Source organism: Lactuca saligna, chromosome 4 (assembly GCF_052625555.1).
Source record: "Lactuca saligna cultivar CGN05327 chromosome 4, ASM5262555v1, whole genome shotgun sequence".
NCBI classification, from domain to species: Eukaryota; Viridiplantae; Streptophyta; class Magnoliopsida; order Asterales; family Asteraceae; genus Lactuca; species Lactuca saligna.
Genome location: NC_136420.1, coordinates 16,133,068 through 16,205,156, shown reverse-complemented (window position 1 = coordinate 16,205,156; position 72,089 = coordinate 16,133,068). Strand labels below are relative to the sequence as shown.

At 36.7% G+C, this 72,089-nt stretch overlaps 1 protein-coding gene and 1 long non-coding RNA gene across 7 annotated transcripts; both read left to right on the top strand.

The window, feature by feature from the left end:
* The first annotated feature begins 19,871 nt into the window (after nucleotides 1–19,871).
* Nucleotides 19,872–22,505, top strand: LOC145041300 (uncharacterized). Of its 6 annotated transcripts, none has more exons than XR_013680046.1 (6): nucleotides 19,872–19,983; nucleotides 20,080–20,194; nucleotides 20,319–20,385; nucleotides 20,603–20,686; nucleotides 20,748–21,439; nucleotides 21,728–22,505. It is a non-coding gene; the product is annotated as an uncharacterized LOC145041300 (long non-coding RNA). The 6 variants fall into 6 exon arrangements; XR_013680045.1 differs by having other exon boundaries at nucleotides 20,069–20,194; XR_013680050.1 differs by having other exon boundaries at nucleotides 19,872–20,194; nucleotides 20,748–20,846; nucleotides 21,370–21,439; nucleotides 22,141–22,505.
* A 31,443-nt stretch (nucleotides 22,506–53,948) lies between these two features.
* Nucleotides 53,949–64,950, top strand: LOC145039316 (protein FAR1-RELATED SEQUENCE 5-like). Its single transcript, XM_078987385.1, has 3 exons — nucleotides 53,949–54,077; nucleotides 62,602–64,839; nucleotides 64,921–64,950. The coding sequence occupies exons 1-3, from the start codon at nucleotides 53,949–53,951 to the stop codon at nucleotides 64,948–64,950; spliced, it is 2,397 nt and encodes a 798-aa protein (XP_078843511.1).
* The last annotated feature ends 7,139 nt before the right edge of the window (nucleotides 64,951–72,089 follow it).

The following is a 72,089-nucleotide window of genomic DNA, read 5'->3' as shown; positions in this document are numbered from 1 at the left end:
TTAACGTATACTACGACTTTCGTTTAGATCGCTAAGGCCAAAAAATACTTTATCGTAAACTCACTTTTTACGTCACACAACGTCGTGTTGGTTTTGTGGCGAAACTTCGAAAGGTCATAACTTTTTCGTTATAGCTCGGATTTCGGAGTTCTTTATATCTCTGGAATCATTGTCACGACCACTATAATGGTATATCCATATTTTTATTTTTGATGCTTATTTTTATTTTTAACTTATTATATTTTATAAATAAGTATAATGCACATAAAATCACATAATTCACATAATATTCAAGTGATTCCTCTTTATTATTTCAAAATAGGTTACAATTGTTTACCCTAACTGTTACATCATCACACTAATGTTTAGCCTAGAAACACGGGCGTTACAAAAATATCGAGTAAAAATTTCATTTTTAAATAAGTTAAATTCATTCATTCATTAGTCCAAAAGATGATCAGAGTCAAAATATTCCCAAAACATCAGCGTAATTTGTAAATATTCAGTGCGAAATAAAACTCCTAGGGATGCAGTGCAATCAAGTTGTACCCTTTCTTTTGAAAACGAAGTACCTAAAACCATAACCATAAACTGTAAGCATACAGCTTAGTGAGTTCCTCAAAGTACCACATACAACATATACACATATACCAACACGTGATTGTATAAAGTCCGTACCAACACTATATGACAACAAATACTTGTGTTGAGTATGTATCAACTAGGGATGAGCATTGGAACTGGGTACCCGCTTTTGGAACCGGAACAACCTCGGAACTGCCGGTTCTTGAATTAGAACCGCCTTAGGCGGTTCCGGTTCCGGTCCTAAAGTTATGGAACCGCCTTAAGTGGTTCCGATTTCGATTCTCATTTTTTCAAAACCGCTACCCGTTGGGTACTTGTCGGAACCGATATATATATATATATATATATATATATATATATATATATATATATATATATATATATATATATATATATACAGAGAGAGAGAGAGAGAGAAAAGTAAGTTCAAATAAAAACAGTAAATAATGTGAGAACGTAAAAACACTATGTTTATATTATTATTCTGTAATGAATGTTGTATATGTATATTGTTGAAGTAATTCTAATATGAATATTAACGTTTGATTATTCATATACTCATTGAAATGTTATTATTCTATTATATATTTATGTATATGCATTTTTGTAGTAAATTTTAATTTTAATTTTAACCTATGGCTATTCATTTATTCATTGCTGAATAATAGCATAAACATGTGGATACAACATTCATTGCGGAATAATAACATAAAAATAGTGTTTTTACATTCTCACATTATTTACTGTTTTTACTTGAACTGTCCCCTATATATATATATATATATATATATATATATATATATATATGTGTGTGTGTGTGTGTGTGTGTGTGTGTGTGTGTATACTAATATTTCATATGAATATGTGTATGTTATTTAGACCGATTTATAATATATTGGTCCGATTTTCTCCGTCTTTGGTCCGAATTGATTTAATTTGGACCGAACTAAATTGCAGTTTTATCGAAAGAAGTTAACAAAGTTGTTGTAACCGGGTTACCCGCTATTCGAACCAGAACCCTCGGTTCCGGGATTGGTTCCAAAAATTTAAGAACTGCCTAGACTGGATCCGGTTCTCACCAAATAAGGCGGGTACCCACCTATGCTCATCCCTAGTATCAACCCCATATGACAACAAATAGTTGTGTCAGGTCCGTATTAACCCCATATAACAGTAAATAGATGTGTCAGGTCTGTATTAACCCAATATGAAAACACAATTAGTTGTGTCATGTCTGTATCAACCCTTGGGTCCATATCAACCCACATACATAAGCATACATACATATAAGCGTGAGTTACAAAGACAACAAACACATACAAGCATATCAGTAAGTGTTACAAAGACCTCTACTACCCTACAACATACTTCAGTCGGTCGAAATTGGTGCTTTCGACCCACATGCATAATGAGGAGAATCATCTGAACTATTCAATAGGAGCCCAACAGCTGCCTCAACAACAAAACATCCCAACCCAAGCTTCCTAAAGCCAAACCGAAATAATTCCTTAGCGAAGTGTTCAATTCTACTCAAGTTTGACCAAAAGTCAAACTGGTCAAAAAGTGAACGGTTAAAGGATGTCAACAAAAGTCAAAGTCCAAGGCAGTTGAATATGCCTAACATACTCAACTTACGCCCAACGTACATGATCACAACCTAGTACACTAAGCGTACTCCTAGGTACGCCGCGCATACACGAGCTGATTCCAATATTCCTATTAAGCACTTTATGCTTTAAGGCCTTTTGTCTAGAGCTTAGATCTAGACTAAAAACATCAAATTAAGTCATAAAGTTTCCATATTTATGACTTTCCGTGTCTAGAAAAGGTCCAAAATCTAAAACCCTAACTTATTTATCCATTAAGACATCTAAACTCTTGCATGGAAGGGTTGGAAGGACCAAGAATCACATTTTTATGGTTTCTAATAGCTTCACATGTTTATGGTTCCTAACTTATTTATCCATTAAGACATCTTAACTCAACTTACATCCAAACAACCAAGATCTATTCTTTAAGTCTCAAAGGGGACTCAAAATGCATCTTTCTCAACTTAATCAATTAAGTTCAAGTCTCTAACCTTCAGATCTGAATCAATATGATGTTGTAATGTTTCCAACTTTATCCACAACAAGGTCATAAACATTCAAAATCTAAACTTTATTCACTAAAGTTAAAAATATGAAAATTAACAATATCTATGAAACTAATGCTATTTACTCACAAAGGTCCAGAAATTATGTAATCTTTTTATATCTATGCTTGAATCCTTCATCCATACACTTTGCGACCACTTTGTGAGAGTGCAAGAGTAAGTGCACGTACAAGGTTTGAAAACTCAAACCTTGAATTAACTAAATCTCAATGTCTACTACTAATATTAAGAGTCCAGTCAAGTTTGGTAAACAAGTCTTGTCTTGAAATAAAAAATTTAACAAAGAAATCAAGTAAGAGAAAACAAGTATGAACAATGTAAAGAGAATTCAAAAACAAAGAGAATGTTAAGAGAGAATGATTTGAATTTGAAAGATACTTGGTACTGATGTGAAAGAGAATGCAATTCCTTGTTCATTCATGTTATCATGCATGAGAATTACAACTCCTTATATAGAAGAGGAGTGATAAAAAGAAAAACTACAAGCATTACATGGACCACGTAAAACTGATAAGTTAAAAAGAGGACATACAAGATTTACTTGATCTTGTCCTACGAACTTTACTACATGACAAGAAGCATTAAATGCAGATACAGACTTAAAATATCACTGATTACAATGTGCATCTCGGTTAGTCTTCATCTCGGAATTAGCTTAACTTTGGAGCTTCACCACACTTCAGAATGCTTGTTCACTTCGGAAGTTCTGACTTCGCTTTTGCTAATGGTCACTTTTCATGAATTAACAATCTCCCCCTAAGTGACCTTAGCATCAAAAACTTCTTCACTAAGCTTCATCAAAAACAAAAAGATACGCCTTCTGGAGCCAGGTTCAGACTTCAATGTTCTAACTGAGATGCTCGATAAATTTCTTCTTGATGTGCTCAGGGGATTCACTCTTGGCAGCATTTGTAATGAACTTCTGAAGGATATTTGTTGGAACAAGGTTTTTTTATCAAGAACTATGAAGAATTCCTTTTTATTAATCTTCTTTTTGAGATAGATATAACCGATTTTTGGTTCTTCAATGGGGCCTTCTGCCAAGATCTGTGCTTCAGGGAGTTTGGTTGTGACTTTGGCCAAAATGCTTTCTGCACAGTAGAGGTGAGCAAACTCAATTTCAGACATGTAACATTCTGCAACATAGTCCTTTAGGAAGCTTATTGCAACATTGTAGGCTTCAATGCTTGTGTCACTTGATTGGCGATCTCAAAAGTGAGCAACTATGGTGAGAATGTCGTTTGGATTTATAGAAGGGAAATAGGCATCCAAGATGGTGATGGTGGTTTCTTTGTCCCGACTTAGCTCCATCTCTTTGAGGGATGGAAATGAAGGGCCTCAGAATCACAACAAAGTAAACAAGATTGTCAGTCGTTGTCCGGGAGGTGATCCCGGAACGAAGCTCTGAAGATTTCCCGAGTGTTCATTAGAGGATGTCCCAGAATGATATTTACCTACACACCCAAAAAAACCCACATAGCAACAAGGGTCATCCTTGAAGACAAAAAAAAAAAAAAAAACAAAAAAAAAATAAGGACCAAACTTTATATATATATATATATGGGATAGTTCAAATGAGAACAGATAACAAAGTGAGAACGTAAGAACGATTTTCAGCTAATCATTATATTTATTTAAGGTAATTAAGATATTTTTGGTAACTGAATAAATAAATATTATTAAAAATTAGATTAATAGAATATAAGGGTAAATTGGTAATTGTAATATTTGATAATCATGGAAATAAGAGAAAATGAAGGGATTTTTTAATTTCAAAATTTAAAATGTTTAAAATTATAAAAAAAAAAAAAAAAATCAGAACTTTTGTATTTCGAGTTATAGACTAATTTCTAGTTTGCATCCATTTTATAGAATATATAAATATATTATATAGTAACTAAATCAAACTAACAATACAGATTCGTAATAGAATATATACATATAGAAAAAATGATACAAATTAATAACATAAAAGATTTTTTTATTAAATATTGATATAAAAGAAATTTGTATATGTACGACATAACAAAATACTGAAATACGTAGAAATATAAATGTATAAATAAGTGTTCATACAAATTCAAGACAAAAGTTACATAAGTTTTATATACTCAACTAAAATTCTTCAGTTCTTCAGTTATTCGTCTTGATTATATTTCTTTCTTTAAGTTCTTTTAAGTTGTAAGTGCACAAAAAATATAAATATTAAATTGTAAATTCATAACAGAAAAAAATACATAAACAAGAATATGTATGTAGAAATTCATAATGGAATACCAACATAAACAGTAAATTGTATGTAAAAATTAATAACAAAATAACAAACAAGAACTATAAGATGTATGTAGAAATTCAGAATAAACTCATATTCATGTTAGAATATCACCCTAATCAATAAAGTAAATAAAATATAATCAATTGTCAATTAACAATTCCGGATAGAATGCAACCAATTCATTACTAAATATGCATTCATAAACAAATTAACATAAAAGGTTACAAACCAAGAAACAAATTAACAAAAATTATTCGCCACACTCGCCAATTGTTGACTCTGCGTTTGCAAGTTTTAAGATAATAGAATGAGTGAATGAAAAAAAAAACTCAAACCAACAACTTTGTGTAATGAATCAAATCAAAATAAAGAAGTGTATATTGAACTAACGATCTTAAATACAAATCTATAATAGATACATTGTATTTTGAAAACCAATTACCAATAAAAACACATACCACAAATGAACATTATTATATAAAAATCAAATAGTGTTGTATCGTTAAATGACAACGTAATTATCTTAAGCATTTCATCGAGCACATGGTAGACCAACAAAAAAAAGAACAAATACATGCTTCTTTATTAGCCTTAAATTATTCAAAAAAAAAAAAAAAAAAAAAAAAAAAAAAAACATCAAGAATGGCATGTATTCTTAATTCGTAATATCATAGTGACCAAAATTTTTTTACAATAAAAAACAGTAGGTGCAATCTTATGCTTTCTTAACTTTATAGATTCAATTCACCAAATAAATTCAAAAATAATACTCTTTACAGGAAGCAAAAATAGTCATATGTATAGACAATGACATTCTATTAGCGATAAGATCACGTGATCACGTGATATTCAAATGTATAGCTTAGATAAGATTATCCCTGTATTTTAGTTTGTATTAGTTATTCATTGTACTATATATACATCAGATATACACGATTACATCATTAAGGTTTTATTTGAGAGTAATCCTTATATGGTATCAACTTAGGGTTCCAATTCTTTTTCTTCATCTCCAATCATGATAGGCGACTCCTCTTCCGATACTACTCTCTCTCTCTCTCTCTCTCAACATAATACTTCACATGATCATTGTGAAGCTTTCCCTTTCAAATTATCTGATATGGCGAAACCAACTTATCCCCCTTCTTGCCTACCAAAAACTCTCCGATCACATCCTTGGCACCCCTCCTGTCCCTCCCAAGACAATCTATAACAGCCCGGATCCCCAGGTACCTTCATTTCATATTTTTGACATTCTGTGAGGGGACTCGGCGAGTTGGAGGTCGAACTCGCCGAGTCGGGTTGCGGTTTTGGGCGGGGGTTCGCGTCCGGACTCGGCGAGTCCAAGGGATGGACTCGGCGAGTCCGTGCTGTTTAATGAAACCCTAATTTCCCGGTCCTAAGCCCTATTTAAAGGACCTTATGGCCCTCATTTGCGGCCACCTTGAACCCTAAGAGCCCCCATACGACTGTGAGCCCTTGTGAGTGTGTTTGGAGGCCATTTGTTCATCATTTTGTGTGATATTGCAAGGAAAGGAGGGAGAGGATCAAGCTTGAAGAGTTGGGGAGCTTGGATCTGTTGCTATTTCTTCAAGGGAGTCTTCTTGAGGTAATTTTCAGAGCCAAACTTCGTGTTTTGTGTTGATGTGCCAAATCTAGGGTTTCTTCTTGCATTTCTTGGCTTGAATCGGAAGTATGAGAGGTCCCATGGAGATATGGAACCTAGATCTGGACCTTAGCAGGTCCAGGAGACCCCATATGACAAGCTTTATGTCCATTCTTTTGAGTTAGAAGCTAAACTTGCCATATTAGAGGTTGTTTCTTCAAAATAAGCCTTGTATGCATTACATGGCAACCAAGACTGAGACTTTACGTGACAAATAAGCTTGGGAAGGCCAGATCTATGTATGTATGGAACCGATCTGACCGTAAAAGCCAATTTTAGCTGGTGCATGGCATGGACTCGCCGAGTCTGAAGAACAGATTCGACGAGTCGCTTGAAGATTGTCCTTGTGACCACCCTGTGTGTAGTCCTGACCGAGTTATGGGCGACTCAGTGAGTCGCAGAGAGTTGGAAAGGTTTTGGCAGGTGGACCGAGTCAGGTTGGGACTCGCCGAGTTGACCTTCGACTCGGCGAGTTGAGTCGCGGTGGCCCTGTGATTCAGGCCCAGTAGGAACTCGTCGAGTCGGGGGAGTACTCGACGAGTCAAAGGGGAAAAACCTTGAGAGTTGGTTAAAACGCGTAGACTCACCGAGTCACTATTGTGCACTCGCCGAGTCCGGTCCAAATTGACTAAAGACTGTTGACCAAGTCAACCTGTGTTGACTTGATAAGGATGGTCCACCTTTGTGGTACAAGTAATAATTATAGATTTATAATATCATAGGAGGATTGCAGCTCGAGGGTTCGAGCCCGAGTGATTCCGGGATTCACGATTAGCGACTTAGCGAGGCATACGAGGTGAGTCTTCTCACTATACTGTACCCGGAAAGGTTTTGACTGTGTGACCGGAAGGTCAAATATGATATGAGATATATGCCTTATGTGTGTTAAGTTATTCGTTATTTGTGCCATGTATGATATGTTTGATTTGGGCCGGAAGGCAACATGATATGGGCCGGAAGGCGTGGTCATATGGACTGTAAGGTTGACATGGGTAGGACCGGAAGGTTTACCCAGTTGGGACGGAAGTCCCCTGAGACACACGGACCGGAAGGTCAAGGCCTGGAAAGGCGTACGTGCGTAGGTTGTATTTTGGGGAAACTCACTAAGCTTTATGCTTACAGTTGTTGTGTTATGTGTTTCAGGTACTAGCGAGGACCGTGGGAAGGTGCCAGCGTGACCGTACACACACTCAGGGAAACCATTTTGTTATCTTTTTTTATGTAATCGGTTATGACTAAATTGTTACATTGGAACCTAAACTTATTACTCATGTTTTGATGATTGTAAAAATGAAAATTTTTGGTTGAAATTTTATGACGTTACAAGTTGGTATCAAAGCCTTGGTTTGAGGGATTCGGATACACCTTCGGGCGTAACTGAACTCAAACCGGGGATTTGAGAAAATTTTAATTAATAAATCAAAAAAATTTTGATAAGTGATTTTGAGACAACCAAAGAAGAAAGAGTGTGTACGGTCAGCCAGCGCCCGAACGGTAAAAATACCCAAAATACTCTTACAATATGTGTTATGAGATATGATATGATATGATACGCATGCTAGTAGACTAGGTATACATATTAGGACTAGAGTGGCCTGATTTTGTGATGCCTTAGTCTAGGGATACCTGCTTCTATGAGGTGCTCGAGAGCGAGTGGGTAACTAGTGTATGACAAGAATAGAGTACTCAGGATTCGGGGTTTGGGGAGGAGGACTTGGGGTGAATACCGACGCGGTGTAATTGGTAGTATTGGGCCCGTACTACCAAGGACACCGGGTCAGTGGGCAGCCCAAGTAAGAATCCCTGAGTATCGGAGACTGAGTAGGACTGCGTTATCGAGTGCGACTATGCCCGATAGAGTCTCTGATATTTTTATGTTGTATTTCAGAGACATCATGGTTGGACCACGACACAGACCTGGTACGAGTGGAGTGACTGACGAGGAGCTTCATCAGATGATTCATGAAGAGGTAGCTGCAGCTATCCGGGCCAAGATTCCGGAGATGTTTGGGTCTATTAAGACCACGCTGATGGAGACATTTGATGAGCGGTACGCCGCGTTGACTGAGGCTACCGCCGCTACAGCTACCGCAGCTGTGGCCGCTGCCAGACCACAGGGGGGTGACTCGTTGCTGTTCCGGGAGTTCAACAACATGAAGCCACCAGAGTTTGACGGGACGCAGGATCCGATTGCTGCGATGAGATGGATTGCTGATATCGAGGGATGCTTCTATACTTGTTCATGTCTGGAGCATCTGAGGGTTCGGTTCGCCCTGAACCAGCTCCACCTGGGAGCAAAGGATTGGTGGAAGTTTGTGACGGCGAACTTCACTCTGGCAGAGGTCTCAGCTGTGACTTGGGAGAGGTTTACTGATATGTTCAGAGACGAGTATGTTCCCCCGGTGGAGAGGGAACGGTTGGTTCAGGAGTTCTTAACCCTCAAGCAGGGTAATGATTCGGTTACGGTGATCACGCGGAAGTTTCATTAGAGGGCGATGTTCTGCCCCGAGCAGGTGTCCACGGAGCAGGCTCGGATGAGCCGGTATTTGGGAGTGCTGAGGAGAGATATCGGGGAGTTCGTATCGAACTCGTCATATCAGACTTTTGCTGAGCTTCAGGCGAATACCAGGAAGCGTGAGATTGAGTTGGAGACCCAGGCCAGGGAGGAGGCCGAGTCTCAATGGGTGGATCGGCGGCCGGCTCAGTCTCAGCTGGCAGCCAAGTGGACCAAGTCCGCTGATTTGAGATCCGGAGGTCAGAAGAGCCGCACTTGTGGGAAGTGCGGCAAGGGTCATGAGGGGGCATGTCGATCTGGTGCTTGCTACAAGTGTGGCAAGGAGGGGCACATTGCTAGGGATTGCCCCAAGGGATTCATGGTTTGCTTCCATTGCAACCAGACTGGCCATCGGAAGGCCGAGTGCCCCCAGCTTCGCCAGGGATCTTCGCCTGCTGCCAGGGTTCCTGAGGTTCGGCCAGTGAAGATCGAGGCTCCGAAGGCTCGCGGGAGAGCTTTCCAGTTGACTGCGGAGGAGGTCCGCGTGGCGCCTGATGTCGTGGCCGGTATGTATTCTTTCATGTATTTACATTTATACTGAGATATTATGCTTATATTATTATATGCGTAGGTACTTTTCTTGTGAATCATGTGCCTGCTTTGGTATTATTCGACTCGGGTGCGAGTCGGTCCTTTGTTTCGTTGGCTTTTAGCCAGCACATCGATATCGATCGGGAGGCGATGAGTCGTCCCCTGCGAGTTGCTATAGCGAATGAGAGAGCGGTATACGCCACCGAGGTGATTCGAGGATGCGTGCTCGAGATTTTTGGGGTCGAGTTTCCTATAGACTTGGTCCCTATAGCTATGGGGGATGTTTGCATTATCGTGGGCATGGATTGGTTGAGCAAGTTTGGAGCATTCATTGACTGCGAGAGACAGCTGGTGATGATTCGAGACCCTAGTGGGGGAGTGCTCACGGTTTATGGCGAGGGGACCCGGTATGGGTCGGCGTTTTGTTCGGCTGCCAGGGCGAGGCAGAGTTTGCAGCAGGGCTGTGATGGATTCATAGCCTATGTGATGGATACTCGTGTGACCGCGGAGAGGCCCAATTCGATTGATGACGTTCCGGTCATATGTGAGGTTTCGGATGTGTTCCCCGAAGAGTTACCAGGTGTGCCTCCGGAGAGGCAAGTGGAGTTTCGTATCGATTTGGTTCCGGGAGCGGCACCCATCGCCAAGGCGCCTTATCATCTCGCTCCTCGGAAATGCAGGAATTATCCTCGCAGCTTCAGGAGCTGTTGGGAAAGGGATTCATTCGACCGAGTAGCTCGCCTTGGGGAGCGCCGATTTTGTCCGTCAAGAAAAAGGATGGTTCCCATCGGATGTGTATCGATTATCGGGAGTTGAACAAGTTGACGGTTAAGAACCGATATCCGTTACCTAGGATCGACGATTTGTTCGATCAGTTGCAGGGGGCATCTTGGTTTTCCAAGATTGACTTGAGGTCGGGATATCATCAGATGAGGGTTCGCGAGGAGGATATCCAAAAGACTGCTTTCAGGACTCGTTATGGACATTATGAGTTTGTGGTGATTCCTTTTGGGCTCACCAATGCCCCGGCCGCATTCATGGATCTCATGAACCGGGTGTGCTGACCGATGCTGGATCGGTCGGTGATCGTATTCATCGATGATATTTTGGTGTATTCGAGGACTAGGGACCAGCATGAGGAACATTTGCGGGAGATTCTTGGGGTTTTGAGATCGGAGAGACTGTATGCCAAGTTCTCCAAGTGTGATTTCTGGTTACGAGAGGTCCAGTTCCTCGGGCATCTTGTGAACCAGAAAGGGATATTGGTCGACCTGACCAAGATTGAGGCGGTGTTGAGGTGGGAGGTGCCGAGATCGCCCACCGAGATCAGGAGTTTTCTGGGTTTGGCTGGATATTACCGCAAATTTATCAAGGATTTTTCCAAGATCGTTGTGCCACTTACTAGGATGACCCGGAAGGGTGTTACGTTTTCATGGGGACCGGAGCAGCAGTCCTCATTCGAGACGCTTCGTCAGAAATTGTGCAAGGCTCCAGTGCTTTCACTCCCGGAATGGATGGAGGATTTTGTGGTATACTGTGATGCCTCTATATCGGGTTTGGGGGCGGTACTTATGAAGAGGGGTCATGTGATAGCGTACGCTTCGAGGCAGTTGAAGCCTCATGAGTCGAGATATCCCACGCACGACCTGGAATTGGGGGCGGTGGTGTTTGCCCTTAAGATCTGGCGACACTATTTGTACGGGGTTCGGTGTACGAGTTACACGGACCATAAGAGCTTGAAATACTTGATGGATCAGCCAAATCTAAATATGCGACAGAGGAGGTGGTTGGATGTGGTGAAGGATTACGATTGTGAGATCCTGTACCACCCGGGCAAGGCTAATGTGGTAGCCGACGCATTGAGCCGTAGGGCGGATAGCTCCCCGATCCGAGATATTTGTATGATATTGACAGTTTTGGCCCCGATTCTGGATATTATTCGAGGGGCTCAGGTGGAGGCTGCAAAGCCGGAACACCAGAAGAAGGAACGGGTTGTAGGTCAGGTATCAGGATTTGTTACGGATGGTCGAGGGCTTATGACTTTTCAGGGACGGATTTGGGTGCCGTTTGTGGGCGGTGCGCGCACTATTTTTGATGGAGGAAGCACATCGATCGAAATTCTCGATTCATCCTGGTGCTACGAAAATGTATTTGGATCTCAAGAAGGAGTACTGGTGACCATGTATGAAAAGGGATGTCGCTTGGTTTGTCGAGAGGTGCTTGACTTGTCGGCAGGTCAAGGCCGAGCACCAGTGACCGCACGGTAAGCTGCAACCGCTAGAGATTCCCGAATGGAAGTGGGAACAAATCTCTATGGATTTCATCACCAAGTTACCGCGAACGGCGAGAGGAGTCGATGCGATTTGGGTGATCGTGGATCGGCTGACAAAGAGCGCTCATTTTCTAGCCATTAGCGAGAGCTCTTCTGCGGAGAAGTTGGCCGAGTTATATGTGAGGGAAGTAGTATCTCGGCATGGGGTGCCGATCTCGATTATTTCGGACCGCGACATGCGATTCACTTCCAGCATCTGGAAGAAGTTCCATGAGGAGTTGGGTACTAGGTTACATTTCAGTACAGCATATCATCCTCAGACAGACGGTCAGAGTGAGCGGACAATTCAGACACTCGAGGACATGCTTCGGGCATGTGTGTTGGACTTTGGAGGGAGCTGGGACACCTATCTACCTTTAGTAGAGTTCTCGTATAACAACAACCATCATTCGAGCATTGGTATGCCGCCCTTTGAGCTGTTGTATGGGCGGAGGTGTCGCACCCCCATCTGTTGGGGTGAGGTGGGACAGCAGGTTATGGGTAGCACGGAGATCGTGCTTCAGACGACTGAGCAAATTCAGATGGTCAGGAAAAGGTTGTTGACCGCTCAGAGCCGACAGAAGAGTTATGCAGACAGGCGACGGTCCGAGCTTGAGTTCCAAGTTGGTGATCTCGTACTCCTGAAGGTCTCTCCTTGGAAAGGAGTGATTCGGTTCAGGAAGAGGGGCAAGTTGGGGCCCCGATATATTGGTCCTTTCCATGTGATCGCGAGGGTGGGCCGGGTAGCCTACCGTTTAGACTTGCCAGCAGAGTTGGGACAGATTCACGATACTTTCCATGTGTCGCAACTGAGGAAGTGTATAGCCGACGAATCGGCGGTGGTTCCATTAGGGGATATTCAGGTGGATGCAAGCCTGAATTATGCTGAAAGACCTGTAGCCATCAGAGATCAGAAGATCAAGGTTTTGAGAAACAAGGAGGTACCCCTGGTATTGGTTCAGTGGCAGCATCGGAAGGGATCAGAGATGACCTGGGAGCCGGAACGTGAGATGCGGGAGCAGCATCTGGAGCTATTTGCCTAGCGGGACTTCGAGGGCGAAGTCTTATTCTAGTGGGGGAGAATTGTAAAAGCCCGGATCCCCATGTACCTTCATTTCATATTTTTGACATTCTATGAGGGGACTCGGCGAGTTGGAGGTCGAACTCGCCGAGTCGGGTCGCGGTTTTGGGCGGGGGTTCGCATCCGGACTCGACGGGTCCAAGGGATGGACTCGGCGAGTCTGTGCTGTTTAATGAAACCCTAATTTCCCGGTCCTAAGCCCTATTTAAAGGACCTTATGGCCCTCATTTGTAGCCACCTTGAACCCTAAGAGCCCCCATACGACTGTGAGCCCTTGTGAGTGTGTTTGGAGGTCATTTGTTCATCATTTTGTGTGATATTGCAAGGAAAGGAGGGAGAGGATCAAGCTTGAAGAGTTGGGGAGCTTGGATCTGTTGCTATTTCTTCAAGGGAGTCTTCTTGAGGTAATTTTCACAGCCAAACTTCGTGTTTTGTGTTGATGTGCCAAATCTAGGGTTTCTTCTTGCATTTCTTGGCTTGAATCGGAAGTATGAGAGGTCCCATGGAGATATGGAACCTAGATCTGGACCTTAGCAGGTCCAGGAGACCCCATATGACAAGCTTTATGTCCATTATTTTGAGTTAGAAGCTAAACTTGCCATATTAGAGGTTGTTTCTTCAAAATAAGCCTTGTACGCATTGCATGGCAACCAAGACTGATACTTTACGTGACAAATAAGCTTGGGAAGGCCAGATCTATGTATGTATGGAACGGATCTAACCGCAAAAGCCAGTTTTAGCTGGTGCATGGCATGGACTTGCCGAGTCTGAAGAACAGACTCGACGAGTCGCTTGAAGATTGTCCTTGTGACCACCCTGTGTGTAGTCCTGACCGAGTTATGGGCGACTCAGTGAGTCGCAGAGAGTTGGAAAGGTTTTGGCAGGTGGACCGAGTTAGGTTGGGACTCGCCGAGTTGACCTTCGACTCGGCAAGTTGAGTCGCGGTGGCCCTGTGATTCAGGCCCAGGAGGAACTCGTCGAGTCGGGGGAGTACTCGACGAGTCAAAGGGGAAAAACCTTGAGAGTTGGTTAAAACGCGTAGACTCGCCGAGTCACTATTGTGCACTCACCGAGTCCGGTCCAAATTGACTAAAGAGTGTTGACCAAGTCAACCTGTGTTGACTTGATATGGATGGTCCACCTTTGTGGTACAAGTAATAATTATAGATTTATAATATCATAGGAGGATTGCAGCTCGAGGGTTCGAGCCCGAGTGATTCCAGGATTCACGATTAGCGACTTAGCGAGGCATACGAGGTGAGTCTTCTCACTATACTGTACCCGGAAGGGTTTTGATTGTGTGACCGGAAGGTCGAATATGATATGAGATATATGCCTTATGTGTGTTAAGTTATTCGTTATATGTGCCATGTATGATATGTTTGATTTGGGCCGGAAGGCAACATGATATGGGCCGGAAGGCGTGGTCATGTGGACTGTAAGGTTGACGTGGGTAGGACCGAAAGGTTTACCCAGTCGGGACGGAAGTCCCCTGAGACACATGGATAGGAAGGTCAAGGCCTGGAAAGGTGTACGTGCGTAGGTTGTATTTTGGGGAAACTCACTAAGCTTTATGTTTACAGTTGTTGTGTTATGTGTTTCAGGTACTAGCGAGGACCGTGGGAAGGCGCCAGCGTGACCGTACACACACTCGGGGAAACCATTTTGTTATCTTTTGTTATGTAATCAGTTGTGACTAAATTGTTACATTGGAACCTAAACTTATTACTCATGTTTTGATGATTGAAAAAATGAAAATTTTTGGTTGAAATTTTATGACGTTACACAATCGCCTCCACTGCTGCTACTCCTCCTGTTCCTAATCCGGCCTATGCCAAATGGGTTGAAGATGATCAGCGTGCGTTCCTTATCATTCACTCATCCTTGATTGAAATAGCCATGGCGGAAACTATTGGACTCGCCACTTCCTCTGAAGTATGGCAGAGACTTGAGCGTTCCTATCGTCATGACTCTCATGAACGTATGCAACCCCTCAGAGACTCTCTTCAGCGCCTAAAAAAGGGTAACTCTTCTGTTTCTGAATACAACTCTAAGTTTCGATCATTTTGTGACCAACTATCAGCAATCAGTCACCTTGTGGATGAACTTGACAAATCACACTGGCTTCTTATTGGTCTTGGCTCCTCTTTTGAGCACTTCTCTATCACTTATCGAGCAATTAAGCCTGCTCCATCCTTTCTTGATCTAGTCTCTCAAGCTGAATCTCATGAACTGTTCCTGGCCTCACTTCAAGAATCACCACCTGTTGCTGCCTTTACAACTCAACAACAACGATCTTCTCAACCCTCTCGTGGTGGCTCTACTTATAGAGGCAGAGGTCGTGGCTCCAGCTCTAGTGGTAGGGGACGTGGCAGAAGACCACCACATTGTCAACTGTGTCGTACAAATGGTCTCTATGCAAGCTCATGCCCTGACCTTGCATCCTTTGCTTGTAAAGATACTGCCCCCGATGAAACTCTTGCTCAAGCTTTCCATGCTCAATGTCACGTCATCAATCGATCTCTTGATTGGTATGTTAAGTCAGGGGCTGCATCGCACATGATGCCATCTACCACCCACTTGGACTCGTCTTCTCCTTATACCGGTCATGAACAAGTGATTTTTGGAAATGGTAAAGTCTCTTCTATTTCTCACATTGGTACTTCCACTTTACCTTCCAATCTTGTGTTATCCAATGTTCTTGTGGTTCCCAATTTTAACAAGAATCTATTATTAATCAACAAACTAACCCAAGACTCACCAGTTGATGTGTTATTCTCTAATCCTTTCTTTACTATTCAGAATCGCAAAACAAAGGCAATACTAGCAAATGGTAGATGTGACAACGAGCTTTATGTACTCAAATGTGTTCATCAAGTGTTCTTTGCAGCTTCAACTTCGTGCCTCTCCAGAACTGTGGCATGCTAGATTAGGCCATGTTTCTTTTGATACTCTTTTTGTTTTAAATAAGACTGGTTGTTTGTTGTTGACTTCATTATTACCTAAACCTACGATTTGTTCATCTTGTCAACTTGCCAAAATCAAGTGTTTACCTTTTACTCTCAATGACAAACGGTCTTTAAATGTGCTTGATTTGGTTCATTGTGACTTATGGGGATCGACACCGGTTCCCACAACAAATGGTTATTTATACTATTGCATATTTGTGGATGACTTCTCATGCTTCACTTGGTTTTATCCTTTGAAATCCAAATCAGATTTTTCTCATGTGTTTGAAGCTTTTCTAGCCTTCATTCAAACCCAATTCAATTGCAAGATGAAGAATTTTCAATCTGATGGTGGCACTGAATTCACAAACTTACGAGTACGCACGTTATTAATGCAAAATGGCACTCACCATAGGATCTCTTACCCTTACACACCGGAGAAAAATGCCTGTGTTGAACGTAAGCACCATCACATTACAGAAACATGTCTCGCCATGCTCTTCAATGCTCAGGCTACTGCTTGTTTTTGGGCTGATGCATTTAGTGCTGCTGTTTACACCATTAATCGTTTACCCACTCCACTACTTCAACACAAGTCACCATATCAACTTCTATTCAACATACACCTAAATTATGTTGTATTCCATCCTTTTGGTTGTCGAGTGTTTCCCTATATACGCAAGTATTTATCTAATAAACTTGAACCTTGCAGTGCTCCATGTGTTTTTCTTGGATATGGTTCTCAATACAAAGGATATATTTGCTTCGATCCTTCCACAAATCGCGTTTACATTACAAGGCATGCAGTATTTGATGAAGCCTCCTTTCCTTTTAGTGGTACTCCTTCTACATCAAACTAAGCTATTATGGTTCTTTTTGACTTTGATGAATCTACACCGCTGCACTCATCGTCTTTTACCCGCTAGCCACACCACCACCTTCATCATCATCATCACCATGTCGCATCTTCTTACACGATGACCATAGAGCGCCATTTGTTGCCCCTACGACTCCCACTGATCATTAGTTGCCACTTGCCTCACCACCACCATGTCCTAATGTGCCACCAGTCACTCACCCCATGGTCACTCGCTCCCAAACAGGCGCACTCAAACCAAGAAGAATCTTGGATTTGTTGGTTAGTCAAATCCTGTCTCCATTGGTGCATTCTTTACTAACAATCAAGGAACCGTGTGGATTCAAGTCCGTTGCCAAAAATCCTCAATGGTTGTTAGCTATTGAAGAAGAAATTTCCGCTCTTCATTTTAATAATACTTGGGATCTTGTTCCACGACCTCCAAAGACTAATGTAGTTAGCTCTAAGTGAATCTATCGCACGAAATACAACTCTAATGGTTCCATTCAGCGGCTTAAGGCATGTTTGGTTGCTCAAGGGTTCACCCAAATTCCAGGCCTTGACTACACTCATACTTTTAGTCCTATTGTAAAGGCAGCCATAGTTCGTATTGTTTTAACCTTAACGGTTATGCATCGATGGACCTTGAATCAGTTAGACGTTAATAATGATTTCCTCAATGGGCATCTTACTGATACAATTTTCATGGAGCAACCACCTGGTTACCAAGATCCTCATTTTCCAGATCATGTTTTTCGATTAAAAAATGCATTATATGGGTTAAAGCAGGCTCCTCGCGCCTGGTTTCAACTCCTGAGTGCTTTTCTAATCACTCTTGGCTTCGTATGTAGTAGAGCAGATACTTCTTTGTTCGTTTTTAAGAGACAATCCCACATTCTATATTTGTTGGTCTACGTTAATGACATAATTCTTACTGGAAATTCGTCATATCTCATTCAACGGTTTATTTCTAAACTCCATGATGAATTTGCCATCAAAGATTTAGGTCGCTTGAATTATTTTTTGGGACTTGAAGTTTCATATCTTCCCGGTGATGGTGGTTTGTTTCTCACCCAAACCAAGTATGCTCATGATATATTGGATCGTGCTAGTCTACTCGACTCTAAACCAATCTCTACTCCTTTATCCACTTCTGAGTATTTGGTATCCACTGGTTCTCCCTTTTCGGATCCTACCCTCTACCGTTCTCTTGTGGGCGCATTACAGTATCTTACTATTACTCGTTCAGACTTATCTTATGTAGTCAATCAAGTCAGTCAATTCTTACATTCTCCCACAACCGATCACTTTCAAGCTGTCAAACAGATCCTACGACATCTTAAAGGAACCATGTCTTATGGTCTTCTCTTCACACCACCTCCCACTTCTTCCTTGGTGGGCTACTCGGATGTAGATTAGGCACGATGCATTGACACACGACGCTCTACTTATGGCTATTCTATATTTCTTGGTGGCAACCTTGTCTCTTGGAGTGCTAAGAAGCAATCCACTATCTCTAGTTCAAGTTGTGAGTCAGAATATCGGGCAGTTGCTAACACAACAGCTGAAATAGTATGGATAACTCATTTGCGTGACTTTATGCACTTCCACCTGATCGCGCCACCTTATTGTGTGACAATCGTAGTGCTTTATTTCTTAGCCAAAATCCCATCTCTCACAAGCGTGCAAAACATATTGACATTGACTATCATTTTGCACGCGAATTGGTTGCATCTGGACGCTTGTACACTCGGTTTGTTCCTACATATTTACAGCTTGCAGATATCTTCACCAAGAGTCTAGCACGTCCACTATTTGAAGTGTTTCGTGCCAAGCTTCGTGTTGGTCCACCACCACTTTGCTTGAGGGGGGGGGGGGGGGGGTATTAGCGATAAGATCACGTGATCATGTGATATTCAAATGTATAACTTAGTTAAGATTATCCTTGTATTTTAGTTTGTATTAGTTATTCATTGTACTATATATACATAAGATATACACGATTACCTCATTGAGGTTTTATTTGAGAGTAATCCTTATACATTCCAATCACAAAACAATTTCAATAGAAAAATAATTCAGTAAAAAAAACTAGCTAAATAATCCGAATTAGATGAAGAACTCACAAACACGGGACATCGATTTCATGAACAAAAACGATTTCATGAACAAAATGGTTTTAGAAATCGAATTTGATAACAAAAGCGATTTTGAAAAATAGGAGAAGAGAACATACCGATGGGGCATGTAAATGTGGGATTAGATGTGGAAGAGCACAACGTTGGAGTTGAAGGACAATGTTGTTGGAGGATATTCATCGTAGTGGTCGCTTATCGTTTATGATGTAAGCATGAATCTTGATTGTGGTCAGGCAGCGACAAGAGCATTTAAAACCCTAAAAGAAGGCATGGTGATGAAGAATGATGATACATGTTTGAACGTGATAAAAACACAAAGGGGTTTTCACGTAGCGTTCTCGTGATAGAGAAGAGAGATTAGATATGGTTATTATTTATAGAAGCAGTTACTGATTTAATCTATTTCCTTAATAACATGATATTTAATTAATGTTGATAGTAATTACAATATCAAAAAACCGAAATTACCCTTACTTATGATGTTAAAATCCCAAAAAATGCCATTATAAATGATTGATCCATGTTTATTCTCACGTTCTCACAATATTTCTTGTCTTTACACGAACCTACTATATATATATATATATATATATATATATATATATATATAAGATTTTACTGAATTTTAAGTACAAGCCTTTACTTCAGAATTTTCACTTTATGCATTAACCGTATTACAGAAAATTAAGGAAGTCAACTATTCATTTCAATGCATAGATGTGCCTTTTATCACCCCTCTTATCTCTTATTAGTTAGACTTTGACCCAGCTCCTTCCGATATCTCTGCATTTTCCCCCATATCACATTATTTTTTAATGGTTGTTTATATAAACTGGAATACTCATTTAAACATTGGCATCGACATTACTGAAAGACACTTGACGTAGGTTTCTTCGAACCTCTATCTCTCCACTTCTAATCTTATTTCCATCTAAAGTTTGGGTTTTTGTTACCCAAAATCTCTATAGTTTTGTTTCAGTTGCAGGTTATGGAGGTGGTGCGTAACACCATCGTCAAGCCCTACACATACATATTTCTCTCATCTTTCTTTCCAAAAACCCTAATCGAAGTCTTTATCATCATCTTCATCTTCAGTTAAGGAAACCACCACTCTTCCCTTCTCTCTTCCCTAATCGGCGACCTTCAACACCATGCACCACCATCATAGATTTTATCGGTTACATATTTTTCTGATTTATGTTTTATTTTGATTTTTAGGACCCCGACGAAGTCTGCATCGCCATTGCCACCATCGCCACCCTTTGTTCCAGTCGCGAACATCCAGGTATGATTTCACATAAGTTTTCGACACCTTCTTTCTTTCTCTTTTCTTCATCTGTTCCAGTCGCCACCTTACACCACCCCGTTCTCTCTTTAATTAAAAACCCTTGACACCACCCCAAAGCAGGTAAAGTTTTAACCAAGTCTGTGAAATCTTCAGGAAACTTTTAACCAAGTCTGTGAAGTTTTTATTTGTTCTTTTATCTGTTTTTGTTTTGAAGAACAAGGGAAGGCACTCCATGTGTTCGATGGAATGCCCCAAATAAAATGCACCTTCATTTTGTTGGTTTGATGTTTGGAAGAAGGTAGGTATCATTGAGTCTTCATTTTTTTTTTGTTTTTTTGTTTCTAATAATTTTTTTACAGACACTTATGTTGAGGTCACTACAAGATTATAATTTAGCCCCTGATCCAAAGAATTTCAAAGTACAATAGCTGAATGGAATTCCAAAAAGTCCTGAAATGGTTGTTCTCTTTACTACTAGTTACTTTGTGGTTTGTTATGTATTACCTCATTGACATTGTTCATGTTTTTAATTTTTGTTGACTTACATTATCATTCCGACCCTACTTTTTATGTTCAAGTTCAGTTGAGTAGCTTTAAGAAGGTTTTGATGACAGTATTGAGATAAATTCATATATTATAAAACAAATTTATTAGGTTTTACAACTTGTTTTGTTGGTCTTCCATTGCTTTCTTCATTTCCACTTTCTTTATCCCGGATTCAATTACGTAGAGATGGAAGTAACCAAAGTTTCTTGAATACGACTCTCTTTTTAATGAATCTATCTTTTTTTTTTTTTTTTTTTTAGGGTCAGCTATTGGTATATGTATTATGTGTATATTAGGAATACTTTATTTATTTATTTATTGCTTATCTTAACATGAAGCTTTTCAAAGACTTCTAAAGGACCAAGTGTATTTAATGTTATGTTTTACTTGAACATGAAGCTTCTCATTTGGTTGTATTTTTCTCTGTGGGTACAGTAGTCGATGCCTTCATCATCAGATGCCTTTTTCGTATTACACAACATTCTCTCATTGGTGAACACTACAGGTAAATGTATCCTTCCCCTTCGTATTACACAACATTCATAATTCACTTATTGTTCACCTTTTTTCGTTATGGTTTTCTTTAATGTTTCTATTTTGATTTGGTAATGTCCGAACTTTGTAACCTTGATTCAAATGTGATACCCTTTGTTTTGCTTGATGAAATACCCTTCTTTTTCAAAAGGTTCGCATACCCAACTATATGGATTTAACTGGATATGTATGCTTAAATCTATATTCCAGAAAAGGGGATGATTTTAGAATGTGGATGAAAATATATGTTTTCTTGCAGGTTAAAAAATAAATCAAGGAAAAATCTCTTACTTTGGTGATCAATCCATGAGGAGGACATAATCGACGATGCATCAAAGTGCTAACTAACAGATGGAAACATGTTGTATATGAAACAATCATGGAAAAGGCCAACCAACTTAAAAACAAATAAATTTAAATGATATGTGAAAGGGGAACCCATTCTAGATTTCCACCCCTCAAAATTTTGACATTTTTTCTTATAATATTTGAAATTTTGCAAAAGGAACTTCGTAGTAAATGAGCTTAAAGTTTCAGTTGAGTACCTTTTCAAAAACAAAATGTTGCAACTTTACATTTAATAATAGAATGGGCAACATATTTTAAGGTTTTAAAATCAGATTATTTTAGCAAGCTGCAGATGTTAAAAAACAAACAGTCTTCTTCTTGTAGATTGCAGACGTTTGATCCATCTCTTCTGCCACAGAAGATTGCAGATGTGGTCCGCAGACTGCAGACCTTTTGGCTTCGAAAAAACAAACAGCACCTAAGAGAGAGCCGCATAGAAGGTCCTTCACACACAAAGGCAACAAGGGGGTTCTCCCCTGTTCATTATTATATTTCTCTTTTATATAAATAAAAGGAGATTGAGAGGCAGTGGACTCGAAAATTGGAAGAGGGGAAGCAGATTTGTGTTCTTTTCTTTTCTTTTCTATCCTGATATGTTATCCTTTTACATTTCTCATGTTTTTCGATTTGATGTGCATAGTTTCTTTCATGGGGTTCTGTTTTATTGGAGTTGCTGGGGATATTCTAAATTTGTCAAGTATAAATTTTAAAGATGCAAACCTTTGCATTTGGCTGTAAGTCAAATACGTCTGCAATGTGTTCATTTACATGAACAAAAATATGTTGAGAAAAGAAACAAAAAAAGTAATATTAAATACTCCGTTGTGAGGTTTATGTGAAACAATATTGCAGGAGATGAACAAAATAACATAATCCAAGTAACATGTGATATTTGTTTAAATTAATTGGTAATTGTTGTACCAAGCAATAAGAGGTGCTATTTGTTTTAGTTAATTCGTAACTGTTTTACATCAATTTCAAGAGAGTTCATACAACATCATAATATTTGAGAATGGTGTATTGAATAATATTTACATTATTTACGACAATATCAAACTAAATAATATGAAATTTGACATGAAACCATGAAACCTTTAATTATCTCTTTATTAAACCTAATTATTTCATCCAATAGAATTTATAAAATTGAAGACTGAAATTACATATTAAAAAAAAAAAAAAACAAGATTTATCACATTTTTAGTTCATTTGTTAACAACAAAGTCTTTCCTTTTTATCATATTTTAAAAATATGGAATTGTGTTTTTTTAACTAATTACACTCATAAAAACAAATGTATAATAGTTATTATACTCTAAGAAATACAATTGATCAACTTTAATAGCACCAATAGGGATCATTAATCCCACAAATATTCGACCTCTAGAAACTAATTTTTGTAAAAAAAAATTTGTACTCATCACTTGGTGCAGGTAAACGGTTAGTATATATATATATATATATATATATATATATATATATATATATATATATATATATATATATATATATATATATATATATATCCGGTAAGAATTTTTTTTTGGTAAGAAGGTAAGAAGTTTTGTGAATAACAACAAAATCATTGTATAAATGAATCATCGAGATGTTTTTTTGAGATTTTTTTTTTGTGAATCATCTTACAAATGAATCATCTAATGATTCATTTTGTTTATTCGCTAAAAAAATATGTAGAAAAAAACTTCTTACCTTCCTACCAAAAATTTCATTCTTATTTGATCTTGACTCTCTCTCTCTCTCTCTCTCTCTCTCTATATATATATATATATATATATATATATATATATATATATATATATATATATATATATATATATATATAGTTAGTGGTTAGAAGCTGACAGAAAGAGTCTCCATACCAAATACGGTGGAGAAGCAAGCATTTTATAATAAGAATAATTTACATATACAACCCTTAGAGAATAAGGAAAAGTACAAGAAGATGAAAATCACATTAAAGAATGGAAACGTATGAGAGACCTATGAGTATCTAACATCCCCCCTCAAGCGAAATGGTGGCGGTTTGATGCACAACATGTCGCGGAAGAACTCAAATTGATGTCGGGGAAGACTCTTTGTAAAGATATCCGCCACCTGAAGCTTGGTAGGAACAAATTTGGTGTGAAGTTTCCCAGAAGAAACAAGTTCACGAATGAAATGATAATCCAACTCAATATGCTTAGCTCGTTTGTGAGAGACTGGATTTTGCGTGAGAAATAAGGCACTTTTATTATCACACAGAAGCGTTGGTCGATCCGGAGGTAGAGCATGCAGCTCCCGCAGTAAATGAGTGATCCATATTATTTCCGTAGCAGTGTTTGCCATGGCACGATACTCAGATTCACAACTCGAGCGAGAGATGGTGGGTTGTTTCTTAACACTCCACGATACAAGGTTGCCGCCTAGAAAAATAGAGTAGCCATAAGTAGAACGACGTGTCTCAAGACACCGAGCCCAGTCCGCATCAGAATAACCAAGAAGGCCAGTGGAGTTATGGCGAGAAAATGTGAGGCCAAAGGACATAGTGCCCTTGACATATCGGAGAATGCGCTTGACACTCTGAAAATGAGAACGCGTAGGACTCTGAAGAAACTGACTAACTTGATTTACCGCATATGAAATGTTAGGACGTGTGATGGTCAAGTATTGCAGCGCACCAACAAGAGACCGATAGTGAGTCGGGTCATCAAAGAGCTCACCACTCGTGACAAAGGCAGCATTGGAAGCAAGCGGGGTGGTAGCTGGTTTGGCGTCAAGAAGAGCTGCTCGCTGAAGAATGTCATGAGCATACTTAGATTGACTGAGAAATAAGCCAGTATCAGTATATCTGACTTCAAGCCCAAGGAAGAAATTAAGGCGGCCGAGATCCTTGATAGCAAACGTATCGTGCAATTTGGTGATAAAAGACTGGATGACAGCCTCTTGATTTCCAGTCAAAATTAAATCATTGACATAGACAAGCAAGTACAAGATACACGAGTCCCGTTTGAATACAAACAGAGAACTATCCGCCTTGCTACAAACAAACCCACTAGCAATAAGAAAGGTGCTTAGCCGATGAAACCAAGCCCGCGGAGCCTGTTTAAGCCCATAGAGAGCTTTGTTTAGACAACACACATGATGGGGTAAAGTTGGATCTTGAAAGCCCGGTGGTTGCTCCATGTATACCAGCTCATGCAACTCACCATTAAGAAAAGCATTGTTAACATCAAGTTGGTGGAGTTTCCAGTTGTTAAGAACCGCCAGTAAGAGCACAATTTGAACAGTAGAGGCCTTAACCACCGGACTGAAAGTTTGAGAATAATCAATTCCCAGGACTTAACTGAACCCCTGAGAAACAAGACGAGCTTTGTGTCTTTCAATTGAACCATCGACATGATATTTAGTACGAAATAGCCAACGACAACCCACTATGTTATGATGTTCAGGTCGGGGAACCAATGTCCAAGTATTATTCCGGTGAAGAGCTTCCATTTCTTGATGCATGGCAGTCAACCAATATGGATGTTTTACAGCGGATTTGAACCCTTTCGGATCCGTGGAAGCAAAAAGCGCTGAATATAGCGCATGGGAAGCAGTGTGGGACAAATCGGCCCGATGCTTTGGTCTGAAAATCCTAGCTTTGGCTCGTGTGGTCATTGGATGTCCCGTGGGTGGAAGAACAGGGGTCGGAGTAGCAACGGGTGAATCTGACTGCAAAGGCATAGCAGGTTCGTCAGAAACAATCGTGGGCTCGGGTGTAGCAGGCTCGGTAGTGGGCTGAGAAAACACATGGTCTCCCGGAGATTTAAAGGAGACAGGCGGGCATTGTGTCTCATCACAAAGGTCGCAGACAGGCAATGATGAAGAAGAGGCCAACGTTGACGACGATGTTGGCGAAACAACCGGTGCAATAGGGGAACATGGGTGATCATCCAAGAAATTTGTCAAGGTTAACATGGTTTTCGGAAGTTAAGACGTAGCACCAGAAAAAGGAAAGCATTGTTCATCAAATTTGGCATGCTGAGTGATATAAATACGTGATGTCGCAGGATCAAGACATTGATAACCATTGTAACGAGAGCAGTAACCAAGGAAAATGCATGGGAGGCTTCGTGGAGAGAGTTTGTAAACAGTATAGTCTCGTAAGTATGGGTAAACACGACAACCAAATGGCCGAAGGTGATCATAAGTTGGAGCCTGATTAAATACAAGCTCAAAGGGAGATTTATTCTGTAACACCGAAGTAGGTAAGCGATTAATTAGATAGATTGCAGAACTAAATGCGTGAACCCAATACGATGGAGGGGCGTGCACATTGAATAACATTGCCAGATCCATTTCAACAATGTGTCTGTGTTTGCGTTCGACCCGAGCATTCTGTTGAGGAGTGTATGGACAAGAAACCTGGTGAAATGTGCCATTATCATTGAGTAATTTGCAAACACGATGATTCAAAAATTCGGTGCCGCCATCACTCTGAAAAACCTTTACTTTACGACTGAATTGTGTTTGAACAAACTTGAGAAATACATCCAAGACTGCATAGAAATCAGATTTGGTTTTAAGAGGATAAAACCACGTAAATCTAGAATGATCATCCATAAACACAACATAATATCGGTAAGCATCAACAGAACATTCAGGTGAGGGTCCCCACAAATCACAGTGCACCAAATCTGGTATGTTTAATGAACGCTTTTCATTTATAACAAAAGGTAATCGATGTGCCTTAGCAAGTTGACAAGGAGAGCATACAACCGGGTTTTGTAAAAGAGAAGTAACCAACAAACGACCCTGTTTATTTAAAAGTAAAATGGTGTCAACGGACACATGTCCTAACCGAGAGTGCCACAATTCAAAGGACGCCTTCAACTTTGACTTGGTGGAGGCAAAGAACGCCCAAGGACTGGTAGAGAGAACATATAAGCCACGTTCACACCGACCTTGAGCGAGAACTTGTCGCGTTGATCGATCCTGAATGTAGAAATAAGGTTGAGAAAACAAAACATCCAGATTATTATCGATGGTTAATTTACTAACGGATAAAAGTTTTTTGGTAATCTTAGGAATGACCAATACATCCTGAAGCCTAATATTATTATTAAAAGAGGAGTCGCCAACATGTGAGATGGGAAGAACCTGACCATTCCCAAAAGTAACCTGGTTAGTGCCCAAATAGGGTGCGGGTTGAGTCACCGACGAAGAAGTAGATGTCATATGGTCCGTCGCACCGGAATCAACATACCAATCCGGTCCGGCGGAAGAAACATGACATTGGGCATGAAAAGCTTTGGCGAGATCAGCATCAGAGGCGGGAGCATGGGTGGCATAGGTGGCAAGACTAGGGCAGGCATTAGCATAATGACCGTTTGTACGACACAATTGACAGTGCGGAGGACGGCGACCACGTCTCCGACCGCCACGGGAGGATCGACCACCACGACCCCGATTAGAGATAGTATCACGAGACAGAGCGGTAAACGCAACAGGTGGGGCGATGGACCCATGAATGGACTTGAGAAACAATTCGTGCCCCTCTGCCTGCGCAAGAAGATCCCTAAAGAGAAGGGGTGACCGAGAGGCTCGAGTAGCAGTTGAAAAAGTTTCAAAGGATCTGCCAAGGCCACATAAAAACCAATGAACCTTATCAGATTCTTCAACGGGATAAACAATCGCCGATAGCTGATCACAAATGGTCTTAAATTTACGACCATAATCAGTAACAGTAGAGGCGCCTTTAGACAGTTGGCGGAGCTGATCGAGTAGGTTTTGAATGCGCTCGACAGAAGAGTTGCTGTAGGCGGTCTCAAGGGCAACCCATATTTATCGAGCTGTGTCCAACCCAATAATTTCAGAGAAGGCCTCTTCAGTGAGAGAGGCATGGAGGATGATAACAGTGTGCTGATCAGCAGCAAGCCATACCGAGTACGCCGGATTTGGTGAGGATTTGTCATCAACGAGGAGTTCTGAGGGTGGAGCACAGGAGGTGCCGTCAACGTGACCCATCAGATTTTGATGTGTGAGGAGAGGAATAAGTTGACTCTTCCATAACAAATAGTTTGAGGGGGAAAGGCGAATAGTAATGAGATGCATAAGAGTGTTAATGGGGAGGAGAGTATCAGCGGAGGTGGAACCTTCCATGGATTAGAAGAGAGAAAAAGAAAATGTGCAGAGAAGGAAATGAGAAAAAAAAATAGGATCTTTAGGCAAATGATACCATGACAGAAAGAGTCTCCATACCAAATACGGTGGAGAAGCAAGCATTTTATAATAAGAATAATTTACATATACAACCCTTAGAGAATAAGGAAAAGTACAAGAAGATGAAAAATCACATTAAAGAATGGAAACGTATGAGAGACCTGTGAGTGTCTAACAGAAGCTAGTATCACGAAATTGTTTATGTAAGTGTTAGAACTCAATACCTCTAATTTAAGAGGCAAAACCTGGTAGGCTAGTCCCAAATTTTGCATCTAAAATATATAATGTTAAGCATGCTCATATTTATGGATCTAAATATACATTTACAAGTTATTTTATATTTGGCAAGAGTAACGTGCATAAACCATAACATAGTAGAACAAGAAGATCAAGATGGTTATTGATTTTAGTCGGATAACATTAACCCTATTTAAGACATTCAACAAAAATAAAAAGACTCATATGTAAAGATTAGTTGCCTAGCAATCAGAGTACTTTTCCGTTTTCTTATCAAATCCTACTAGATTATGGCGAAATTAGCAAACAATATGCACACCCAAAAATCCAAGCATCACCAGAAGAGGGCACGCACCCCAGAAGTTTCGGTGGGAATTGGAGAAATACTGGTTGACGGGATAGAGATTTTCTGGTGGACCAGTTATGTAAATGTATGCCGGAGGGCCCAACGCATATCCAACTCCAGTGGGTGGGGGAGGGCAGTTCAGGCCGGGTGTTGGAGAAGGCATCTTGGGTGGTGGTGGTGGTGGTTGTGATAGTGGTGGCGGTGGAGGAGGAGGAGGAGGACTAGTAATGTAGCAAGGATTGTTACAAGGGCAACCGCCACATTTTATTAGGTCATTCGGTGATCCTCCGGAGACTGTGGTGGTTGCAGTGGTGTCGTCAAGATTCACTCCTTTAACTGGTGCTGAAGCCACCGCCATGATGATAAAAAAGATGATTTGAAATGTTAGCAACATCTTTGATGGTGGCGGGCACCGTCGAGGAAGTTTTCTTACAGGGTGAAGAAGTTGATGTTTATGGGTGTTGCAACTTTCAAGAGGAAATCAAAAGGTGATTTTACCGCGGTTGGAGGTGGTGATGATATAGATCAATGCAAAGAAGGCATGCACCTGTGGATGGTGTATTTAAAGGTTCCATCATGGCAGCTCTATTAGTATTTTACGAAAAAAAGTTATTTAATAAAACTATATTTAAAATATTACTGGAAAAGTAAATATTAAAAGAATTTGATTTGCAAAGATTTTCAAACCAGATATATTTTCTCGATCAATATTGATTTTGGTTTTGTGAATGAGTTTTTTGTTTTATTTTTATTAATTCTTTTTTGACAAATATTCATGTTATTAATGTTTTATAAATAGAAAGTAAAATTATTTAAAGGTCAGTTGTGGAGTATTAATTAATGTATTTAGATTTTTTATCAAACGGGTAGGTTTTAGTGCTAAAATAGAACAAAATAATTTTTAATAGAAACATTATTTTATAATATTTTAAATATTAAATAAAAATAATTATACGTTGGGGAACTTTAAATATGTATCACTTGGAAAGCATTGAACTTGTGTTTTTTAATAAAAAGCAAATGCTATCAAGGATGAAGAGTTAAAAAAAATAAATAAATAAATAAATAAATAAAAAAAGGTGGATCATCTTTACATGTCTACGCCTAAAATAATTGCAGTTTTGTCATAAAAACATATATTTTTAAAAACTTAGAGATCCCAATTCTAATATTGAATTTTTTTGTTCTTTATACCTTTTCATAATTTGTTTGATATATAATTAAGAGAATAAAGATACTACAATAACAATTGCAATTAGAGAAAAATGCTAATTTTGCTTTATACATATTTGACATAGCATAAGATTACCAATTTTACTTACATATATGTCACTTTACGAATTCATTAATGAGAATTCCCTTTTGAATCACTGTGACCATATTTTACTGAAATCTTTGATAATATAAATATGTTATATATAATGAAAATGATAAAGAACATATGTTGTTTGATAATACAAATATGTTCAATCTTAAATAACTAGTGTTATTAACACACATTCTCATAGATTAAATCGTTTATAAGGTTATTATACATTTATTATTATTATTATTCTTATTTCTTTCAAAATGTTGTCAGAATGTTTTTTTGGATCGTATTCTGTTAGAATGAAAATGAATGAAAAACAATGTGTGAGAACAAAAATAAATAATAATTAGCAAGAATGCATGAAAATGACGATATTTTATAAGGTTTAACGTATTCGCATTGATAAACAACTTATTATTTTAATAATTCTCATAGCATACAATATAAATATGTATTCGCATTGCTAAACAACTTATTATTTTAATAATTCTCATAGCATACAATATAAATACAATAATTAGTGTGAATAGAATAACCTAAGCCTATATATATATATATATATATATATATATATATATATATATATATATATATATATATATATATATATATATATATATATAACTATCTTATTATACAAACCTTACAATTTCTAAAAATAGATTTAAAACGTCCAAATGTTTAAGCTTAAAGTACAGCAAACCTATAATATAATAATTTTATAATTTAAATCGTTTAAATGTTTAAACAAAAAATACAACCACCCAATGCATAGGTTTCTTATTTAATTCACGCCGTAGGTTTCCTTATTTCACTTTGACCCCGCCCTCCTTTAAATCCCCGATATATCGCTTATTTACTTTATCACGTTTAATTTGAATTCCAGATACCCCAATCTCGACATTTATCAAGCAACAAACCTAAACCGATTTCATGCTAGATATGCTATGATCTGTAACCCAAATGATCATCCATCATCTGCCAGATCTACCTCCTTCAGATGCTTCCATCGCTAACAGTCTCCATCAAAACCCTAGAACCCATCTCATAAATCTGCCACTGTCAGAACTCCAGTGGATGTTTTAGTGGCGAAAATAGTCTTCTCCTTCTAAGGGGGTGTTTGGATAAATAGTTTTTAGCTTATTAGCTTATTGTTTATTTGCTTATTGTGGTGAGAATAAACATTTTTTTTTAAAATGTGTTTGGATTAGCTTATTGCGGTGGGAAGGAAGTTGATACAATTTATGGTTTGACTTATTGATCGTTTTTAATTTAAAACCTTAAGTTTTAAATTGGATTTCATTTTCTTTTTGAATTAATTAATTAGATACTTAAGGGGGTTTGATGTTTTATTTAGGTGGTTTTGTAGGAATCGAGCATCAAGAAGTAAGTTTTCTTCCTTATTTCTGTTGATTGTTTTCTTTACCTTACCCTTTTTTGCTGGATTTTCTGATTTCTCTATCTTTGTTACGGATGTAGGATCTATACGTAATTTAGCTACAAAGTCACCACGATGCTCCCTTCCTTCAGGAGCAATTCATTCAAAGAAACAATTCTGGTGAAAATGTAATTGCTTCCCTGTTCTTTGATGACTTTGTTGATTATATTCATATAGCTAATTTACATCTTTGATGAATTTTGTTACCAAAAGCAAATCAAGTTTTTTAAATTAGGTTTTGTTTGATTTCCTGGAGTTGGAAGCATACAAGAAGCATTTGGATGAGAGCTTTAACATAAACATAACAATAATTCTATCTTTGACGAACAAGCCTCCAACTCCAATGGACACAATTGCTATCGACTGCTCTTCTGTTCAATAGTCAAAACATGCAAAAGCTCCAAGTTACATTCCCTAGGTTAAGATCCGTTGGTTCTTTATAAATCCCGTTTCTGGTTCAGGAACTGAATCATATGGTTTTTTTGGTGTATAGACTTCCTAAAGAACATTAGATGCCCCTGATGCTACTAATTGTATACCTCATCATAACCCGTTACTTACTGCAGTAGATGAGGTTGGACCTTTGACCTGTCACAAGTGTCAATTGGGCACCCGATGGACACTGTATGTCTGTGGGCTTAAACATTTCTGATGTCCAGCTCTAGGACTCTACATAAAAAAACAGGTAATTAAATAATCTACTCTTAAGTTTATGATTTAGATCGAATATTTTCTAAATCTTTGTGTTTAAAATGTACATCCGATAGGCTGCCATAAGTGATGTATATCAAGCATCTTTGTGGACTTGGAAGGCAGCCAACTATTTTCAGGAGATTTAGTGTTTCATTAAAAGACTAAGCAGGTAGGTAGCTTCTAAGTATTTTGATGTATTATTTATAACACTCTTTTTTTAAAGTGGTTTTAATGTGTTGATTTTTTATATAATTTTGCATCAAGATTTAGAGTGAAGCAATCTCATATTTTGAAAATGCTCTTTGCACTCTCGAAAAGATGCTTCAGCCCCTAAGCTGGTTTTAGCATACACTTACATACCATCTTGGCTAACATTTTCAGACTTGTCATCTCTATTTATGACGTTGCGTGCACAGACGACGCACAAGTGTCTTCGACCTTTAAAAAAAGGCAAGTTTATGTTTCTTATCTGAAGTTTTCATTTATGTTCTATTACATGATGATAAATGATGTTTCATTTTTGGATCTTTATTATTATTATTATTGTGGGAGTGGACTTTACATAAAATCTCTGGTTTTTTGTAGGAGTCTGGTTATAAGGTGTACTCTTAATTATATCTTTGAATACCTCATGTGTAAGGGGCGCTATGGGATGACACAAGTCGTGAAGTTGTTTCTTTAAAATTATTAATTTAATTTCCATAAATAACAACATACCTTGTGACTTTCAGTATTTTGATAACCAAGAAATTGTTTTATTAATATTAATAATAATAACAAAATCATAAAAAAGATAAAGTAAGGGGAAAAAGGTCATTTTTCAAGGGTGTAATGGTATTTCATCTCATATTGTGAGTGAGAGGGGAAGTGAAACCTTGAAAGGGGACCAAAAATGAAAAAAACCAAAAAAGTTATTGTAGTTCCTTTCATGGTGACATTACTTCAAATGTGTACTCTTTTGGTTCATCTTATCCTCCCAATGCATACTCACTCACACTCACTAGATGTTCTTCCAAAATATGTGGTTTGGTTGCTTAATCAGGGTTCCAATGTCATGTATATGGACTTCCATCCTCAGCAACAAACCATTCTCTTAGGTTGATCCCATGTTTGCTTGCTTACTTTAACCCCTACCATTTATTAATTTGATCTAATATTCAATATCCTCTGTTTTATGAAGTTGAGAAAAAGTGGTAATGAGATTGTTTACAGGCTTATCTCTAACCACATATGCCTAATATGCTATATGAAAAAAAATGTTAGTGAAATATATGTATTTGGGAGGTTGGAACTCGAGAAAGAATGGTACATAAACCGTTCAAGGTTTGGGATTTATCAGCTTGACTGAATGCCTTTTCAGGTATATATATAGCTTTAAATAATTTTGTTTAAATATATTTATTTTTCCCTTGCATGCATGTGTGTTGCATTTTCCATGCATATTGTTCACATATATGCATACAATAATACATCAGGGGGGAGTTAAGGTGACTTGGAGAATACATTAATTTGATAGGTCTTGCATAATACAGATAGATGCATGTGTTGCTGGTGTAAATTCTTATAGTTTCACAAATGTAGTATTAAAACAAGATGGAACTTAAGAAGATGAACATTTCGACATTGAAGGTTATTTTTGTCTTTTCTTCTTTTTATGTTTGATTAATTTTATTTCTAATGGAGAAATATCATTTTTATTTTATGTGATGAAAATAACATGCCACCACTGAAAGTTGCCAAAATACTGATTTTTAGTGCATTTGACCCTTAATTTTGGTTTTTTTATATTTGATCTATCATGAGTATATATTTGATTATGTCTTGCCATTAAAATTTGCGATTAACTAATTTTTATTGATTCTTTTTGGTAACTCCTAATGTAATGCACAATTGTGATTTGTGTACGTACGTTATTAATAATTAGTTCATTTAGCACAAAATTTGTAGCTTTTGTATGTTAAACTATCATCATGGGCGGAGCTTTATTAGGGCCAGAGGGTTGTGGCCCCCTGTTCTCCGATTTTTATACATATTATATTTTCGGCCCTCCAAATAATATGTTGAAGCTCTGCTCCTGACTATCATGTATTAATAATTAAAGCCGAGTTTTTGGGTTTTACAGATTCATTTAAACAACCGACTCAAACCTCTAATATGTGCATATTGCACTTTATTTTAACATTTTTTGGTTATTTCTTTTCATTTAAAAACCCTAAGACTTTTATAACAATGTCGTAATTTGGGATAACTAACAACATGCAACTTTTGTGGGATGCAATCAAATTCCACTACATTGAATGTTCTTTAGAATATGATATGTCTGCGTATATACACTGTATAGACACGCATCGTTGAAACGAACATATTTGTCAAAAGAAACTATTTTGCGAAAAGAAACAATTTATTGCTGCAAAACTGACTGATAAAAATATGTATTTGTTTTGTGTTCCTTGAAGTATAACATGTTTCCGAATACAAATAATCATCAAAAAAAATTAATTGTCAAATGAAGCTAATCGCTGCCATCGACGCTCTGCGAGGGTAGACAGCTACTATATATATATATATATATATATATATATATATATATATATATATATATATATATATATATATATATATATATATATATATATATAAAGAGACTGTATCACATACACTAACACTCTTTCTAAAAGATGGAGGTTCAATAAAGATAGATATAATGTATTATGATATGGAAGTACAGACGTCGACATAAATATCTAATATCACACATGAGAGGTATATGTTGAATCTTTAACAAACTCTCTAAAATAACCTTAATGAGGGGGCGAGTTGTCCAACATAAGTAGAGACATGCAAAACTGTGTCGCTGAGATAAATTGTTGTGGTTTGGGAGGAGAAGAAAAATTCTAGCTTTTATATACTTCTTATAACTTTTGAAAGTACTTATATTGAAGACAAGTTTAACACGTTATATTTAAAATAAATTATAAAATTCTAGTTAAGAGTATAAAAACTTATATTTTATTTTAAAACATGTACAAAATACTTTTATTTTAAAGCAATTATATTAAAAAAATCTCAAAAAATTTGTAGATTATACTAAAAAAATCTGAATAGTTATAAATAAACTAAATGAAACTTTTTTATAATTAAGTTGTTTAAATATCAATAATATATAATTAACTTTATAAAGTATATTTTAATATTATAAAGGGTTCATGTAGATTTTATTAAGTTTTTTTTTAGTTTTATGCTTGTTAACATATTTTATAAATAATGCTCGAGTTTACTGTGTTTGTTAAAATCTTCATTAAACAATATTTCAATTTAATTTTTAGCTAATTAATATATTTTAGTTAATTTATAATATTAATTATTAAATTCGTAATAAATACACTATAAAATTTTATTTATTTTATTTACTACGAAATATATATATATATATATATATATATATATATATATATATATATATATATATATATATATATATGATTAGGTTCATGTGAGACGGTTTAATTTTGTGAGACCGTGAGACGCATTTTTTTATTTTTTTATTTTTTTATTTTATTTTAGTTAATTCAAGTTCCGAAAATAATATTTAAAAAAAGAATTTTTTGATTTTTCCATTTATTTTGCATTTTAAAATTATTTTTAGAATATGTACAGTGTAATATTCTATTTAGAATATTTCACGTATTTTTCAAAAAAAAAAAAGGATTTTTTTTTATTTTTTTTAGTTAATTCAAGTTCCGAAAATAATATTTAAAAAAATTTTTTTTTTAGATTTTTCCATTTATTTTGCATTTTAAAATTATTTTTTAGAATATGTCAGTGTAATATTCTATTTTGAATATTTCACATATTTTTCAAAAAAAAAAAAGGGATTATTTTTATTTTTTTTATTTTTTTTAGTTAATTCAAGTTCCGAAAATAATATTTAAAAAAAGAATTTTTGGATTTTTCCATTTATTTTACATTTTAAAATTATTTTTAGATTTGGTCTCACGGTCTCACAAAATTAAAATGGTCTCAAATGAACCTGAACCTATATATATATATATATATATATATATATATATATATATATATATATATATATATATATATATATATATATATATATATATATATATATAAAGATCTTACATATTTGATTTATACATTTAAAAAATATTTATTTTTATAATATTATATATGCTGAAGAACAAAAGAAAAAATATAAAAAATACATAAAACATTTTACAAATATAAAAAATATATTCATTAATTAAAAAGAAACTTTTTAAATTGATCAATGATTAATTAATATTTGTAATAGTAAGTTTGATAAAAAAAAATAGTAGAGAAATGATTTACCAAATCAAATGACAATAAATGAAATGATTGATTAATCATTTTCGATGATTTACAAATAATGCTTAGAAAAATAATATGAACAAAACTGAAAATAAAATATCTATTAAAAGTAAGATAAATAGGGGAAAAAATGATTTAGGTGTGGTAATGAAATTATTATTTTGTTCATATTTATACAAACTTGTTAATTGTATCCACAGGTTATTATTGTCATATTCGATGACAATGATAACATAACATAAAATTGATTGACAATCGTTTAAAAAAAAAATTATCTAACAAAAAGTATATTCTAATAAATCATTTTCCCATGTACTAATGAGATCGGGTTGTGACACATACAAGAATGCTTATTGTCCACAACAGGATATTAAGATTACTTATTGTCGAAAAACACGCCAACTATCACTAAGTTGCCGAGACCATAATATTAAGAATACTTATTGTGGTATTTTTTTTATTGAATTTAAAAAGATTATTGGTAAAGTATACTAGCTAGCGAAGGACATGTGAATTGGTTGGCAAAACCATAAAGTTAGGCCTCCAAAGAAAAGGGTGTTGGCCCTGTTGTAACATATGATCAAATGACATGTTCTATGTGTGGTTTTACTAGGACTATAAGATTTGTGTAAAATAATCCGGAGATCTTTATCATAAGTTAGGCTCTATAATTGTGTATCTAAAAGATTAGAAAAACATACATTAGTGAAACTAACACCAAAATTTTTAACTGACTCATGTGTAGTTTCGAATATTCTGAAATAAGATCTATGTATGCATAAAAGGGAATCAAACTATACTTACCATACCAATTTTTTCCCAAAAAATTCCTTATTTTCACAGCATTTTTTTTCGTTTTCTTTTTTATGTTCCAAAAAGATCGTACAACCACACTTCATTTTCACATTACAAAATTTCTCTTATTGAAGAATTGGTTTCTGAAAATCATAACATTAAGACTTCATTTTTATTTTATTTTGATAAAAAAAAAATATGATTTTCACAATAATATGATTTTGCACTATATAAGTAACAATCTCATGTCCAAAAGTGACTTTGCGGTGGAAAAAGTAAGGAAAATGATCTTTATGTTAATTCAGTGTATGTAAGTTTCATATCATAATAACGAACCATTTACAAATATGCACTTCTAAAATTCATATCATAAGAATATCCACCAAACTATCCATTAAAAAAACTAATTTCTTACCCTTCCACCTACACAAACTTAAGATAAATTTTCATTTTCATTAGCAATCAAACCCAAATTTAGTTGTTATTAATTAAATAAAATTTATAAGTATTTTTGTTACATAAAAAAATATTAGAAGTATTAAAGTTAATTATTTCATATCGAAACAAATAAAAGTTTGGTTACCAAATAATCTATAAAAAATACTATTAAATCAAAAAATATTAAATCCACGTTTTTATATCTATAAGCAACCCGATTTAAACTAAGTTTTTGTTAAATTAATATAATTCATTGTCACTTTTTATTAATAAATAAGAAAAAAAAAGGTATTTGAATTGGATATTGAAATATATTAATATACTATATTAATCCATAACACGGTAACATTCTTAGGAATAGTTAACTTTGGACTTTAGGATTTGGCCACAATAGTTTTAAGTGTTGACAATTTTAGTCCAAAGGTTAGACCCTTTAGGTTTTAGCCACAATAATTTAGGGGTTTGACAGTTTTAGTCCCTAGATTGGAGTTTGACACTCTTAGCCACAAAGGTTTGAAGAATTTGGCACTTTTGGTCCATGATATTTACCAAATGTAACACTTCAAGTTTTTACCACATTAGTTTGTAGAGTTGACACTTTTCGTCCTCCCTACCGTCGATAATCTACTACACAACCTTACTTTTCTCAAAACATTATACACATAAGATAGAAGCAACAAACGAGAAAAAAAAATCAAAGAAACACCGAAACATGTAACGGTGAAAAAAAATTCGAACCGTCGCGAAGCGCGGATCACCTTCTAGTTAATATTATATTTTAAAGAAGAATTATTTTTTAATATATTTGGTGTTTTATGTATATATTTTAAAATCAGATTTTGTTATATAATAGATTTTTTTTTAAAAAAAAAATATAGGCTCCAATGGATCGCTTAAATATTAAAGGGAAAATGACATTGTAGCCCTATGATGTTTTTCACATTTGTTCGTTCAGTCCCTTATTTTATTTTCGTACTTTTTAAGGGAACAAAGTTATTTTTTACATGTTCATTTGATCACCTAACCAAATACTGTCACACCCCGAAAACCGAAGGCGGAAACGTTTCCGGGGTTGACTCCACGTTGAGTATCAAATCCAATGCACATAGTAATTAAAGTAAAACAACCATTACATTACATAAGAAAAGTTTTACAGTTGTTTCAAAAGTAAAGTTTGTACAGTTGTGATACATAGTATATATAAACAAAATGAAACGGGTCTTCATGTACTCCGTCTTCTGACCAAAAAGAGATCTTCGGGTACCTGTTCTAACGTTGACCTGAGAACACAAGCGGTTTGAAAATCAGCATAACGTTGGTGAGTTCATAAGCGGTTTTTGTTTGTGAAAATGTTCAAGTATCCTTTTTGTTTCTGAAATGTTACGCACACCAAGAAAATCCCTTATTTTCTTAAAAGTTGGTTGTTGTTTCACACATGTAAGGTATAGTAAGTTTGTGCACTGAAAACATGTCTACTCATGTGAAAATGTATAGTTTGTTTATCCGGTTTGTTAAACTGTTCTGTTTACTTATCATGTATTTCCAGGAAAGTCCCATACTTTCCTTATTGTATATTACCCAATGTAAAAGATGTAATGTTACCCGGTTTGTTACCCTTTCTAGTTATGTAGGTGTTACCCAGGAAAGCCCCATGCTTTCCTGCATGTTGGTTTCTAATGTGAACGATGTAAAAGATGTAAAAGATGTAAACGTGGTTAGGTTCCATGTTTTCCCCAGGAAAGTCCCATACTTTCCTGACTGTTAGTTACCGTACGTGAAAGATGTAAAAGATGTATAAAGTGGTTTATTATTACTATAAGTAAATCTCTGTTATCCTAATTGCGAGTTCCATAACCATACGATAGACTAAAAACCTGTGGCAAGAAGTAGTCCACATGTGGCAATAAGTAGTCCACATACTTATGACTTTCGTCACCCTTGAACCATTTCGGTTCGGCTGTAGCTAGCAGCCAGGTGTGGGGTAGTCAGCCCCGTATAGATCTATACACTCAAGTCATGCTCTCTAAATACCAGAGATTCTGGTTACAGGTGTAGTCCTCCACTCGCGTATCTCTGTGGAGTGTTCGCCGAGGACGTGTCTCCAATCATACAGGATTAACAAATTTACTAGTAATAATATGATAGTCCTCCACTCGCGTATATATGTGGAGTGTTACCGAGGACAAAACAGTGTACACGTATTATATTCAAATGTCTAATGTCATGCTTTTAACTGATAAAATGTGGAAAACCATTTGTGAAATATATGTAAAACATAACAGTTTAAAGACCTATTTCACAAATATATGTTACGTGATCTGCATGTTCAAATGGTTATCAGTTGTGGTAATCAGTAATAAAAGCATATGAAATATGAAACACACATTTGAAAACATGTTTTGAGTACAAGAATTCCCTTGTACTTTGCTTGTGTTCCCCCCCCCCCCTCTGAAAACAGTGAAAACAGTGAAAAGGGGTAGGGGTATGAACTCACCGGACTCGGAAATGCGTCGTTTTTGGATACTAGACGTTGGTTTGGGGGTTTGATTACTCGCGATGTCCCTATGTAAAATGAAATGATGTCCACACACACACACACACACACATATATATATATATATATATATATATATATATATATATATATATTCAATTAGGGATACATTCACTAATTATATGGAACATTACACTCCAACGAGATTAAACACTTCAAAACGAGCATTTGGAGTGACCCGGGTGACATCTTCGGACGTGTAATGGCACTAGGGACTTGGGACATGAGTTTACTCCCCAAGAGTAAACATTTTAAGGAGTTTACAACCATATAACACACCCACACATGAGTTTACGACCGTAAACTCATGTTGGTGTGATTTTGAGTGTTTAATGGCTTAAATGGACATGGGGATTGTTGGAATGGATTTCTAAAATGCCTTGGAATGGATTGAATGGAATTATATCACTTAAAAGGGAGTTTATGGCCACACACTTGGAGTTTACAGCCGTAAACTCACCCATGGCCAAGAAAAATTGTTTTAAGCTACAAAGGACAATCACATGTGATTCTAGTTAATTTTCCAAGCCTTGTTATGAATTTAGAACACCATTAAACCTACTTTTAGGAGTTTACGGCCTAGAGGCATGTTCTATGGCCGTAAACTCTCCTATACTCATGAAAAGTTAGTTTTTGATGCTTAAAACAATCACATGTGATTCTAGAAATTTATGCAAGCCAGTAGAGTGAATTTGATGCATCATTTAAGAAGGTTTTATGAGTTTACAGCCAAGGGTATTTTCCTAGGCCGTAAACTCCTATAAATGGCATTTTTGATGTGTTACAAACCCTTAAACTATTTTTAGATGCATCTAGATTTTACCACAAGGCCATTGGTTGAGTTTCAAGGCATTTGAACATGTTTAAAGGCACTAAATCCCCATTTTAGAGGAGTTTACGGCCCAAGAAGGTGCCTTGGCCGTAAACTCTCTTTTGTCCCATATAATTCATGTTTAATGTGTTCCAAGTCCAGATTTGTAAGCCTCAAGGTCATATCTAAGTCCCAACTATGATTTGGAAGGGTAAATTTGGCTCAAAAACCCCATTTTGAGGAGTTTACGGCCCAAGCTTGATCCTTGGCCGTAAACTCATGTTCTTGGTCCCAAAACTAAGTTTAAACATCAATTTGAAGGCTAAAGAGGTTGAATAACAAGTTAGGGGTGTTACCTCTTTGATTGGAAGCCTTAAATCTTTGTTTTGGACCTTTGATTATGGATGAGGAGAGAGGTTGGGAGAGTTTTATGAAAAAATAGCCAAAGGCTTCAAATGGAGTCTTAAAACACTTTATATAGTGTCTAAGTTTTGGATACGGTGGAATTCTACCCGATATCGGCGTTAGACGAGGCTTTTGGTCGTACCTGATTAGGTTGCCGTAACCCGATATGGTAAATTTTAGAAATTATTCTGATCACTAAAATGGGGTGTTAAAATGATTTCTAAATGTATTAAGACACCCATTAAGTCATTTTAAATACGTACCAGTTAGTGACTTAATTAAACGGAAGATCGGAAATCGAATTTGGAAACGACGATTAGTTGCGTAAATTGTACTACGAAAGAGTTACAAGAAATGATACGGAAATTTCGGGTTGTTACATTATCCCCCCGTTAAAGGGAATTTCGTCTCGAAATTCAAAGTTTAAAACACAAGACAAGATACAAATCATGGATCTGGAAAGAGTTTTGGATACTTCTGTTTCATTGAATCTTCCCGTTCCCAAGTGAATTCCGGTCCCCGCTTGGCATTCCAGCGAACCGTCACTAACGGGATGCGACTTTGCTTTGTACGTTTGACTTCTCAATCCATGATTTCGATCGGTTCCTCCACAAAGTTGAGGTTTTCGTTGATCTCGATCTTGTCTATTGGAATCGTTAGGGTTTCATCGGATAGGCACTTTTTGAGATTTGAAACATGGAAGACAGGATGAATGTTACTGAGTTTATGAGGTAAACAAAGTTTATAGGCAACTGGACCGATCCTGGAGAGGATCTCGAAGGGTCCAATGTACCTTGGGTTAAGTTTCCCACGCTTACCAAAGCGTACAGTGCCTTTCCAGGGCGAGACCTTCAACAGTACACGGTCTCCAACCTGGAATTCTAGTGGTTTCCGATGATTATCAGCGTAACTCTTTTGGCGATCTCGTGAGGCTTTCAGTCGGTTACGGATTTGAATGATCTTTTCGGTGGTTTCGCGGATGATTTCAGGACCAGTGAGAGCACTGTCGGGGACTCGACTCCTGGCTAACTGTGTATCCCCCATCTCGGCCCAGCACAGAGGGGATCTGCACTTACGACTGTATAGGGCTTCAAATGGAGCAACCCTAATGCTGGTGTGGTAACTGTTGTTGTATGAGAATTCGATCAAAGATAGATGTGTGTCCCACGACTTTCCAAAGTCAATGAAACATGCCCTAAGCATGTCCTCCAGGGTTTGGATTGTTCTCTCACTCTGTCCATCGGTCTGAGGGTGATACGTTGTGCTCATATCTAGTTTGGTTCCAAGGGCTTTCTGGAGGGACTACCAGGTACATCTTGTCAGAACCTGGGTGAACAGAGTATTTGGTTCTGTGTGCTTCCTCCATGACTATTTCCCTGAATCCTCCGGACTTGGGAATCCAGATTCGATCCATGAAACAGTGAACTCCGTCACCTCTGATCTCAAGTTTCTTTTCCATTCCTCTCAAGGCTTCATTTGACATGTTCTCGGGTTTGAGGGCTTCTAATTGGGCTTCTCGGATTTGCATGGGTAGGTTGGAATGGATGGTCATCGTCTGGTTCTTCACTTTGTGGCCTGCATTATCCTTTCGGCTAAGGGCATCTGCTACCACATTGGCCTTGTCGGGGTGGTAACGTATTTCACACTCATAAGCACTGAGTAGTTCTACCCATCGCCGTTGCCTCATGTTTAAGTCTTTCTGATCAAAGATATGTTGCAGGCTCTTGTGATCAGTGAAAATTGTGCACATGGTTCCGTAGAGATAATGTCTCCAAATCTTCAATGCAAAGACTACGGCTCCTAGTTCCAAGTCATGTATGGTATAGTTGACCTCGTGTGCTTTCAGCTGTCATGAGGCATAGGTAATCACCTTTCCTCTTTGCATAAGCACACAGCCTAAACCTTGATTAGACGCATCGCAGTAGACAACGAAGTCCTCTGTTCCTTCGGGCAAAGACAGAACAGGCGCGCTGCATAAGGCTCTCTTCAACGTTTGGAATGCAGTTTCTTGTTTATCACTCCAACAAAAGGGTACACCTTTCTGTGTTAGAGTGGTTAAGGGTTTGGCGATTTTGGAAAAATTCTGAATGAATCTCCGATAGTAGCCGGTGAGACCCAAGAATTGACGAATTTCTGTGGGTGTCTTCGGTGCCGACCAATTCTCTATCGCTTTAATCTTGGAAGGATCTACGTGAATACCCTCCTCGCTTACCACGTGACCGAGGAAAGTTACCTTCCGTATCCAGAATTCACACTTGGAAAATTTCGCGTATAGCTTTTCGGATCTAAGGGTCTCCAACACTAACCTCAAGTGTTGCTTGTGGTCTTCTTCGCTTTGGGAGTAGACAAGAATGTCATCAATGAACACGATAACAAACTTGTATAAGAAGGGACGACACACCCGGTTCATCAAGTCCATGAACACAGCCGGTGCATTGGTTAGACCGAAGGGCATTACTACGAACTCGTAGTGTCCATACCGAGTCCTAAAAGCTATTTTGGAAACATCATTCTCCCGGACTCGTAACTGATGGTACCCTGACCGTAGGTCTATCTTTGAGAAATAGTTGGCTCCCTGGAGTTGATCGAAGAGGTCGTCTATTCGTGGAAGAGGATATCGGTTCTTAATGGTCAACTTGTTCAGCTCGCGGTAGTCAATACACATCCGATAGGATCCATCTTTCTTCTTGACAAACAGTACTGGAGCTCCCCGGGGTGAGGAACTCGGTCTAATGAATCCTTTACTGAGCAACTCATTGAGTTGACTGGATAACTCCTGCATTTCTGCTGGAGGTAAGCGATACGGAGACTTTGCTACGGGGGTATCTCCAAGAATTAGGTCAATACGGAATTCGACCTGACGCTCGGGAGGAATTCCTGGAAGCTCTTCGGGAAACACATCTGGAAAGTTACAGACTTCGGGGATACTCGCGAGGTCTCTAACTTCTTGTTTCTCGTTGATCACATGGGCTAAGAATGCAGTGCACTCCTTTCGTAGGAGATTTCGAGCTTTGATGCAAGAAATGATACGAAGATTGGAACTGGGTTTATCCCCATAGATTACGAGAGTTTGATCTGAAGGAAGATTGAGACGGATGGCTTTTTCGTAACAAAGAATATCAACATGATTGGGACTCAACCAATCCATGCCAATGATAACATCAAAGCTCTTAATGGAAACGGGCATGAGATCTATAGGAAATGAGTGATCATTTAGGGTAAGCGTACAGCCTATGAATACATCGTTAGCGCTTTCTTTCTCACCGTTAGCCATTTCGACGGTAAACGTTTCAGTTAGTGGTTGAGGATCAGGTTTTAGATTATGTTTGAATGCATGACTAACAAAACTCCTTTCAGCACCCGAATCGAAAAGAATACTAGCATATGAGTTGTCGAGAAGGAACGTACCCGAAACAACAGTGGGATCAGTGACTGCTTCCTCCCGTCCCATGGTTAGAATCCTTCCGGTGTTATCAGTAGTTGATTTCTTGGGACAGTTCCTTTTAAAGTGCCCAACTTCTCCACAGTTGTAGCAGGCTTGACTAACACCTGCTCCAGATGATTGGTTGGCTGATTGGGTAGGAGTTTTGCAAAATCAAACTGTGTGCCCTTTCTTACCACAGTTGGTACAGGATAGGTCTCGGCAAGGACCAGGATGATGATGGTATTTTCACTTATCACACAGAGGAAGATTACCAGCATATTTACTGGTAGGAGTTGGAGTTGTGGATCCCACAACAGAAGCAGCAGCAACAGGGGTAGTAGCAGCATGGACTGCTACAGTCTGCTGTTTCTTGGAAGATCCTTGAGAAGATTGACCCTTCTTCTTCTTCCAGAATTTTCTCTTTTTGCCACTCCTTTGAGTCGGCTTAGAAGTGGTAGTGATTTCCTTAACATCATCGTTGTGATCAATCAGAGTTTGAGCTAAAGTCTTGGCACTATCATAGGTATCCGGACGAGCAGCCAAAACATGACTCTTTGTTGGTTGGGATAACCCCCAAATGAATCTTTCGATCTTTTTGTTTTCAGGAGTGACTAATCCTGGGCAGAGAAGTGTGAGATCATCGAATCGGGAAGTGTATGCAGCAATGTCGGAACCTTTCATCTTCAGGTTCCAGAGCTCGTGCTCTAGTTTCTGCATTTTACCACGGGGGCAGTACTCAGCAATAAGGAGTTCTTTCATGGCTTCCCAGCCCATGGCATTGGCTACGGGTAAGGTCAGAGATTTGACTCGTCCATTCCACCAAGTCAGGGCCTTATCGATGAAAGTACAGGCTGCGAATTTAACTTTATCGGACTCCGCACAAGCACAGATTTCAAAGATGGATTCGATTTTCTCGAACCATCGAGATAAAGAAATGACACCTCCAGCGCCATTGAAGGATGTTGGTTTCGCGTTCATGAAATCCTTATAAGAACCCCCTCTTTGGTGTCCCTGGCTAACTTCGGGGTTCTAGGATTGGGGACCACCTCCTGAACCACCAGGGTTCATTTGTGACATGGCTGCCACCATTGCAACTGTCATGACCGTCTGAAGTGACGCTAGGTCAAATTGGTATACGTCATTCACTATAAACAAGGGCTCTGATACCAATCTGTCAAACCCCGAAAACCGAAGGCGAAAACATTTCCGGGGTTGAATCCACGTTGAGTATCAAATCCAATGCACATACTAATTAAAGTAAAACAACCATTACATTACATAAGAAAAGTTTTACAGTTGTTTCATAAGTAAAGTTTGTACAGTTGTGATACATAGTATATATAAACAAAATGAAACGGGTCTTCATGTACTCCGTCTTCTGACCAAAAAGAGATCTTCGGGTACCTGTTCTAACGTTGACCTGAGAACACAAGCGGTTTGAAAATCAGCATAACGCTGGTGAGTTCATAAGCGGTTTTTGTTTGTGAAAATGTTCAAGTATCCTTTTTGTTTCTGAAATGTTACGCACACCAAGAAAATCCCTTATTTTCTTAAAAGTTGGTTGTTGTTTCACACATGTAAGGTATAGTAAGTTTGTGCACTGAAAACATGTCTACTCATGTGAAAATGTATAGTTTGTTTATCCGGTTTGTTAAACTGTTCTGTTTACTTATCATGTATTCCCAGGAAAGTCCCATACTTTCCTTATTGTATATTACCCAATGTAAAAGATGTAATGTTACCCTTTCTAGTTATGTAGGTGTTACCCAGGAAAGCCCCATGCTTTCCTGCATGTTGGTTTCTAATGTGAACGATGTAAAAGATGTAAAAGATGTAAACGTGGTTAGGTTCCATGTTTTCCCCAGGAAAGTCCCATACTTTCCTGACTGTTAGTTACCGTACGTGAAAGATGTAAAAGATGTATAAAGTGGTTTATTATTACTATAAGTAAATCTCTGTTATCCTAATTGCGAGTTCCATAACCATACGATAGACTAAAAACCTGTGGCAATAAGTAGTCCACATGTGGCAATAAGTAGTCCACATACTTATGACTTTCGTCACCCTTGAACCATTTCGGTTCGGCTGTAGCTAGCAGCCAGGTGTGGGGTAGTCAGCCCCGTATAGATCTATACACTCAAGTCATGCTCTCTAAATACCAGAGATTCTGGTTACGGGTGTAGTCCTCCACTCGCGTATCTCTGTGGAGTGTTCGCCGAGGACGTGTCTCCAATCATACATGATTAACAAATTTACTAGTAATAATATGATAGTCCTCCACTCGCGTATATATGTGGAGTGTTACCGAGGACAAAACAGTGTACAAGTATTATATTCAAATGTCTAATGTCATGCTTTGAACTGATAAAATGTGGAAAACCATTTGTGAAATATATGTAAAACATAACAGTTTAAAGACCTATTTCACAAATATATGTTACGTGATCTGCATGTTCAAATGGTTATCAGTTGTGGTAATCAGTAATAAAAGCATATGAAATATGAAACATACATTTGAAAACATGTTTTGAGTACAAGAATTCCCTTGTACTTTGATTGTGTCCCCCCCCCCCCCTGAAAACAGTGAAAACAATGAAAAAGGGTAGGGGTATGAACTCACCGGACTCGGAAATGTGTCGGTTTTGGATACTAGACGTTGGTTTGGGGTTTGATTACTCACGATGTCCCTATGTAAAATGAAATAATGTCCATATATATTCAATTAGGGATACATTCACTAATTATATGGAACATTACACTCCAACGAGATTAAACAATTCAAAACGAGCGTTTGGAGTGACCCGGGTGACATCTTCGGACGTGTAATGGCTATAGGGACTTGGGACATGAGTTTACTCCCCAAGAGTAAACATTTTAAGGAGTTTACAGCCATATAACACACCCACACATCAGTTTACGGCCGTAAACTCATGTTGGTGTGATTTTGAGTGTTTAATGGCTTAAATGGACATGGGGATTGTTGGAATGGATTTCTAAAATGCCTTGGAATGGATTGAATGGAATTATATCACTTAAAAGGGAGTTTATGGCCACACACTTGGAGTTTACGGCCATAAACTTACCCATGGCCAAGAAAAATTGTTTTAAGCTACAAAGGACAATCACATGTGATTCTATTTAATTTTCCAAGCCTTGTTATGAATTTAGAACACCATTAAACCTACTTTTAGGAGTTTACGGCCTAGAGGCATGTTCTATGGCCGTAAACTCTCCTATACTCATGAAAAGTTAGTTTTTGATGCTTAAAACAATCACATGTGATTCTAGAAATTTATGCAAGCCATTAGAGTGAATTTGATGCATCATTTAACAAGGTTTTATGAGTTTACGGCCAAGGGTATGTTCCTAGGCCGTAAACTCCTATAAATGGCATTTTTGATGTGTTACAAACCCTTAAACTATTTTTAGATGCATCTAGATTTTACCACAAGGCCATTGGTTGAGTTTCAAGGCATTTGAACATGTTTAAAGGCACTAAATCCCCATTTTAGAGGAGTTTACGGCCCAAGAAGGTGCCTTGGCCGTAAACTCTCTTTTGTCCCATATAATTCATGTTTAATGTGTTCCAAGTCCAGATTTGTAAGCCTCAAGGTCATATCTAAGTCCCAACTATGATTTGGAAGGGTAAATTTGGCTCAAAAACCCCATTTTGAGGAGTTTACGGCCCAAGCTTGATCCTTGGCCGTAAACTCATGTTCTTGGTCCCAAAACTAAGTTTAAACATCAATTTTAAGGCTAAAGGGGTTGAATAACAAGTTAGGGGTGTTACCTCTTTGATTGGAAGCCTTAAATCTTTGTTTTGGACCTTTGATTATGGATGAGGAAAGAGGTTGGGAGAGTTTTATGAAAAAATAGACAAAGGCTTCAAATGGAGTCTTAAAACACTTTATATAGTGTCTAAGTTTTGGACACGGTGGAATTCTACCCGATACCGGCGTTAGACGAGGCTTTTAGTCGTACCTGATTAGGTTGCCGTAACCCGATATGGTAAATTTTAGAAATTATTCTAATCACTAAAATGGGGTGTTAAAATGATTTCTAAATGTATTAAGACACCCATGAAGTTATTTTAAATACGTACCAGTTAATGACCTAATTAAACGGAAGATCGGAAATCGAATTTGGAAACGACGATTAGTTGCGTAAATTGTACTACGAAAGAGTTACAAGAAATGATACGGAAATTTCGGGTTGTTACAAATACTAACCTAATACAACCGGTCTTATATGCCACATAGTCACACTTGAATTTTTCCAGTTCATTTCTTGAACTACCTAGGTAGATATATTTCCAATATTCAAAACATGCCAATTACCATCCTATTATATAGCTTTCCCATCATAAGAAAAAGCATCCATATTACTAGTATTATTCTTCACTTCCTCATTAAACCTATGAATCTTTTTTTTGTTTTCATTCAAGGTTCTTGGTTCTTCAATTTTGTACGAGATCTTTAAATTCAGTTATATCGGTTTACAGAATTGTTTTTCTTTTTGGAACTAGGATTACAACATACACACAAAAAAGAAGAGGCGAAGTTTGTGGTTTTTGATGAACGCAAGAACCCATTGAGGGTTGCATCTCTGTATTTCTTCTTTCCCCCTAACCCTAACTCTTTTCCTCATCTTTCTCACCGGTTCAATCCCCTTCTATAAATCTTAAAATCTAGTTCTAACCCCCTTCTGTAGAGCTCAAACCCAAAGTTGTATATCTTATGAAGATGAAAATTAACTTTAGATTTGAAACCCAAAACCTTTAAATTGATTTTTGATATTTGAGGAAATAAAGATGGAAATTGATTCTATATATATATATATATATATATATATATATATATATATATATATATATATATATAGTAGGGGTGAGGAGTAAGACGCCTAGAGGAGAGTTATTGGAGAGGAGCATATTGTAGAGAGAGAAACTAGAGAGAAGAAGAGTGTGTGTGAGAGAATCTAATGTGTATGGAGCATCATTCATATATTTGAATACATCATAGATTCAAGTGTATAGCTCTTTTACTTCATCTTTTTTGAGACCCACAATCATACTCGGGAAGCAATGTACTTCATTTCCTTCATCAATATCAATGATTTCGTACCTCGATAATTTATCTAATACTTCTTGGAATTTTCTAGTCCATCCAGACCATTTATTGGTCACGAGAAACTTCACTTCACGATTGAATTCTCGAGAAGTTTCGTAGAGAGGGATAATGACATCTTTAAATGCATGAAAATTTGCAACAACCCGTTATTTCAGGTCAATGTAATGACTGGAAGTCAACTATTGTAATATCTTTGTGAATTAATAGAAATAGTGTCAAAAATGAAATGTTCAAAAAGCTCAATTTGAGTACCCTATAACTACGTTTTAAAATACCTTTTTAAATGCTTTTAGGGGGGGGGGGGATACAAGTAAACACACGACTAAAAATCATGTGAAACGTCAATCTTTGATATACATTTCATACTGTTGTTTTAACTATCTTATGAAGTTATCATCATGCAAAATGTCTTACTACACAACCTTACTCTCTTGGGAAACAACATGCTTTATAAATGAAATACGTTTTGTTTATGAGTTTGCATATTATATCATATCAAGAGTAAACATTTCAACTACAACATTTTGCATTCACAAGAACATATCAATCTCTATTATGACTTTGTTAATATCATTGAAAAGGATAATCATTTCAGAAGCAAATGCATTCATTTTAATACTGGACTTAATTGAGAATCTGTGAGACATTCGTCTTCACTATACCTTTTAAGGTATCGCTATTAGTCCTGTTTATAACCAGAATCTCCCGTCTGGAGAACGTGACAAGTGTGTATAGATCTATACGGGACTAATGATCCCGTATCCTGACTGTTAGCTATAGTCCTTTGGGTGATAAGTGTCATCTCATTTCGATGCCTGAAGAATGTCGCTACAGGAAAAATATGATAGTATGGTTATGAAAACTCACTGGATAGACAATTATTATGATATTACGTTTTCACGGGAAAAGTAACTTTTATAGTTCTTTTTATATACAAATACAATCTTCTTATAGTTTTATTTTATAATAAGACTATACATCATTCATTTAAGCATGTCACAGTTGCTTACAGGTTACGGTCTTGGTCATTGAGACTGCAATTTCACATTTAGGAAAATAAGAGTTTTTCATGTTTCAAATACATACGATTTGTACAACGATCTTTCATACTCATTCGACACATTTATAAGAAAATATCGGATTTTCTGGAAAACATACACGAACTTTCGAATGGCATACATTTTCTCAAAACACTACTTATGAACTCACCAACTTAATTGTTGACACTTTTTCTTGAAATAACTTGTGTCCTCAGGGAACTGCTAAGCCAGATTTGCAACAACTTTTGGGGATTAATGCTCTGGCGTTAATAACTTCTTTTGGAACATGATTATATATTTAACTTTTGAGCATGTAATAGTTACAATCATGTAAACTTTTTGAAATATATTATATGGTGGTGTGTACTTTCCTTACTATGCAATTTTTATGATACTGAATATGACATCCTCCACCCCCGAACATTTCCGCCGTTCAGGTTTGGGGGTGTTACAGATTGGTATCAGAGCATTGTTTATAGTGAATTAAGTATATCAAAACCTTTTTTGGTATACAAATATGAACACAACTGGGCAAAAACACTTTGTTTGAGAGTCATACTTTTAAAATAAAATTTTTATAAAGTATACATGCATTCTTTTCATAACAAAATCGTTATCATAATAATAACAATATAGAAGTATTATAGATGAGTTATGCAGTGCAGGTATGCCTTGGAACATGTAATCGGAACTCGGATGAATATAGCTTGATCAACTATATTTATCTGAGAGCCGACTAACATATGCCAAGGAATGGATGCACTGGAAAACAAGTCAAAAACTTACAAATCACATAATCCTTTTGAATCAAACATAACAGTTAGAATACTATAGGAGTATTTGATAACATTAATAGTTTAAATTCAATGCTAAATTTACGTGCTTTAGTTTATAGTCAATTCTTAATTCTATTCTCATATAGTAGCAATGGAAGGATTCCATTTACCTGGAGACCCCTACTACCCCAATCAAGGTAACGGAGGATGGGTGGAAGACGACCCAGAAGAGGATGAGGAACCCGTGGAAGAGGAGGAAGAGGAAGGATCTGATGGGGAAGACTCATAACCAGAGGTAATCAATCCACCAACCATCCGACCTCCTGCTGTTAGGATGGGTTTTCAGGGACCAAATCCCATCTAAGGAAGCCAAATCCACCATTGGAGCCAACAACATGGATTACGACGTCCCTACGAAATGTGTTAGAACTTCTACAACGTCAGTGGTGGAAGTTCAGCTGACTGAGCACTCCCAGTCATGGTAGGAAAACTAGCCAACCAATCCTACCAATCAGGGGTCCAAGTGAACCGGATTCTCGAAGTCCACAAAGAAGTAGAAGGTAACGCTGCTGACATTCGTCGTTTGGACGGATTGCAGATAAATGCCCAACTCCACACCGATGTACTACAAGGCCGAATGGATGCAACCCTCTCCGAGATAAGGGAAATAAGGGAGCAGCAAGCCATATTTGAGAGGCGTCTGATGACAGCTAAACAATCAGACACACAATCAAGCTCCAAGTGCAACCCGCATCGCAAGTAGTACTTGGCCGACTCCCAAAATTTTGTTATAGAATAGGACCTCGGCTAAAAGTCTTACTTTTCTTTAATTTTGTAAATCGAAGACCTTTAGAAAGGTCGGATTTTCCTGACTTCGGAATGTAACCAATATATGTTTAATGTATAATGAAGTATTTCTTTTGTGTGTTAATTCTTTGCATACCACTCAAATTCATAAGTTTATCTATTATTACATAAACTTTTATTATGAATCAAGCTCAAAACCTTGTGTAGGTTAATCTGATTCATGGATTGTTGAAAATAGCTAACTCATTAACACTCGACCATCAATCATCAAAGACTTATGGTCTTTTATTGTTATTTCTTTGGCAGCATGATGCCTCCTCGTAGATCCGGAAGACACGGTACCGGTGCAGCACCAACACCGCCACCACCACCTCCAGCTTACGATCCCGCCATGGTACGGGCTGCTATCACTGCAGCAGTAGTAGCGGCCCTATCTCAAATAAACTCTAATGGTAATGGAGGGGCCCAGAGTAGTACCAATCATCCCAACCATAGCACTGGTCATGGTCATGAAAGGGAATGCACCTATAAAGAGTTCTCTAACGCCAAGCCGAAAATGTTCAACGGCAATGGAGGAGTCATTGCACTTATGCAATGATTTGAAAAGATCGAGACGGTCTTTGAAATCTGTTTATGCCAAGAGGCAAGCAAGGTCAAGTTTGCTGCTTGCACATTCACAGACCAAGCCCTCACATGGTGAAAGGGCCATGTGAAATCCGTATCTCTTCCAGCTGCCAACGCCATGAGCTGGGAGGACTTAAAAGTCCTGCTGCTAGAAGAATACTGCCCAGGGGGCGAAATTCAAAAACTGGAATAGGAACTGTGGAAACTAAAGATGACCGGGACTGACCTAGTCGCTTACATGGCCAGGTTCAGTGATCTGTCAACCCTATGCCCGAGCATGGTCAACCCAGAACCGAAGAAAGTGGAAAGTTACATTTGGGGGTTGTCGCCCCAGATTCAAGGGCATGTCTTGGCTTCAAACCCAATGATCTTCAACAGCGCGAAGCGCTTGGAACAACGGTTAATAGATCACGGAGTCAAACAGGGTACTATCACCGTTGTTGCCCACCCACCAAAGGAAATACAGGACCTAAGGAGACCTTAGAATAAGAGAAGGGAACAAACCCTGCAAGGGAACCCCAAGAAATAACAAGTGGTGACAGCTCATGTTGTTACTATCCCTACTACCCCTGCACCGACAAGTTCATACATCGGTCAACTACCAAAGTGCAACAAGTGTAACTCTCATCACCACGGACCTTACCGTGAGTTTCAGTGCACCCGGTGCAACAAGAAAGGACACACTGTCCACTTCTGCAAGGAAGCAGCCTAACCAGCTGCTCCAGCCGCGAATACCGGAGTAGGCACCACCTACTATGAGTGCGGAGCAACAGGGCATTACCGAAGGGACTGCTCGAAGGCAAACAACAGGATTGCCGGCGGAAGGGTCCGAGTATTCGCAATGGCCCAGGAGGAAGCCGTTGCAGACCCCACTGTTGTTACGGGTACGTTTCTCCTCGATAACTCATATGCATGCATTTTATTTGATAGTGGGGCAAAGAGGAGTTTCGTAAGCCATAGTTTTAAAAATCTACTCAAACAAACCCCCCAATCATTAAGTGAAACTTTTATAGTAGAAATGGCTAGTGGGAAAACAAAGAGCGCTAAGGAAATATACTTAAATTGTACCCTCTCACTAAATGATAAATCCTTTCCAATCAACCTCATGCCAGTCTCAATAAAAAGTTTCGACGTCATTATAGGCATGGATTGGCTAAGTTCTCATCGTGCGGACATTCTATGTTACGATAAGGTCGTTCGCCTTAATCTGCCAAATGGCGAAACCCTTGTTGTCTATGGCGACAAACCCAATACCACTCTCTGTATCATCTCTTGCATCCAGGCTCAGAAAATTCTACGCAAGGAATGCCATGCAATCTTAGGACATGTAGTAGATGTGAAATGATAAGTACAAGACATCAAGAGCGTGCCTGACGTACACGATTTTCCCGATGTCTTTCATGAGGATCTTCAAGGAGTACCACCTGCAAGACATTTCGAATTCAAAATTGACTTAATTCCAGGAGCTACCCCTGTAGCCAAAGCACCATATCGTTTAGCCCCAACGGAGATGCAAGAACTATCCAGCTAACTGAACGAGCTACTCAGCAAAGGGTTCATCAAGCCAAGCTTCTCGCCTTGGGGAGCATCAGTATTGTTCATGAAAAAGAAGGACGGATCGTTCAGAATGTGCATCGACTACTGAGAACTCAACAAGCTTACCATCAAGAACTGGTATCCCCTACCACGAATAGACGATTTGTTCGACTAACTCTAGGGAGAAAACTACTTTTCCAAGATCGATCTGAGATCGGGATATCACAAGCTGCGAGTCCTGGAGAGCGATATTCCTAAGATAGCTTTCCGAACAAGATACGGTCAATACGAATTTGTAGTGATGCCGTTCGGACTAACCAACACCCCTGCCGTGTTCATGGACTTAATCAATAAGGTATGTCGTTCGTTCCTAGAAATTTTTTTGATAGTATTCATAGATGACATACTCATCTATTCAAAGAGTAAAGAAGAATATGGTCAGCATCTGAGACAAGTCTTAGAGACACTGCGAACCGAGAAGCTCTATGCAAAGTTCTCGAAATGCAAGTTTTGGATTAGAAAGGTGGACTTTCTAGGTCACGTGGTCAACGAAGAGGGAATCCACATGGAGCCTTCTAAGATCAAGGGTATCAAAAATTGGTTTGCACCAACAATGCCAACCGAGATTCACCAATTTCTAGGCCTTATTGGCTATTACCGTCGATTCATACAAAACTTCTCCAGCATTGCAAAACCTCTTACCTCCCTGAATCAGAAAGGTGTAGCCTACAACTAGGGAGAGAAACAAGATACTGCATTTCAGACTCTAAAGCAAGCCTTGTGCAGTGCCCCCATTTTGTCTCTTCTAGAGGGGACAGAAGACTTCGTAGTCTAATATGATGCATCCAAACAAGGGCTAGGTTGTATGCTAATGCAGTGAGGAAAGGTTATTGTGTATGCCTCACAACAACTGAAAACACATGAGGTTAACTACACCACTCACGACTTAGAACTTGGAGCAGTGGTGTTTGCTCTAAAGATCTGGAGACACTACCTATACGGTACAAAGTGCACCATCTTTACAGACCACAAGAGCCTTCAACACATATTCGATCAGGAGTTAAACATGAGGCAATGACGTTGGGTTGAGCTACTCAATGGCTACGAATGCGAGATTCGTTATCATCCAGGAAAAGCCAATATGGTGGCAGATGCTCTTAGTCGTAAGGAGTACTCTGGTCGAAGAGTAAAGTCATTAACCATGACGATCCATTCACACCAGTCAACACAAATCAAGGAAGCCCAATTGGAAGACTTGAAACCCGAAAACATGACATGTGAAGCCCTTAGAGGGATGGACAAAATTTTTGCGATCAAGAGTGACGGAGTTCGTTACCTCATGAATAGAATCTGGACACCGAAGTTCGGTGGGTTCAGAGAGATAGTTATGAACGAAGCAGACAAGATCCGATACTCCGTGCACCCAGGTTTAGATAAGATGTATCTGGATCTCAAACAACTCTACTGGTGGCCGAACATGAAAACAGAAATTGCTACATATGTGGGCAAGTGCTTGACTTGTGCCAAGATCAAGGTAGAACATCAAAAGACCTCAGGTCTACTCCATCAGCCCAAAATACCTGAGTGGAAGTGGGAGCAGATTTCCATGGATTTCATAACCAAACTACCCAAGATGCAGGGTGGTCACGATACCATTTGGGTGATTGTCGACAGGTTAACCAAATCTGCCCATTTCTTGTCGATCAAAGAGACCGATAAGATGGAGAAACTAGGAAGAACCTACACCCGAGAGACCGTGCGCCTTCATGGAATGCTGATATCTATCATATCGAACAAAGATAGTAGATTCACTTCGAGGTTCTGGTAAATGCTATAGAAGGCCTTAGGCAGTAGGCTAGATATGAGTACCGCCTATCACCCACAAACTGAAGGACAGAGTGAGAGAACGATTGTTGCAGGCTTATGTAATTGACTTTGGTAAAGCATGGGACATCCACTCACCATTACTCGAGTTCTCTTATAATAACAGTTATCATACTAGCATCAAGACTGCTCCATTTGAAGCCCTTTACGGCCGCAAGTGCAGATCACCTCTGTGCTGGGTGGAAGTAGGCGACACGCAGTTGGGGAGAGGTCTAGTCCTTGATAGCACTCTCACTGGTATGGAGATCATTAGGTAAACGACTGAAAATACCATTCAAATTCGAGAGCGACTGAAAGCCTCGAGGGATAGACAAAAGAGCTATGCTGACAAAAGACGAAAATCCTTGGAATTTCAGGTTGGTGATCGTGTGCTAGTGAAGGTCTCACCCTGGAAGGGCATGATATGCTTCGTGAAGCGTGAAAAACTAAACCCAAGATACATTAGACCCTTCGAAATTACTACAAGGATTGGTCCAGTAGCTTATAAACTTCAACTTCCAATCAACCTTAACAAAGTGCATCCGGTGTTTCACGTGTCTAACCTAAAGAAGTGTCTATCCGAAGAGACTCTTGTAATAACACTCGAGGAAATCAAACTAAATGAAAATTTTAACTTTGTGGAAGAACCCGTCGAGATCATGGATAGGGAAATCAAACAAACTAAACAGAGTCGCATACCAATAGTGAAGGTTCACTGGAATGCTAAGTGGGGACCTAAATTCACTTGGGAGCGAGAAGATCAAATGCAACAGAAGTACCCGCATCTCTTCCCTAGTCCATAATCACTTATTTTGTAATTAATTTTGGTACGAAATTCCCTCTAACTGGGGGATGATGTAACAACCCGTTATTTCAAGTCAATGTAATGACTGTAAGTCAACTATTGTAATATCTTTGTGTTAATAGAAATAGCATCAAAAATGAAATGTTCAAAAAGCTCAGTTTGAGTATAATAAGTAGTAGATATCGTAACAAGGTTTCCAAAAATATAAAGAACACTAAAATCCGAGTTATAATTAAGAAGTTATGACCAATCGAAGATCCGTAACAATACAGGTAAAACGTTGTTAAGCATAAAACGAGTAATTTCAACAAAATACTTTTTAGCCTTAAGTATCTAAATGAAAGTCGTAGATATCCCTAAACCGTGAACATACATAAAAAGGACGCCCAAATCTAACTTTGAATGAGGAGGTTATGATTTTTCGAAGTTTCGGATACAATAGTAGACAACTAAAAACTCGAATTAGAGATCGAGCTACTTTTGGCCAGTGCAATCTCAACAAGAATCGAAGGTCTCGACAATAGTAATACAACGGTAAAAATACAGACAAGAACAGACGTCGGATGAAGAAGTTATGGATTTTTAACGGACTTTTCCAATCTCGGCTTGTTAAAAATATATTATTAAAAATAAAGAAAAAATTAGTTGATGAAGTATAAATAAGAGTTGTAGAGTATATTCTCACATTCGCGTGCATATAAAGAACGTCAAAAACGGAGCTCGTACGCGAAAGTTACGCAATTTACAAGATCGAGGCACAAAAGTCGAGGCAGGTCTGAGGGAACTCCCTACGTTCGGGGCACAGAGGCAGTCCCATCCGTCTGTCGAGTCAAGAGTACGTAAGCCATGACGACTCAGATGAACGCCCTTCGTTCCCATACGGAACGCCCTGCGTTCGTGAGTGCCCCCAGCACTATAAAAAGGAGGCTAGGGCTCCGGTTTGGTTGCTATTCTCTCACCATTTCCTCCACCGAACACCTCTCGAGTCCCTCTAAGATTACCAGGAAGCCCCGGTATTATCCCTAGCACGCAACGCAAGTCCCGACGCTCCCGAGATTCCCGAGAAGTCAGCTTTCTCCAGTTGAAGTTCTACTCCATTATTGTCTCAACTTCTTCAAGCTACCACTTCAACCAAGTGAGTTCATACCCCTATAACTACGTTTTAAAATACCTTTTAAATGCTTTTAAAGGGGGGGGGGGGTGGAATACAAGTAAACATACGACTAAAAATCATGTGAAACATCAATCTTTGATATACTTTTCATACTATTGTTTTAACTATCTTATTAAGTTATCATCATGCAAAATGTCTTACTACACAACCTTACTCTCTTGGGAAACAGCATGCTTTATAAATGAAATACATTTTTTTTATGAGTTTGCATATTATATCATATCAAGAGTAAACATGTAACAACCGGATTTTTTAGGTATCTTGTATATTTATGTTTTTGGTGTTTTGAGAGGGGACTCGGCGAGTTGGAGCTCAAACTCGCCGAGTAGGGTCGCGGATCTGGTCGCGGGATCGCGCCTGGACTCGGCGAGTCCAGGATATGGACTCGGCGAGTCAGCGCTGTGTAATGAAACCCTAATTTCTCGGGTTTGAGACCTATTTAAAGGGCCTTATGGCCGTCATTTGTGCTCACCAGTCCCTTGAGTGAAACCCTAATCGAGTGTGAGCATTTGGAGCAAAGTAGAAGGCCATTATTGATCTTGGAGGTGTCATTTTTTTTGCAAGAAAGGAGAGAACTAGCTAAGGGAAAGCAAGTGGAGCCACTTCTGAGAGTTTGGAGTCCAGAGCATCACTATTGTGGTAATAATTTCGAGTTATCTTCTTCCTTGTTGATGTTTATTTAGATTTAGGGTTTGTTGAACCCTTTTGTGGCAAAATCTAGTGCCCCCTTGGTCCCTTATGTGGTTTAAACCATAGATCTGTACCCTTGGAGGTCCAGAGTGTCCCTTTGCCCAAGCTTTTTGGGAATCAATGGAGGTTTTGGATTGGAATCCTTATGCCTTAGGTCAAAACTATATTTATGAGCCATGGGGTGTGTTATGGGCACCAAGATAGAAGCTTTACGTGATGAATCAATCTAGGGAGGCCTAATCTATAAATTGTGGAAGTAGATCTGACCTTAGAAGCAAGTTGGAGTGGTTGCATGGCATGGACTTGCCGAGTCTATTCATCAGACTCGGCGAGTAGTTTGAAGATTGCCTTGGGTTCGCTCAGTGAGTGGTACAATCGAGTCATGGGTTGACTCAGTGAGTCAGGGTGAGTTGGAGAGGGACGACAAGTGGACTGAGTCGAACTGGGACTCGCCGAGTTGTTCTTGAGACTCGGCGAGTTGAGTCGGGGTGGCCCCGCGATTCTTCCAGGTGAAACTCGTCGAGTGAGGGGGGAATACTCGACGTGTAGGAAGGGAATTTTAGAGAGTTGGTGAAAACTTCTAGACTCGCCGAGTCGCCATAGAGCACTCGCCGAGTCCGGTCAAAGTTGGCTGTTGACCGTTAACCGAAGTTGACCTGTGTTGACTTCTTAGGGATAGTCAACCTTAGAAGATATAAAGTGTTAACTAGAGACATATGATGTTAATAGGAGGATTAGAGCTCGGAGGATTGAGCACGAGGGATTTCCAGGATTCGTGAGATACCGAGATACGCGAGGTGAGTCTTCTCACTATACCTTACCTTGAGTAGGTAACCAGAGTTATGTGATAGAGTATTTGTATGTTATGTGTTGTACTGCATTATTTCTATGTGATTTATGTGGTGCATGTTTATCAGAGCTAGAACCTGAGGGTTCACAGAGTTTGGGTGCACGGACCCACAAAGTTATAGCCTCGAGTGGCTATTATGTGTTATATGTGGTATTTTGGGGAACTCACTATGCTTTATGCTTACAGTGTTTGATGTTATTGTTTCAGGTACTAGTGACGACCGCGGGAAGGCGCCGACTTGATCCGTACACACACTCGGAGTTTTTACAGTTGTGATCTTGGGATTTTGTATTGACCTGAATTGGATAATTAATATGGTTGTTTTATGAATATTAATTGAATTATGTTTTATGAAAATTTGAAAAATTTGTTTTCACGGGAAAAGTAACTTTAATAGTTCTTTTCACATACAAATACAATCTTCTTATAGTTTTATTTTATAATAAGACTATACATCATTCATTTAAGCATGTCACTGTTGCTTACAGGTTACGGTCTTGGTCATTGAGACTGCATTTCACATTTAGGAAAATAAGAGTTTTTCATGTTTCAAATACATACGGTTTATAAAACGATCTTTCATACACATTCCACACATTTATAAGAAAATATCGGATGTTCTGGAAAACATACACAAACTTTCGAATGACATACATTCTCTCAAAACACTATTTATGAACTCACCAACTTAATTGTCGACATTTTTTTTTAAATAACTTGTATTCTCAGGGAACTGCTAAGCCAGGTTTGCAACAACTTTTGGGGATTAACGTTCTGACGTTAATAATTTCTTTTGGAACATGATTATATATTTAACTTTTGAACATGTAACAGTTACAATCATGTAAACTTTTTGAAATATATTATATAGTAGTGTGTACTTTCCTTACTATGGAATTGTTATGATACTGAATATGACGTCCCCCGCCCCCGAACGTTTCCGCCGTTCAGGTTTGGGGGCGTGACAAAATTGTTCCCGGCATAACCACCAACGGAAAAGACTATGACGGGTACATTGTGAGTTTTGGTGCATGTGGGCATGGTTTCAACTTTTTCTTGGATTACTTTGATAGTAAAGTTTGCTACACGTTCCATTACACTTATGTCGACTTTACGAGCATAAGGCTTTATTGTAAATGAGGCATTTTTGCCATGCGAAGATAACACGAAAATGGTGGAAGAATTCCCTTGAATTCTTACATCGCCCTTGATCTCGCAAGTATCTGATCTTTGTTTTGAGGTGTTGCAGATTTGCTTCGTATCTTCTATTTCAACATCTAATAAAAAAAATGAAAGTTAATTTTTTTGTTGGATTATCTATTGCTAAAAAAAATTTTAAAAAATTATGGGCATGACTTTCAATATTTGACAAAATGCTTAGACTTACAAGATTCCAAGGGTTTGGTAGCTCTTTCGGAAATCATCACCAATTTGAGCCCATCAACCAACGTCAACCTAAGTTTCGCTATGACAAAACCACAAAATTCAACTCATACATATATATATATATATATATATATATATATATATATATATATATATATATATATATATGGGGAAAAGTGAATATATGTTATAGCCCCACACAAGCATAGGTATGCAACATAAGAAACGTTGTCGTTTTGAGCTAATTTCAACAATTAATCGATTTGCTTGATAACGTAATATTCCAAGCGTATCTTGTTTCCTTTATTTTCGGTATCACATGATTTCCTCACTTTCAGAAGTCGATTGTGTTTAATCGGAAAAAAAAATCATGGCTTGTAATTGGAATCGGTATTTTGATTAGAACGAGAAAGTATAAAGGGTTGAGATTGAAATTATAATTTTTTGCTAATCGCTCTGTTTGTTCTCGATTGTTGCTGTTTGAATATTCTACACCATATTCAAGACATTGTTGCAGGTTACTTATTTTTTTATAAGATAAATATTCATTCCTCATATTTATAAATTGATTGTCTTGTAATTAGAATTGGTGTTTTTTTAATAGGACGAGAGAGTATAAAGGTTTGAAATTGCAATTGAAATCACAAATTTTTGTTGATTTGATTGTCGAACCTTGTTTTCTCATATTCACTATGTTACTCAATTTTGTAATTGAAATTGTAAATCTGATTATTTAATTTGCTGCCGCTCGATTTTTTCAGAATCATTCTGTTCTACTTCTCAATTTTTATGGATTATCAAAATGTTTGTTATCAATTGTTGTTGCTCGAATATTCAAGGCATTGTTGCTCGTTAGGTATTTTTTTGTAAGATACATATTCACTTGTAAAATTTATTTGTTCTTGTTGAATTATTTATTCCAAATTTTGGTGAACGATAAAAAAGAGAACTATGAACAACAAAAATTAAAATGAGTATAGACTTAAGAATGTTATCAGTGTGGTGGCATTAGGAAAGACCCAACATACATGAAAAGTTTATATGTGATCAATCTTGGTGAAGGATATTTTCTAATTATTGGTTATTGTTCTATGTAATATACAGGGAATGATGTCTAAAGCTGGAGCGGATGAGCCTATCGAAGAACATACAACGGAAGATGCCGATGCAAATGATTTGCTAGAAACAACTGAAGAACTAAAAGATGCAAATGTTGAATGCGAGGAAAATGAATGGAACAATGAAAGTATTTTGGGAAAGGTGTTCGATACACACAAGGATGCGTATAATTTTTATAATGATTATTCATTTGTACATGGATTTGGTATACGTGTCCATCACAAATATAAAAATAAGGAAACAAATGAACCTTTTCGGAAGATATATGTGTGCAACAAAGAAGGTTTCAAAAGAAGGAATGATAATACTTCAAATGGAAATGAAAAAAAACGTCGTAGAGATGTAAGAACCGGTTGTAAGGCAATGTTTCGTATTACAAAAAATAAAGAAGGGAAATGGTTTGTGGACATGTTTAACGACACACACAATCACGACTTGAGCATGACACCAACGAAGGTGATGAAGCATAGATCTCATAGTAAGATCCATCGTTCAATGGAATGCAAATCTCTTATTGTGGAACTAGGTCAAGCAGGATTAAAGCCATCTCAAGTTAAGAAAGCTATTAATGCAATGAAAACTTCAAATGAAGCTGATGTTACTTCAAAACAATGTGCTGATGTCTTATCTGAGCAACGAAAACATTGTAGAGGAAAGGAGTTTTATGGAGTTATAAAACATTTCCAAGACAAATCATTAGTGGTTAATGACCAATATTTTTCGGTGGATTTGTATGATGATGGGAGCCCTAGGAATATTTTTTGGGCTGATGGAAGATCAAGAGACGCCTATACTAAATTTGGAGATGTTGTTGTGTTCGATGTAACTTACATGACGAACAAATTTAAGATGCCCTTTGCTCCTTTTATTGGTGTGAATCATCACGCACAATCTATTCTATTTGGTGGAGCATTGCTAGAAAATGAAAAGGAAGACACTTTCGAATGGTTATTTGAGCATTTCCTAAAATGTATGTTTGACAAACATCCGAAGGCAATTATTACTGATCAAGACAAAGCTATAGGTAATGCAATAAGAAAAGTGTTACATCGTTTTTGTTCATGGCATATTAAGAAGCACGAATTGGAACACCTTCGACCATATGTTGCCCGTTATAGTGATTTTCAAGAATCATATAAAGAATGGGTAAAAAGTGATACAGTTGAAGAATTTGAAAGTAGGTGGGAAGTTATACGTGGTAAATATAATTTAGAAACTAACAGTTGGGTAAGTGAAATGTATAACCAAAGAAAACATTGGGCTAAAGCCTTCTTAAAGGATGTTTTCTTCGCTGGTATGACAACAAGTGGACGGAGTGAGAGTATTCATTCTTTTTTTGATGGATATGTTAATTCAAGGACTATGTTGAATGAATTTGTCATACAATATGATAAAGCAGTTGAGTCTCGTAGGTCTGCTGAAGAAGATGAAGACTTCAAGACTATGAACTCGAGAGCTGTTCTTTCATCTGTGCATCCAATCGAAGCAAAAGCAGGTGAGTGTTATACTAGAAAAGTTTTTGAGATTTTCAAAAAAGAATGGAAGGAGGCCACTAGCAATTTAAGTCATGAGACTTTAAGCAAAACTACTGAAGAAATCAAATATCGAGTTGGGCAACTGGACATTGATAAAAGATATTGGCGAATTGTTAGCTTTCGTTCTTTGAATCAAGTAAATGTCGCCTGTTCGTGTGGTAAGTTTGAGAGATGTGGGATTTTATGCAAGCATAGCCTATATGTGATGAAGAAGAGACTTGTTGAAACACTTCCGATTCACTATATTTTATCTCGATGGACCATTAATGCCAGGTACAAGGTGGGTAATCGTTGCATCGGACTAGAGGATAAGGATAATAAAAATGGAGTTAGTGCCTTAACTTTGTGGTGTGTTCGTTCAAATTTTACTAAATTAATTGAACAAGCAAGAGACTCCCCGTCAGAGATTCAAAAACTCAATACTTTACTTATTAGTCTTTTAGATGATCAAGCGATTAGAAAAAAAACTAATGTTTTTGAAAATGTATCTCAAAGTTCTTGCATGGGAATTTCACAAGTCGATATGATCCCTCAGTTATCTGTCCGGGATCCTTTTGGTCCAACTACAACCAAAGGGCGTCCTAAAAATGCAAGCAGACTTAAGTCTTGTTTAGAAGTGCCGAAAAAACGAACATGCTCTTATTGCCAGGGATTGGGCCATTATGCCACTAGTTGTTCAAAAAGAAAGGTCGTTACAAACTTATTAATTTTCATGATTTTCCGAATCTCATAGTTATATTGATTATCTATTAAAATTTTCATGTATCAGGTCGATGAATCGCTTCAAGAGAAACAGTGATAGGATGATTTTTTTCCAGTTTTAGGACCTGTTTCAGAACTTACTTTAGTTCTTGAACCTGTTTCAGAACTTACTTCAGTTCTTGAACCTGTTTCAGAAACTGCTTCATTTTCAGAACCTATTTCAGTTTTTTTACAACTTTAGAATCTGTTTCAGTTTTGGAATGAAAATTTTGAGTTATGGAATTTACTATTAAATGTTAAATGCATAGGTATCGTGTATTAAAATATAGATCCTTGCTAAAATTTAGATTAGGATAATTGTATGGTTATTTCTGTTTTGACCAGTAACAATTATAAATAATTTGGATTCTATGTTGAAAATCTGTTTTGGATAGAAAGCATGCTCGTTGCTGTTTTTGGAAAGAAAATTCTTTATGGTGGTTGTTTCATAGGTTAAAAAGATAAGTATGTTGATAATAAATGTTAAAAAGATAAGTAGGTTGCTATTACAAGTTAAAAAGATAAGTATATTGCTATTACAGGTTAAAAAAATATTAGTAGGTTGCTATTGCAATTTAAAAGATAAGTAGTTTGTTATTATAGGATGGCCTTATCTCTTAACTGACATTATTTATACTTTTATTCACCCTAATTTAGAGTAAACTTACTTTAGAAACATAATACCTAACCATTTCTTAACTGACCTTATTTATACTTTTATTCACCACCAACTTAGCAAAAAGGACTATAATACCCTTGACTCAAACAAACATAAAAGTCAAACGATCCCCTACAATTACTTCCTATTCTATGCATAAGTAAACCTCAAATAAGGTTTATCAAAAGTTCGTTGGTATATATACATAGGTCATTAGCCAAACTAATCAGAATGCAAATACATTGATATTGTTAATAAAATGTAAGTAAATGGTCGTTCGGAAAAATAATTAATGATATTATATATAAAACCATGTTTGTCAATAAACAATTTTGTGCTAATGACTATCAACAACTTCTAATTTTGAGCACACTTGACACATACAAACACTGCAAAAGCTTTTTTCTGGACACGGTGAGAAACCATCAGTTCCCTTGAAGCTCATGCTTGATAGTGAGCATATAACCCGTCGAATACTTGTCCAGGTGGAACTCTTGTTGGATAGTTTACAGCCACCTGAAACGACATGAATAATATGAGAGACTTTGGATGTTACACATGATAGGACTGATAACCAACAGTGGTCTAGAAAAAGAAATAAACAGACATTTAATAAGACAAAAATCATAACGGTTAATTAAGAATTTAAAGTAACCTCACCTGAAAATGATGAAAATGATAACCAACAGGTGAGTAGCACATGAACCAACTTTTATATCCTTTTGTTGCATACGAGACAATGTAGTTACCAAAAGTAGCTTAATAAATTGAAAATATATATAGCTTAATAAGTTGAAAAAATATATAGCTAAGTATGGTCAAAATGTAGCTACCAACTTTTATATCCATTTGTTGAGAATTACTTGTTGATTTCACCTGCTATTTGTAACCACCACATATATGAGTGAAAACTATGCTTTCCAAAACCAATCTAATTCTTTCATCCTAATAGGCATTTTCTCAAACACCTTATATGCATTCATATCAAACATTTACCATTAAATAAAAGAAAGTCAATAAACTATTTCTAACATATAAATCAATCAAACAAGAAGATTTTGCAATAGAAAGTACCTTTTATCGATAGTTTGTGCAAAAATCGGAACTTGAGATAAATCCAGAAATTTCAGAATCGGCAGCAAATTAAATAATCAAATTGGCAATTTCAATTACAAAATTGAGTAACATAGGAATATGAGAAAACAAGGTTCGACAATCAAATCAACAAATTGGTAATTTCAATTGCAATTTCAAACCTTTCTACTCTCTGTGCTATTAAAAAAACACCAATTCTAATTACAAGACAATCAATTTATAAATATGAGGAATGAATATTTATCTTATAAAAAAATAAGTAACCTGCAACAATGTCTTGAATATGGTGTAGAATATTCAAACAGCAACAATCGAGAACAAACAGAGCGATTAGCAAAAAATTATAATTTCAATCTCAACCCTTTATACTTTCTCGTTCTAATCAAAATACCGATTCCAATTACAAGCCATGATTTTTTTTTCCGATTAAACACAATCGACTTCTGAAAGTGAGGAAATCATGTGATACCGAAAATAAAGGAAACAAGATACGCTTGGAATATTACGTTATCAAGCAAATCGATTAATTGTTGAAATTAGCTCAAAACGACAACGTTTCTTATGTTGCATACCTAAGTTTGTGTGGGGCTATAACATATATTCACTTTTCCCTATATATATATATATATATATATATATATATATATATATATATATATATATATATATATATATATATATATATATATATATATATATATATATATATATATATATATATATATAAAGAGACTGTATCACATACACTAACACTCTTTCTAAAAGATGGAGGTTCAATAAAGATAGATATAATGTATTATGATATGGAAGTACAGACGTCGACATAAATATCTAATATCACACATGAGAGGTATATGTTGAATCTTTAACAAACTCTCCAAAATAACCTTAATGAGGGGGCGAGTTGTCCAGCATAAGTAGAGACATGCAAGACTGTGTCGCTGAGATAAATTGTTGTGGTTTGGGAGGAGAAGAAAAATTCTAGCTTTTATATACTTCTTATAACTTTTGAAAGTACTTATATTGAAGACAAGTTTAACACGTTATATTTAAAATAAATTATAAAATTCTAGTTAAGAGTATAAAAACTTATATTTTATTTTAAAACATGTACAAAATACTTTTATTTTAAAGCAATTATATTAAAAAAATCTCAAAAAATTTGTAGATTATACTAAAAAAATCTGAATAGTTATAAATAAACTAAATGAAACTTTTTTATAATTAAGTTGTTTAAATATCAATAATATATAATTAACTTTATAAAGTATATTTTAATATTATAAAGGGTTCATGTAGATTTTATTAAGTTTTTTTTAGTTTTATGCTTGTTAACATATTTTATAAATAATGCTCGAGTTTACTGTGTTTGTTAAAATCTTCATTAAACAATATTTCAATTTAATTTTTAGCTAATTAATATATTTTAGCTAATTTATAATATTAATTATTAAATTCGTAATAAATACACTATAAAATTTTATTTATTTTATTTACTACGTAATATATATATCTATATATATATATATATATATATATATATATATATATATATATATATATATATATATATATATATGGTTAGGTTCATGTGAGACGGTTTAATTTTGTGAGACCGTGAGACGCATTTTTTTATTTTTTTAATTTTTTTTATTATTTTATTTTTTTATTTTATTTTAGTTAATTCAAGTTCCGAAAATAATATTTAAAAAAAGAATTTTTTGATTTTTCCATTTATTTTGCATTTTAAAATTATTTTTAGAATATGTACAGTGTAATATTCTATTTAGAATATTTCACGTATTTTTCAAAAAAAAAATAGGATTTTTTTTTAGTTAATTCAAGTTCCGAAAATAATATTTAAAAAAAAAAAGAATTTTTAGATTTTTCCATTTATTTTGCATTTTAAAATTATTTTTTAGAATATGTCAGTGTAATATTCTATTTAGAATATTTCACATATTTTTCAAAAAAAAAGGGATTATTTTTATTTTTTTATTTTTTTTTTATTTTTTTTAGTTAATTCAAGTTCCGAAAATAATATTTAAAAAAAGAATTTTTGGATTTTTCCATTTATTTTACATTTTAAAATTATTTTTAGATTTGGTCTCACGGTCTCACAAAATTCAAATGGTCTCAAATGAACCTGAACATATATATATATATATATATATATATATATATATATATATATATATATATATATATATATATATATATATATATATATATAAAGATCTTACATATTTGATTTATACATTTAAAAAATATTTATTTTTATAATATTATATATGCTGAAGAACAAAAGAAAAAATATAAAAAATACATAAAACATTTTACAAATATAAAAAATACATTCATTAATTAAAAAGAAACTTTTTAAATTGATCAATGATTAATTAATATTTGTAATAGTAAGTTTGATAAAAAAAAAATAGTAGAGAAATGATTTACCAAATCAAATGACAATAAATGAAATGATTGATCAATCATTTTCAATGATTTACAAATAATGCTTAGAAAAATAATATGAACAAAATTGAAAATAAAATATCTATTAAAAGTAAGATAAATAGGGGAAAAAATGATTTAGGTGGTAATGAAATTATTATTTTGTTCATATTTATACAAGTTTTTTTTTATATAATTGATCTTCAAACTTGTTAATTGTATCCACAGGTTATCATTGTCATATTCGATGACAATGATAACATAACATAAAATTGATTGACAATCGTTTAAAAAAAAATTATCTAACAAAAAGTATATTCTAATAAATCATTTTCCCATGTACTAATGAGATCGGGTTGTGACACATACAAGAATGCTTATTGTCCACAACAGGATATTAAGATTACTTATTGTCGAAAAACACGCCAACTATCACTAAGTTGCCGAGACCATAATATTAAGAATACTTATTGTGGTATTTTTTTTTATTGAATTTAAAAAGATTATTGGTAAAGTATACTAGCTAGCGAAGGACATGTGAATTGGTTGGCAAAACCATAAAGTTAGGCCTCCAAAGAAAAGGGTGTTGGCCCTGTTGTAACATATGATCAAATGACATGTTCTATGTGTGGTTTTACTAGGACTATAAGATTTGTGTAAAATAATCCGGAGATCTTTATCATAAGTTAGGCTCTATAATTGTGTATCTAAAAGATTAGAAAAACATACATTAGTGAAACTAACACCAAAATTTTTAACTGACTCATGTGTAGTTTCGAATATTCTGAAATAAGATCTATGTATGCATAAAAGGGAATCAAACTATACTTACCATACCAATTTTTTCCCAAAAAATTCCTTATTTTCACAGCATTTTTTTTTTCATTTTCTTTTTTATGTTCCAAAAAGATCGTACAACCACACTTCATTTTCACATTACAAAATTTCTCTTATTGAAGAATTGGTTTCTGAAAATCATAACATTAAGACTTCATTTTTATTTTATTTTGATAAAAAAAAATATGATTTTCACAATAATATGATTTTGCACTATATAAGTAACAATCTCATGTCCAAAAGTGACTTTGCGGTGGAAAAAGTAAGGAAAATGATCTTTATGTTAATTCAGTGTATGTAAGTTTCATATCATAATAACGAACCATTTACAAATATGCACTTCTAAAATTCATATCATAAGAATATCCACCAAACTATCCATTAAAAAAACTAATTTCTTACCCTTCCACCTACACAAACTTAAGATAAATTTTCATTTTCATTAGCAATCAAACCCAAATTTAGTTGTTATTAATTAAATAAAATTTATAAGTATTTTTGTTACATAAAAAAATATTAGAAGTATTAAAGTTAATTATTTCATATCGAAACAAATAAAAGTTTGGTTACCAAATAATCTATAAAAAATACTATTAAATCAAAAAATATTAAATCCACGTTTTTATATCTATAAGCAACCCGATTTAAACTAAGTTTTTGTTAAATTAATATAATTCATTGTCACTTTTTATTAATAAATAAGAAAAAAAAAGGTATTTGAATTGGATATTGAAATATATTAATATACTATATTAATCCATAACACGGTAACATTCTTAGGAATAGTTAACTTTGGATTTAGGATTTGGCCACAATAGTTTTAAGTGTTGACAATTTTAGTCCAAAGGTTAGACCCTTTAGGTTTTAGCCACAATAATTTAGGGGTTTGACAGTTTTAGTCCCTAGATTGGAGTTTGACACTCTTAGCCACAAAGGTTTGAAGAATTTGGCACTTTTGGTCCATGATATTTACCAAATGTAACACTTCAAGTTTTTACCACATTAGTTTGTAGAGTTGATACTTTTCGTCCTCCCTACCGTTGATAATCTACTACACAACCTTACTTTTCTCAAAACATTATACACACAAGATAGAAGCAACAAACGAGAAAAAAAAAATCAAAGAAACACCGAAACATGTAACGGTGAAAAAAAATTCGAACCGTCGCGAAGCGCGGATCACCTTCTAGTTAATATTATATTTTAAAGAAGAATTATTTTTTAATATATTTGGTGTTTTATGTATATATTTTAAAATCAGATTTTGTTATATAATAGATTTTTTTTTTTAAAAAAAATATAGGCTCCAATGGATCGCTTAAATATTAAAGGGAAAATGACATTGTAGCCCTATGATGTTTTTCACATTTGTTCGTTCAGTCCCTTATTTTATTTTCGTACTTTTTAAGGGAACAAAGTTATTTTTTACATGTTCATTTGATCACCTAACCAAATACTGTCACACCCCGAAAACCGAAGGCGGAAACGTTTCCGGGGTTGACTCCACGTTGAGTATCAAATCCAATGCACATAGTAATTAAAGTAAAACAACCATTACATTACATAAGAAAAGTTTTACAGTTGTTTCAAAAGTAAAGTTTGTACAGTTGTGATACATAGTATATATAAACAAAATGAAACGGGTCTTCATGTACTCCGTCTTCTGACCAAAAAGAGATCTTCGGGTACCTGTTCTAACGTCGACCTTAGAACACAAGCGGTTTGAAAATCAGCATAACGTTGGTGAGTTCATAAGCGGTTTTTGTTTGTGAAAATGTTCAAGTATCCTTTTTGTTTCTGAAATGTTATGCACACCAAGAAAATCCCTTATTTTCTTAAAAGTTGGTTGTTGTTTCACACATGTAAGGTATAGTAAGTTTGTGCACTGAAAACATGTCTACTCATGTGAAAATGTATAGTTTGTTTATCCGGTTTGTTAAACTGTTCTGTTTACTTATCATGTATTCCCAGGAAAGTCCCATACTTTCCTTATTGTATATTACCCAATGTAAAAGATGTAATGTTACCCGGTTTGTTACCCTTTCTAGTTATGTAGGTGTTACCCAGGAAAGCCCCATGCTTTCCTGCATGTTGGTTTCTAATGTGAACGATGTAAAAGATGTAAACGTGGTTAGGTTCCATGTTTTCCCCAGGAA

What these genes read in the sequence shown, in the direction of transcription:
- LOC145039316 (XM_078987385.1), top strand. Translation starts at nt 53,949, where the DNA reads ATGAGTGCGGAGCAACAGGGCATTACCGAAGGGACTGCTCGAAGGCAA. An exon ending in AGACCCCACTGTTGTTACGG is followed by an intron (nt 54,078 to 62,601) that starts GTACGTTTCTCC and finishes TGTAATATACAG; the next exon opens with GGAATGATGTCTAAAGCTGG. An exon ending in CTAGTTGTTCAAAAAGAAAG is followed by an intron (nt 64,840 to 64,920) that starts GTCGTTACAAAC and finishes TTCATGTATCAG; the next exon opens with GTCGATGAATCGCTTCAAGA.